Source organism: Delphinus delphis, chromosome 21 (assembly GCF_949987515.2).
Source record: "Delphinus delphis chromosome 21, mDelDel1.2, whole genome shotgun sequence".
NCBI classification, from domain to species: Eukaryota; Metazoa; Chordata; class Mammalia; order Artiodactyla; family Delphinidae; genus Delphinus; species Delphinus delphis.
In genome coordinates this window covers 3,452,299-3,523,043 of record NC_082703.1, presented here as the reverse complement: position 1 = coordinate 3,523,043, position 70,745 = coordinate 3,452,299, and the positions used below count along the sequence as shown (strand labels likewise).

General features: G+C 47.9%; 1 protein-coding gene across 2 annotated transcripts; it reads left to right on the top strand.

Annotated features, from left to right (window-relative positions):
- The first annotated feature begins 26,793 nt into the window (after nt 1-26,793).
- Nucleotides 26,794-58,165, top strand: GPAT4 (glycerol-3-phosphate acyltransferase 4). 2 transcript variants are annotated; one of them, XM_060001247.1, is made up of 12 exons: nt 26,794-26,870; nt 38,816-39,798; nt 47,238-47,307; nt 47,462-47,762; nt 48,516-48,590; nt 49,376-49,465; nt 49,642-49,735; nt 50,244-50,359; nt 51,248-51,303; nt 51,824-51,909; nt 54,821-55,029; nt 57,401-58,165. In XM_060001247.1, exons 2-12 carry the CDS (start codon nt 39,634-39,636, stop codon nt 57,507-57,509), a joined length of 1,371 nt encoding a protein of 456 aa, XP_059857230.1. In that variant the 5' UTR covers nt 26,794-26,870; nt 38,816-39,633; the 3' UTR covers nt 57,510-58,165. The 2 variants fall into 2 exon arrangements, with proteins under 2 accessions (XP_059857230.1, XP_059857229.1); XM_060001246.1 differs by lacking the exon at nt 26,794-26,870 and adding an exon at nt 29,313-29,407.
- Nucleotides 58,166-70,745: the final 12,580 nt, after the last annotated feature.

The following is a 70,745-nucleotide window of genomic DNA, read 5'->3' as shown; positions in this document are numbered from 1 at the left end:
AAAGACTGTCCTTCCCCCACTGAATGGTCTTGGTACCCTTGTCAAAAATAATGTTACCATACATGTGAGGGTTTATTTCTGGGCTTTCTATTCTGTTCCATTGGTCTGTATGTCTGTCTTTATGCCAATACCACACTTTTGATTACTGTAGCTTTGTAGTAAGTTTTGAAATCAGGAAGTGTGTGTGCTCCAGTTTCGTTCCTCTTTTTTCAAGATTGTTTTGGTTATTGGGGGTCTTTTGAGATTCCATATGAATTTTAGGATGGGTTTTTTCTGTTTTTGCAAAAAAAAGTCACTGGGATTTTTATAGAGATTGCATTGAATCTGTAGGTCTCTTTGGGTAGTACTGACATTTTAGCAATATTAAGTCTTCTGGTCCATGAACATGCAATGTGTTTTCATTGATTTATGTGTTATTTAATTTCTTTCAGCAGTGACCTTCAGTTTTCATTGTATAAGTGTTTTACCTCCTCGGTTAAGTTACTTCCTAAGTATTTTGTCCTTTCTGATGCTATTTTAAATGGAACTGTTTTTGTAATTTCCTTTTCAGATTGTTCACATATAGAAATGCAATTGGATTTTGTGTGTTGACTTTCTATCCTGCTACTTTGCTGAATTCATTTATTAGTTCTAACAACTTTTTTGTGGAGTCTTTAGGGTTTTCTACATATAAGATAAACATCATCTGCAAACAGATAATTTTACTTAGTCCTTTCCAATTTGGATACTTTTTATTTATTTTTCTTGCCTAAGTGCTCTGGCTAGAACTTCCAGTACTATGTTGAATAGAAGTGGTAAAGCTGGGCATTCTGATCTTAGAGGAAGAGCTTTCAGTCTTTCACCATCAAATGTGGTGTTTCCTGTGGGTTTTTAAATATGGCTTTTATCATGTAGAGGTAGTTTCCTCTTCCCATTTTGTTGAGTGGTTTTATCATGAAAGTGTTGAATTTTGACAAATGCTTTTTCTGCATCAGTTGAAAAGATTTTGTGTTTTTTCCTTCATTTGCTGATATGACCTATTACATTGATAATTTTCATATGTTGAGCCATCCTTGCATTCTAAGAATAAATCTCAGTCATGTGTATAATCCTTTTAATATGCTGCTGACGTCTATTTGCTAGTATTTTCTTGATGATTTTTGCATCATTGTTCATAAGGGATATTAGTCTGTAGTTTTTTTTATTGAAGTATAGTTGATTTACAATGTTGTGTTAATTTCTGCTGTACAGCAAAGTGACTCAGTTATACGCATATATACATTCTTTTTAATATATTTTTCCATTATGGCTTATCCCAGTGTATTGAATATAGTCCCCTGTGCTGTAGTTTGCTTTTCTTGTAGTGTCTTTGTCTGGCTTTAGCATAAGGTTATGCTGGCCTCATAGAATGAGTTAAGAAGTATTCTCTCCTCTTCGGTTTTTTGGAAAAGTTTGAGAATGTTTGGTATTAGTTCTTTAACTGTTTGGTAGAATTCACAGTGAAGCCATCAAGTCCAGGGCTTTTTTTTTTCCCCCCCGGTTTGGAGATTCTCGCTTGCTGATTCAATCTGCTTACTAGGTATAAAATCTGTTTATATTTTCTGTTTCTTTGTGATTTAGTCTTGGTGCGTTTTGTGTTTCTAGGAGTGTGTCCATTTCATCTCGGTTATCCAATTTTTAGCATACAATTGTTCACAGAACTCTTTTATAATCCTTTTTATTTTTGTGGAATCTGTAATAATGTCCCCACTTTCATTTCTGATTTTAGTAATTTGAGTCTTCTCTCTTTTTTTCTTAATCCATCAAGGTAAAGGTTTGTCGATTTCATTGATCTTTTTGAAGAACCAACTTTTGGTTTCATTGATTTTGTCTGTTGTTTTTCTATTCTTTATTTCATTTTTCTCTGCTCTAGTCCTAATCATTTCCTTCTTTCTGCTAGCTTTGGGTTTATTTTGTTCTTCTTTTTTCTAGTTCCTTAAGTTATAAAGTTAGTTTGTTGATTCTCTCTTTCTTGTTTTTTAGTGTAAGCATTTATAGCTATAAATTGCCCCCTTAGCACTGCTTTCTCTATGTCACATAAGATTTGGTGTGCTGTGTTTTTCTTTTCATTTGTATCTAAGTAGTTTCTAATTTTCCTTGTGATTTCTTCTTTGAGCTATTGGTTGTTTAAAAGTGTATTATTTAAGTTCCATAATTTTGTGAACTTTTCAGTTTTACTTTTGTTATTGATTTCCAGGTTTATCCTCTTGTGGCCAGAGAGGATACTTTGTATGATATTTATCTTTTCAAATCTATTGAGACTTAATCTGTGGCCTAATATATGGTCTGTTCTAGAAGATGCCCCATACGCACCTAAGAAGAATGTGTACACTATTGCTGTTGGGTGGGGTCTCTGTATCATATATGTCTGTTAGATCTAGCTTATTTTAAGTCCTCCATTTTTTTTTCTGTGTGTTCTGTCCATTATTGTGAGTGGATATTGGTGTCTTTATTTTTGTGGAACTGTCTGTTTCTCTCTTCAACTCTGTCAGTTTTTGCTTCATGTATTTTGATGGTCTGTCACTAGGTGTGTAAATGTTTATAGTTGTTATATCATCTTGCTGTATTGAACCTTTTATTAATATATAATGTCCTTTGTCTCTTGTAACCTTTTGTGGTTTAAAGTCTATTTTGTCAGATATTAGTATAGTCACCCCTGCTCTCTTTTGGTTACTAGTTACATGGAATGTCTTTTTCCCTTTCATCTTCTTTGTGTCTTTGGATCTCAAGGGAGTCTCTTGTAGATGGCATATAGTTGGGTCATGTGTTTTTATTCATTCTGCCAATCTGTCTTTTGATCGTTAAGGTAATTACAGATAAGAAGGGACATATTTCAGTCATTGTGCTGTTTGTTTTCTATGTGCCCTGTAGCCATTTTGTCCCTCATTTCCTGCATTCCTGTCTTCTTTTGTGTTTTGTTGATTTTTTTGTAGTGAAATGTTTAAATTCCTTTCTCATTTTTTATACTCTATAGCCCTTTTCTTTGTGGTTATCATGGGGATAACATGGTAAAGCTTTAACACTCTAATTTGAATTTATATCAGCTTAACTTCAATAAGTTTTTATAAAACTGCTCCTTTACAGCTCTGTCCCCACCCCTTTCATTTGCAGATGTCACAGAATTGCGTCTTTATCCATTGTATGCCCAAAAACATAAATTAAAAATTCATTGAAATGCATTAGTGTAGATTTAGAGTTACACACCAAAGTTACAGTAATACTAGCTTTTACACTAGTAATTGTTGGGAGTTTTTTTTCTTAAAATGTGTTAGTCTCTTACTTCATGTAGAAAACAAAAAGTACAGTTACAAACCATTGTTACAATGATGGTAGCTTACATAATTGCCCATGTGTTTGCCTTTTTTGAGATCTTTATTTCTCCATATAGCTTCAAGTCACTGTCTAGTGTCCTTTCATTTTACCCCACAGGACTCCCTTGAGCCATTGCAGTTATTGTCTGGGTGGAGAGACAGCTTCCTGGCACTTCCTGCTCTGCCACCTCCCAGAATCCTCTGAGAATTGATTTTTTTTTAAATGTATCTAATCAACTAGCTCTGAAAGTACTCTCACCTTGTCCAAAAAATCCCTTCATTTCTTTAAAAAGCAAAATCAGTATTCTTAATATTTAACAGACTTGATTTCAAATAACTTAGTCGTTTCAAAAAAATTGAATATCCTTTCCGCAGCAGAAAAACAACTACTGGGGGTATTCAAAGGCAGTACAGATTATCAATATAGAATATCAAAGGCACTGTAGATTCTGAAGGCAATAGTAATATCTAATGTTTATGATTTATTTACTATGAATCAGACGCTCATATGCTTTAAGTAGATAAACCTGTAAATCTTTACAACCACACTACGCAAGGAAAAACTTAAGATTTTTGGAATGAGCAAAAGAGATTACTAGATATCCTTTCAATGGGATGCTTGAGCCTTGTAGGGTGTGTGACCACGTCTTTGAATAGGCTATTTTACAACTCTCTAGAGGTAGAAGTTAATTCATAGAAAACTGATAGTAATGTGAATATTCCCTAACTGTTGCTATGCAAGTGATTCCCATTCATGGCAATGCAAATGAATTTTGTCCTGTAGAGAATAAAGCTAAATCCTCATTTGAACTGGTTTTAACATTTTCCTGATTCTGTCATTAAAAAAAATAAGTTAATTCACTTCACCATACAGTAGAAACTAACAAGACATTGTAAAACAACTATACCCCAATAAAAAAATTTTTTAAATAAAATCATTGGCACATGTTCATTTTACATCTGTCCGAGAGTCAACAGTTCCTACTGTTAAATACATTTTTTAAATGTTTCATGTATTTGTAAGGTAGGTAATACTGATATCCCCATTTTATAGATGGAAAAAACAGACAGATCCACTGAAGGCCACACCCAGCTACTAGGTAGAGAAGGTGGGTTCAGACTCCGGTGAGCTCAGAGCTCCAGATTCCATCCTCTTCATTACCTTGTAATACTCTCTCCACAAAAGGAAAGAAGATCCAAAAGTATTTTGAGCCATGAGAGCTTCACTGGAGTAAATTCAAGTCTTCCATAAAGACTCCTTGGGGGAATAACCACTACCATTCACATGACTTTAGAGGAGATGGCATTTTTCTTAACATGGGAGTATTTTCTGCTTTAAGTAGGTCATGTTCTATATACCAAGATGCTCACGAATTCTCCTGGCTAAGACAAGGAAAAACAATATCAATTCAGTGCACAGTTACCTAAGCCTGGCTTCTTGTCCAATTCTGTTAGGTTCTATGAGAATGAGGACAAAAGTAAATGGCTATTTCTGCCCCAAGGAATTTACAAGGAATCCTAAGAAGACTTCCTAAGTAAATCTGAACATATGAGATTGTTTGACTCAGAAGAAAAATTGTCCTAACAGCCGGGACTAAAAAGTTTGAAAGGAAATGATTTTCTTGGGTTCAGAGCTTTGTATATGACAGAATGTTTTCAGTGAATGTTTAAGTGGGGTACTACTTGGGACCCAAAGTTGTTCCCAGCTCAAATGTAAATTTTTTAAAACTTCTACTAACTGCTTCTGTCATCTCTGAACCTGCAATTTTCCTCAAGTATAATTCTAACCATGTCATTGCTTCTCTTAAAAAGCCTCCGTGGTTACTTATTGCCTACAGGAAAGGAAGGGGGTGAAGGAGATTAATATTTTTTGATCATCTGTGTCCTGGACAGTGGACTGATTGCCCTCCACAAATTACCTTGTTTAATCCTCATAACAACCCTGTAAGATAAGCACTAGTCTCACCATCCTATCCCAGCTTCCTGGTTAAATTGTATTTTCTCTTCCCCTGAATGGTTTCTAATCTCCTTTTCATACTTACATTTTTACTATTTTATCTTTCTTAAAATCCCACCAAGATTCTTTGGGGAATTAAGTAAGGTATAAATACTTTCACATTAGTAACACTGGGGCCAACAAGATGATTTGGGCATGGCTGCAATCTAATTTCCAGAACAGGTCATGAAAATAACCTAAATGAAAAATGGCATATGCTTCATCTGACTTCATCGTTAGCAAACGGCCGTAGCTTAGCTCTGTTTGCAGGCATGGCTGCCCTCAACCTCTGGGCAAGTCGGTTGCTCTTCAGTCTGAATGAGACTGTAGCCCGCCTCCTTCATTTTTATGAAAGATCATCAACTTTGCCATCTTCTGGTACCTAAAGCTTCCTGATCTCCAATCAACAACATCGCATGTCTGCACTCTGTGGGCTCAGTGATGAGCAGGCTGCTAATCAAGGCATGGCCACAGTTTGATAAGGGAAACGAGAGAGATAGTAAGGACAGTATCATCTGTCTGTTTCTCTTGGTTCCCCCAAGTTTTATTTCCATATCAAACTTGATGCTGGAAAGCAATACCCCTGGGCTAAGGTATAAGTTCCTTGCTTTTAGCGAAGAAATAGCCCTGTGAGCAACATCTCCTGTCTTCCAAAAATTATAATTGAAGACATGGTCAATTACATGACCTATTCTTTTCTTTATAAGGATCCATGTAATAGATTTTTCTTAGAATTTAGTGCAAGTAAAAGTTTGCCTCTTCAAATGTCTATGATTTATTTATTTATTTTTTAATTTTTACTTATTTATTTTTGCGGTACGTGGGCCTCTCACTGTTGTGGCCTCTCCCGTTGCGGAGCACAGGCTCCGGACGCGCAGGCTCAGCGGCCATGGCTCACGGGCCCAGCCGCTCCGCGGCATGTGGGATCTTCCCGGACCGGGGCACAAACCCGCATCCCCTGCATCGGCAGGCGGACTCCCAACCACTGCGCCACCAGGGAAGCCCTATGATTTATTTTTATCAGACAGATGAGTCCTATCACTTCCCCTTGTTAGCCTTCCTAGCAAGGGGCACAGAGGCAATTCCTGTTTCACTGTCTCACTGCAGCTTCCTGTAATATTGCCCTGGATCTTTCCTTAAACACTCTCTGATCTCCTTTTTATACCTCCAATTTTTCTATTTTATTTTGTCTTAATTTAAAAAGAGAGCCCAATTTGGGGAAGAATCAAGTAAAAGATAAATAAGTATGGAGTAGTCACTTGGGCATATATGAGTAACTTTGCGTCCCCAATTTTTAAAAATATGTATGAGGGGACTTCCCTGGTGGTCCAGTGGTTAAGATTCCATGCTGCCAATGCAGGGGGCCCAGGTTTGATTCCTGGTCAGGGAACTAGATCCCACGTGCCACAAGTAAAGATCCCGCATGCTGCAACTAAAGATCCCGAACGCCGCAACTAAGACCCAGTGCAGCCAAATAAATAAATAAATACATTTTTAAAATAAAATAAAATATATATGAGAATGAGCCATTTCACAAAACACAAATTCCTAAGTGAGGCACATCAGCAAAAGTGGTGATAAAGGCAAGAGTCGTAGAGTCCTGTCACTCTAGAACTCTAAAAAGAGGGAATAGGTCACGTCAATGATGCAATAAAAATAGTAGTTGCCGGGCTTCCCTGGTGGCGCAGTGGTTGGGAGTCCGCCTGCTGATGCAGGGGACGCAGGTTTGTGCCCCGGTCCGGGAAGATCGCACATGCCGTGGAGCGGCTAGGCCCGTGAGCCATGGCCGCTGAGCCTGCGCGTCCGGAGCCTGTGCTCCACAACGGGAGGGGCCACAGCAGTGAGAGGCCTGCGTACCAAAAAAAAAAAAATAGTAGTTGCTAACTGTAACTCCATTCAATTGGTACCTGAACACATAGGGTCAGACACTGTGTGTGTAACCTGCTTGTACCCTGTGCGTTCAGAGGAAGAAGTCTCCTGACCTGAAACAGCATGTGGTCTAGTGAGAGAGACCAACCAGAGCACAAATCCCAGGAGAACATGCTTTTATCGCAGTAGGAATGGGCGTGGAGCATTAAGAGAGAGCATGGGAAGGCCTCCAAAGATGAAGAAATCGCCAAAGCTTCCCAGAAGGGGTGAGGCCGAGCCAGGACTTGAGCACTCATGGAGTTAGCCCGGCCAAGGAGGGAAGAGGCGATGGCTGTTCTGGGTGGAAATGCCACGTTGAAAGGCACAGAAGCCATGGGCACATAGAGCATCCTGGGCCCTCCAAGGAGCTGGCTTGGAGCTTGCAAGAGCATAGGATGAGAGGCAGGGTGTAGCCAGAGAGCAGCTTCCCATTTCACAGGGTCTCATAGGAGGCTTATAAGACATGCATGATGTGTAAGTTTTACAGGAGTCTGATTTTCCATGCTAAAAAATTTGGATTTTTGCACTAAAACATTTGGAAGCCTCTGAAGGACTTTGATTTGATCAGGTTTGCATTGTAGAAATCTGATTTGCATTTAGAAAAACCCCTCTGCTGACTGTGGAGAATGGAGGAGTTAGAAACAGGTGGCTGCGCTGGCAATCCAGGCGAGGAGAAATGAGGACCCGGCAGCACGTAAAGGTGGAGACACAAGGCGATGGGCCGGCATCTCCGTGGGCAACTCTCACGCTGAAAACAATTTATACACTGGATAAAATAGAAAAAGCATTTTTCTAAAAACATCAGATGGCTAATGAGCTAGTGAGAAATTGTTGCACAAGGTCTAGAGGAAAACAAGTCAGGACAGGTGAGTGAGTCTAGCGTTGCCAAGGCGACATGGTAGCCATGAAACAGCAGTGCGCTTCCTACAGCAAACGCAGTGACCCTAAATCTGGGGTTCACAGACAGGTCAACTCAGGGGTCTGTGAACTTGGTTAAGAAAAAAATTACATTTTCTTTTCACTAACCTCTAAATGAAGCTTAGATTTTCCTTCTATTATGAGTCTAGGCCACAAGCCTCAGTGATGTGTGCATGCCTGTGACTTTGTCACCAACAGAAATCAGCTATTTTCACACCACATTTACAGCTGTATGTATCTCAAAATGTTTAGGGACTTCCCTGGCGGTCCAGTGGTTAGGACTCTGCGCTTCCACTGCAGGAGGCACAGGTTTGATCCCTGCTTGGGGAACTAAGATCCTGCACGTCGCATGGCGCGGCCAAAAAACAAAATGTCATTTACATTCATCACTATTTCTAAATTGCAGTCACTTTCAGACCTGCTGCTTGAACTCGCTATTTAATGCTCTAATAAGGAAGCACACATATGACTCTATCACAAGGTTTTTATAAATGTTTTGTTAACTGTATTTCAATTTAACGGGCTTCCTCTGTAACTCTGTATATTTTTTTCCCCTTTAATTTTTTTCTATTTTCTTCTTTTATTTTTTGTTCTCTACATATTTTATGTTTTAAAAACCATCGTTCTGAGAAGGCGTCCACAGCTTCATCAGATTGCCAAAGGGACAGAAGAGGCTAAGCACCCCTGGCCTGGTGGAACTGAAACGGAGCAGTTTGGTCCTTCCCTGCCCCCCACCCCATGTCCTCAGCCTACCTTTTGTCTGTGGAAAAACTTTAGCTGAAGAATAAGTTTAATCAGAGAAGTGAGAAAATGCAGAAACAGAGGAAAACAGTCAAAGGAGACCAAATAATAACAGTTTAGTCATTAAGCATAGTTAAGGATCTTCAGTTCCTCCTTAAGGGCTATAGATAATATTCTGAGCCATGTCCTATGAGCTGTCTTGTAGATACTGAAACCCCCACCAGATGGAAGAAGTTAACTCCATGATGACCAGGCTGTAGCCATGACATAAGCTGCCACAATTCCAAGAATTGGCCTCAAAGAAACGGAAACAAACCGACCCTGGAACTGAAGATTAACTGTACCTAAAACAATCGAGATGACACTGGTCAGGCCACCACATGACCAATTTCATGATGACTGTCAGAGCTGACTGTGCTGTTTCTGCATGTAGCCCCCTCCCTCTGTCTATAAAAGCTCTGGCCCCCTGGGCTTCCCTGGTGGCACAGTGGTTGACAATCTGCCTGCTAATGCAGGGGACATGGGTTCAAGCCCTGGTCTGGGAGGATCCCACATGCCGCAGAGCAACTAGGCCCACGAGCCACAACTACCGAGCCTGCGCGTCTGGAGCCTGTGCTCTGCAACAAGAGAGGCCGCGATAATGAGAGGCTCGCGCACCGCGGTGAAGAGTGGCCCCCGCTTGCCACAACTAGAGAAAGCCCTCGCACAGAAACGAAGACCCAACACAGCAAAAATAAATTAATTAATTAATAAACTCCAACCCTCAACATCTTCTAAAAAAAGCTCTGGCTCCCTGATTGTTGGGGGGCGGGGAGTTGGCCTTTGGACAGGTGTCCACCCTCCCCCCGGTTGCTCGCCTCTGAAATAAAGCAACCTTTCCTTTCCTACCAACACTTGTCTCTCTCGAGAACTGGCTTTTGAGCGGCAAGCAGCTGGACATGGGTTCAGTAACAGAAAAAGTTAGAGTCCAGGGCCTGTGGAGGTTGAGAGTTCTGGTAAACCACCCTTCATTCAGTATCAGGACTCTACAAGTGCAGGTGAATTAGAAGCACACCAACCCCTCACACAGAGATTTTAGGCCAGCTTTGAATCCAGTGGATGGTCCTGAAAATTTCAAACTCATAAATTGGATTAAAGCAATCCAGGCACCTGATAGGACTAAAATCATCTCTGAGGAAAGAGAACATCCTAGGCCTTAAATGATTTCTATACATAATTTTTCAAATACAATATCTAACATAGAGATAACTGGCCATAAAAGGAAAAAAAACAAAGGGGGAACAGATAACAGAGACGCAGGTCCTCCAGATGGTGGAACTAATAGACACAGGCTGGAAACGGACCATCCTCATGGAGATAAAACACGAATGCAAACATTTCAGGGAGGAACTAGAAGGAATACAGAGTAACGCTGCAGATTTGAAAAAGAATGTTAGCAAAGAGCAAGCCTGAGAGAAGGGGATGAGCACTTAGATTGGAGGTGGGCGGGAATTTGAGTAAAAGAGAGAGGAAGCTGGGACTTCCCTGGTGGTCCAGTGGCTAGCTCCCAATGCAGGGGGCCTGGGTTCAATCCCTGGTCAGGGAACTAGGTCCCACGTGCAAGCCGCAACTAAGACCCAGCACAGCTAAAAGAAATAAGAAAGTAAATATTTTTTTAAAAGAGAGAGAGGAGGCTGGCTACCCATCTGATCTGGGTAACTGTGAAAACAACAATGCCATTCATTGGTACAGGATAATGTAGAACAATTTTGTAAGGTGGAAGTGGAGTAAAGAAAGTGATGGGGGCTTCCCTGGTGGCGCAGTGGTTAAGAATCCGCCTGCCAATGCAGGGGACATGGGTTTGAGCCCTGGTCCAGGAAGATCCCACATTCCATGGAGCAACTAAGCCTGTGCACCACAACTACTGAGCCTGTGCTCTAGAGCCCGCGAGCCACAACTACTGAGCCCATGTGCCACAACTAGTGAAGCCCGCATGCCTAGAGCCTGTGCTCTGCAACAAGAGAAGCCACTGCAATGAGAAGCCTGTACACCGGAAAGAAGAGTAGCCCCTGCTCACCATAACTAGAGAAAGCCTGCGTGCAGCAACGAAAACCCAATGCAGCCAAAAATAAATAAATTTTTAAATTAAAAAAAAAAGGTACTCAATCCCTCTGTTAAAAAAAAATATAAAGAAGAATTTTTAGAGTAATGCTAAATAGTTCATTCTTTAAAAGGACTAAACAGTAATATAATTACTTACACAGCAAAAGAAGTGTTCTCTGAACATGAGGAAGTCTCTAGACTACAAGGAAGATAAAATTGTAGACTGGGCAATGTTACAGACTGAATGTTTGTGTCCCCACCACTGCACCAACAAAATTCATGTGTTGAAGCTCCAGTACCTCCAGGTGTTGGTATTTGGAGGTGGAGTCTTTGGGAGGTCATTAGGTGTAGATGAGGTCATGAGGGTGGGGCCCCTATGATGTGATTAGTGCCCTTACAAGAAGATGAAGAGCCCAAAGTCCTCTTTCTCTCCACCATGTGAGGACACAGCAAGAAGGCAGCCATATACAAGCCAGGAAGAGGGCTCTCATCAGAACCCATCTGCACTGACACTGTGACCCAAGTCTTCCAGCCTCCAGAACTATGAGAAATAAATGTTGTTTAAGCCACTCAGTCTATGGTATTTTGTTTTACCACCCCAAGCTGACAGCAAACAAGAGACCCATGGAATTTCCATCCCTGGGAGCCTCTAAGAAATGTATAGCCCTGTCCTCTCTCAGATGGGAACCTGGGCTTTCCTCACTGCTTGTGATTCACAGCCAACCACTGATGGCTTAGACTTCAGTGACCTTTAAAATGAACCTGCTCCATTTAATGAATTAACCAGAACAGCTGGGGGTCTGAACATGGTGATGAATGAGACCATCAATTTGCATGTGATAATTCAAGGCATATACTAGATCTGATGACCCAATTTGATCCTGATTTTTAAGGGGCAAATTAGTTTTGTGGGATTAAAAAATCCAGGAGGAAATGGTTGTGGAATTACTCAGCTGAAAAGAAAAAGGAAGGAATTAAGCAAGTTTTTTTGTTTTATTTATTTACTTATTTTTGGCTGCGTTTGGTTTTTGTTGCTGCCCGCGGGCTTTCTGTAGTTGCAGCGAGCTGGGACTACTCTTTTTTTTTTTTTTGGTACGCGGGCCTCCCACTGCTGCGGCCTCTCCCGTTGTGGAGCTCAGGCTCCGGACGCGCAGGCTCAGCGGCCATGGCTCACGGGCCCAGCCGCTCCACGGCACGCGGGATCCTCCCAGACCGGGGCACGAACTCGTGTCCCCCGCACCGGCAGGCGGACTCTCAACCACTGCACCACCAGGGAAGCCCTGGGGCTACTCTTTCTTGCGGTGCATGGGCTTCTCATTTGGTGGCTTCTCTTGTTGCAGAGCTCGGGCTCTAGGCGCATGGGCTACAGTAGTTGTGGCACGTGGGCTCAGTAGTTGTGACTCACGGGCTTAGTTGCTCTGTGGCATGTGCGATCTTCCCAGACCAGGGCTCAGACCGTGTCCCCTGCATTGGCAGGTGGATGCTTAACCACTGCGGCACCAGGGAAGCCTGCAAGTTTTTTTTAGTGAATGTTAGAAGACCAAAAATTTATAATATTATGACTAGTGGGGGGAAAACAATGGAGTCTTGTAAAAATCAAGCTGCTTTGGGGCTTCCCTGGTGGCACAGTGGTTAAGAATCCGCCTGCCAATGCAGGGGACATGGGTTCGAGCCCTGGTCCGGGAAGATCCCACATGCCGCGGAACAACTAAGCACGTGCGCTGCAACTACTGAGCCAGTGCTCTAGAGCCCACGTGCCACAACTACTGAAGCCCCTGTGCCTAGAGCCCATGCTCTGCAACAAGAGAAGCCACCGCAATGAGAAGCCCACGCACCGCATCGAAGAGTAGCCCCAGCTCGCTGCAACTAGAGAAAGCCCATGCTCAGCAACAAAGACCCAACTCAGCCAAAAATAAATAAATTAATTAATTTTTAAAAATTGCCTGTGAAACTGCTCTTGCCATCTACATAAGCTTTGATAGCAGTGCCAGGATCATGCTGAGCTTGGCATCAGCCAATACAAACAGAGGAAAACAAACTTACACAACGTAGGTCATGAAAACACTTACTGAAAGTACAAGAAAAAAAGAAGCCAAATCTAGAAAACACAGTCCAACTACATTCTGTTCCCCTACAGTAACTTGACACTTAAAATAGTGGAAAAGTGGATAACAGGGAAATAAGCAAAGCTGTAACAGACTGACATTGACAAAGCAAAATAGAGGTATCTATAGAATTATCAACATAGACTCCAAGGCGAAAAAGACTAGATAGGATAAAGAATTTTATCATCCATTGATATGGGATGAAATCACTTAGAAGATGTAATAGTGATGAGTCTTCACACACCGAATAAGACAGTGTTACAATAATATGAACCCTAAACTGTTGGAGAATATACGGATTTGAGAAAAACGCAAACCTCATAGGAGACTTGAACTCTCCTTTCTCAGAATCTGAAGATCAAATTGGGGAACCTCATTTGAACAAACTGAGAAAACACTTGCTTTTTTTAAGAAAATTTGTTCACATACTAGCCAACAAAGAAAAGCTCAATAAATTCCACATTTTCTGAATGCTAGGAATTAAACCCCAAGATGATCAGCAACCTTGCCAGTTTTGTTCACCTTTGTACCTGAGCACCTGACACAATGTTTAGCACACAGTAGGGATCCAAAAGTATTAGTTTCTTAAGGAAGGAAGGATGACCCACAATACAACACAAAAGCAGCTTGAAGAATACATCCTCCCCCCAATTAGAAATTTCCATTACACTCTTCAAAATAATTCTTGTGTCAAAGAGAAAACTGAAATGGAAATTAGAACCGATTTAAAAGTAAATGACAATAAGAGTACTGTGTATAAAAATGTACAGTTTAGGGCTTCCCTGGTGGTGCAGTGGTTGAGAGTCCGCCTGCCTATGCAGGGGACATGGGTTCGTGCCCCGGTCCGGGAGGATCCCACATGCTGCGGAGCGGCTGGGCCCGTGAGCCATGGCTGCTGAGCCTGCGCGTCCAGAGCCTGTGCTCTGCAGTGGGAGAGGCCACGGCAGTGAGAGGCCCGCGTACCACCAAAAAAAAAAAAAAAAAAAAAGTACAGTTAAAAAAAAATGTACAGGTTGTCTTTGTGGACAATTTACACTTTTAAATGCATTTCTTGGAAAACATAAAAGATTGCAAATAAATGAAATAAAGTATTCTGCTGAAGAAAGTAGAAACAAAGTATTATAGAAAAAGAAAAAGGGAAATCATAAAATGAAAACAAAAGAAAACGAGCTAGACAAAAAGAAAATCACTGCCTAAAAAATTAAAGGAAACCTAGTCTGATCATGAAAAAAATAGAAAACACAAATAAAGTATATTAAGTATAATAAAAGGACTGCAGATAACACAGAGATTTTAAAAAATTAATAAAACACTATGCTCAACTTCACATCATTAAGTTTAAATTTAAAGTTTAGAAGAATGGCTGATTTTCTAAGAAAATACAAAGGATCAAAACTGACTCAAGAAGAAGTAACATCACCTTGGTTGGTCAAATATTTCCAAATACATTTTCCTAGTCTTTTGTTTGTTGATTTTTTTATGGTGTCATTAGCCATACAGAATTTCTCCCACCCCAAAACTATACAAATATTCTCCGATAATCCTTTCTTATGACTGATATTTTTTTAATTAAATTCTTCAGTTATTTTTGGTGTGAGGTAGCGGTCTACCTTTATTTTCTTCCAGCTAGATAGTCCACTTGCCAATGTCATTTATTAACCTAAGAGCTACTACGACTTAATTTAAAAATATACAAATGGCTTACTATAAAAATTGGCCAGAGGTTGGAATATGTATTTGATTGAGAAGGAAATGGAAATGACCAATAAATACGTGAAAAAATAATACATACCATTTTTGTTTAAAAATATAATCAAAACAATCATGAGATACTGTTTTTCACCTATCATATTGGCAAATATTTAAAGTTTGATCATTTTTAGTGATGGTGAAGGTACGGAAAAAGGGTAATTCTTCAAGGTTATTGGTGAAATTATAAATGTATTCAGCCTCTCTGGAGGCAGTTTGGCCATACTTAACAGAATTTTTTTTTTTTTTTTTAACAGAATTTTTAATGTGTACCTTTGAACTAACAGTACTCATTCTAAATATCTGTCAAGGAGAAATTCTCACACATGTACAAAAATGTATGTATACAAGAATGTTGGTTGGACTATTTTATTAGCCAAAAACATTGAGAATCCCTTAAATGTCAATAGTAGAGTATGGTGGACCCATATGATGGACTCCCATGCACCAGGGTGGAAAATAGGCTACATCTGTAATATACTAATATGAAAAACGCACATTGCCTATATGTACTCTGAGGCCATTTTTGTAAGAATAAAATCTCCAAACCACTTTATAACCAACAACTTTACTTTCTTGCTGTTTTTTTTTTTGAAATAAACTTTTGATTGATTGAAGTAGAACATACATACAGAAAGTTACACAAAGAACATACCTGACTTACCCTCACCCAGATCAAGAAGTGCATTATTATCTAGGAGTCTGGAGCACAAGAGAAAGGTGCAGGCTAAAGGCAGAGACTTGGGAGTTAGCATAGGAAAATAATTGACTATTGTCAAAATCGGATAAAGACATCCAAGAAAAAGGTATAAAGTGAAAAATGTGAGGGCTGAGGACTTGGGGTACATTAAAGCCTAAGGGGTAGGGAGAGTATACTGGGTCTGCAAAGGAGACTGAGAAGGATGCCCAAGGTAAGAACCCCAGGAAAGAGACAAGATGTTGGAGTAGAAGGAGGTGAGCTCCTATTCTTACAAAAACACCAAAATCACAACTAACTGCTGAACAACCATCGACAAAGAAAAAAAACCCACACTGGAACCTACCAAAAAAAGATAACCTACATCCAAAGACAAAGAAGAAGCCACAACAAGATGGTAGGAGGGGTGCAATCGAGATAAAATCAAATCCCATACCCTCGGGATGGGTGACCCACGAACTAGAACCCCAGGAAACTGGTCCACCACCTGAGACCATCTGATCCAGCAGAGGCTCAAAGCCCGCGAGTGCCATCCAGGTACACAGGTGGGATGCGTTATCGATGTACTTTGTATACTATGACCCTGTAACTCCAGCCACAACTGACTGAACCAGAAATCATTGCCCAGGGCTCTGTGCCAGCTCTCAGTATTGGTCAATGAGTGCCACACCCAATGACCCCCAAGTCTCTTTGGATCACACCTGTATCGAGTAGTACATCAACACAGAATCCAAAATGGAGAGAGAAGGCAGTAACAGAAGTGTGATTGGGAGGAAACCATGGTGGAGAAAAGCGGCCAGAAAGTGGGTAGCTTGGAGTAGCGTAAGGAAAAGCAGCAAGGCTGACTCTCACAGAAGCAGAGGAGAGAGAGTGCCGTGGGAACCCTGGGGAAACTTCTCACTCCTGGAACTGGAAGCCTGTCTTTCACAGCTGAAAGGGGTTCAGTCTCATCACCGTCCTTCCTCTCCCTATCACAGGTGACCCTAAGCCTGCCTGGTCAGGGACGGAGTGCCACCGCCTGCGCAGAGTGTCTGAGTCACGCTTCTTGTCACCTTTTCATTTCCCCAACCAAGTGTTTAAGACATGAAAGGCCTGATTGGCTGCGTCCCGGGCCGGTGCCTCAGTGCGGCTGGCCCTTGGGGGGTCAGGAGCATATAAATAGTTCTTGCTGGGGAACCTGGTCTCAGACAAGAGGAGAGACATCTCTGCCACCGCTGCTGCCCAGACCCGAGTGGGGTAAGCGCTCCTGCGTCCAGGAATTGGGAGCTCCCTGGGCGCGCAACGCTCTGCCCCTTCCTGCCTGCGCTTCTTTGTATCCACTTTCATCCGACACGTGTGGGCCGGCGACCCAGGGGAGGAGAAGTGCAGTGATGGGGCGAGGGGAAGGGGGTAGGCAGGCTGCAGTTGAGAATGCCTGGCCCTTCTGCCCTGTCATCAGAAGGCCCTTCCTTCTCTGTTCAAAGGTCCCTGTGCTGCCGTGTCACCCGCGCGCCGCCCCATGCACCTGTGCCTCCGCCGCAGCGCATCCCCGCAGCAGCGCCCCACGGACCGTTCCAGAGGAGCTGCGTCCCCGGTCATCCTTCAGCTCCTGCCTAGCATCGCCTCCTGAAGCCCGGAGACCCAGAAAGCGGGTGGTGTTCGCAGACACCAAGGGGCCCTCGCTGACGTCGGTGCACAGATTTGAAGATGCTGTGGGCGGAGAATCAGAGGAGGACTCCTGCCGCGGGTCCAGCTGCGCGCGCCCTGCACAGCCCAGCTCGCCAGAGCCAAGCCTCTAGGCTCCGGGCTGCCCCGCCATAGGAAGGACTCCGGGATCCCGGGAGGCGTCTTCAGACCCCTCGGGCGCCGGGAGCAGTGTGCGGGGCCGGGGTCCTCCTGCGAGGCGCGGTGCGGGCGCGCGGGCTGGGATTCCAGAAGGTGTTGCAGATGCGCATAGCCTTGGATGCCTGGGGTCTGTCCTTGAAGCGCCGCGTGTCACACGCCCGGTGCTGGCGGAAAGGACAACACGTTCGCGCGGTGTTGCCGCGAGGCCCCCCGAGGCGGGGGGCACCATCCAGTCCTACTCCTTTTTAGAGTGTGTTCAGAGCTTTCGAGGGACGATGATCAAGGGCAGAATTATTGCTTGGCGCCTACTTCACAGTCCTGCTCATCGGAATGAAACTGAACTCGGCGAGGGCCCACAGACAGAGCCCTCGGGGATACTTTTTATGTGCAAAGCTTGAATCTCTTGCCCAGGACGTGCGCCTTTCCTCTCTTCCCTGGAGCCCATCTCAGACCCTTACAGCTCCTGCATCACAGTGGGCAGACAGGAATGACGCAACTCCTAGTCGTCCAATAAGCCTGAATGCCTTGCATTCTTACCTCACAAGGTCAGGAAGTAGACCAAAGAGATGAGATTTCCTTTAGGAAGATGCCACCAATGGCGCCCTTCACCCTCTGCAGGAAAGCTTTTGGAGTGTGGAAACAGAAGAAATGTAAAGAAAGCTTTTCTATATAATTTGTTCAAAGGCCTGGCAGAGAGTGTCCATGAGGATGGTGTGGAGGGTAGGAGGGGTGAGGGAGGGGTTCTTTGCATTAAGGCAGGAGGATGCAGCGCAGAAACAGCCTCTTTTACTTCCCTCCCTGTTTGGAAAGGTCTCGTTTTCTGGTAACTCGGAATCGTCTTGCTTCTTCAACTTTGGCCAAGAGAAATATTTGTTAAAGTATTTTCAAGTTGTAAACACTTGACCTTTCCCCTCTTCAGCAGATAAGAGGAAGGGACAAGTTTGTCTACTTTAAGTAGGTAGACTTTAAAAAATTAATGGTTTAGTACCGTTTTTTTCAAGCCGTAATTTACTGAGGCCCAGAAGGCTGACCTTTGCTCCCATGGCCACCCACACTTTCCCTGTTGTATTTACTACCCCGTATTGAAACTGCTGACTGAACTGTGCCTCCCGTAAGGTAAAGAATGTTGCCCACCATCCAGCTCTACAAGAATCAAGTCATTAGCCAGTGCAGTCCCTGGCCTACAACACACTCTGAAAGGAATTCAGGGCGAAGACCAGGTTGGGGCACTTCGTGCTCTGCGAAAACAGGCCAAATGAGCCCTTAGATAGTTAGAAATATTGCAGGAGACATTTTTTATGAACCTGGGTTCATGCATCTTCCTCTCCTTAGACAAGCACTAAAATCATTAACTGAGACACCTGCTCTTTGTAACTAGCAGTAACCTTCTGCTGAGATGTATGCCTGAGTGCACATACCCTTTTGCCAGAATCACACGTATGCTGATCTTATCTCTTCGGAGCAGGTGCCTCAGAGCTATCTGAGAGGCTGTCTCCCAGGCTATAGTCCTTAATAAGTTCCCCAGTAAAGCTGAAACAGCTCTCACGTCGTGGGGTTTTATTTCAGTCAACAACTCCCTCAGGTCTGGGGAGGCTGGGACAGGCCTGCCATGTACATTGCAGTCCCCGAGCCTGGCCACCACTGAGACGCCCAGAATGTATGGGTTGGTATAATACATGAGTATTTGTGCCAAGCATGCCAAGTATGCTTCTAGCTTCAGTTTACAATATTCTGAGATCTTTAGGCTTTGGAAGATTTTAATCTCTTTTCAGAGTTTGTTCATTTCCTCAGTTTATTGTTCATGGATGACAAATTTTAAATAACCATGCTTTTCAAAAAATCTTTATCTGCTCTGATCCTTGACTTGTTGGGCTACAATTGTTTGTGCCAGTGGCTGGCTATATAAATGCAGTCATAGTGGTCGAGCAAGCAACCTTCTCTTTATTTTTCTCCCTAAAGGGCCTGCCCTGGCCAATTCACTCTGTAAAACAACCAGGTGGTTAACATCGTAAAGAGAGAGGCAGCCAAACACACAGGCTTCCAGGGACAGTGTGAACACAGCTGCAACTTCCTCATCTGAAAAGGGATGCTATTGTGACCGCCCCCGTTTCGTCCCCATCCCTATATCCTGCCTCTAGTCCTGACTCCATTAAGGAATGATTGGGTACAGGGTAGGTGGTCCCCACAGGTATGTTGTCAGGATTGGGGAACGAATGCTCTCTGAAATTAAAGCTGGTAAGACTTGTCCATGAAAAAGTTAATCAACAGTCAACCTGGGGCTTCCCTGGGGGCGCAATGGTTGGGAGTCCGCCTGCCGATGCAGGGGACACGGGTTCATGACCCAGTCCAGGAAGATCCCACATGCCGTGGAGCGGCTGGGCCCGTGAGCCATGGCCGCTGAGCCTGCGCGTCCGGAGCCTGTGCTCCGCAGTGGGAAAGGTCGCAGTGGTGAGAGGCCCGCGTACCGCAAAAAAAAAAAAACAAAAAAAAAAACCAGTCAATCTAAGAAAGAAATGGAAAATTTTATTCACGCCAACCTGAGGATTATAACCCAGGAGACAGTCTTTTAGAAGGCTCTGAGGACTCTTTCGAAGAGGTAAAGGGGAAAGCCAGTATATGTGTGATTTTGGCAAATGGTTTATGCAGCCACGCAATCATCTTGGTAGAAGGTTACTGCTGTTCACGATGAACAGATATCTTAGTTAATGGTTTTAGTGCTTTTCTAAGTATGGGAAGATGCAAGAAACTGGAGTCATAAAATTTTCTCCTGAAAATATCTAACTGCCTCAGGGCCAGTTGGGCCAGTTTTCCCAGAGCACAAAGTGCCTCATACTGATCTTCCCCCAGAATTCCTTTCAGGGTGTCCTGTAGGTCAGCGACTGCAGTGGCTAATGACCTGATTCTTGTAGAACTGGATGGTGGGCAGCATTCTTTATCTTACAGTCCCCTCCCTTGTGGTCTTAATTTCGACCAAGGTTTGGGAAGCATTTCATGACCAGTTCGTCTCACGTCGCTAGGAATGCTCATTCCCAGGCCAGGCGAGGATTTTCTTGATGGGCCTCTCAATGTGCTATTACCGCATCTGGTCCTGTTCATAGCAGCTCAGAGCCTCTGGATCGCCAGTCTTACTAGTCTCTTGTGGTCCAGGAAATGGTTCCCTCTTCTTGCTTCTTCCCTTATCTAGAGTTACAATATAGTACAGTCATTGATCTTATAGAACTATATAGTTCATCAATCATTTCAAGTCACCTAATAATCATTAACTTTATTTGAGACTCAGTCACACATTTGCAAGAAACAATAATCTTGTAAACTCGGCAGAATACAAGTATCAATAATATAGCTAGTAGCATTAATAAGGTCATAAGTCAGTATTTAAGCTAAGAACTTCCATTAGGTGTGGCCTAGTGTCTCCCCAGGTCATCTGACCAGTCTGTTCTACACGAACCACTGTCTTTAAGGGAAACAATATATTGGCATTGTACAGAAAGCTCACCAAAGGTGTCGGCACATACAAGGTGAGTGGTGGGTCATTATGACCCCTTACGAGATTGAGGAAGGAATGTTATCTTCTAAGGAGTTACATGGCTGGCGCCAGAAGAAGAAAAATGGATCTATGTGGCAAGTATTTCTGCCATCGGAGAGGTCTGGTTAACTTACAAAACAGATGCACAGTGCACACTGGAGGGGAGAGAAGAGGCCTCAAAGGACAGATTTTATGTTTAAATTTTGTGGGGTTTTTGTTTATATTTATTTTATATGTTATGTTTAACTTTTTGTTTATTTTCTATTTTATGTTCCATTTTTGTTTATTTTTGTTTTATTTTATTTCAATTTTATGTCTGCCTTAAAATGTGAATTTTTATTTCATCAGTGTCAACAGAAAAAGTAAGTAGCCAGCTATAAAGGTGACTTACCCCTAGAAATGTGTTGTAATACATTTGTAATGAAATTAAGGTTTCTAAAATCTCATCAATGAGCCTTTGAAAAAGTACTACTCATGTCAGAACTCACCACTGGGGAGCGGAAGTCTGGAAGACCATGTGGGTCTGGTCTCACAATTACGGGGACCTGGAATCTAGGTTTTTGATATTATCTCCAATGATGTTATACATGCCACCACAGCCATAGCTAACAGGATTGAAAAAAGATGCTATTCATCATCATCTGTGAATTTTGCAAGCCTGTGGTGCACTTTGAATTAATATTTGGTATTTTATAAAGCCTTCTCTTGTAAATTGCACAACTGTGCTCATTGCCCCCTTTTCTGTTAGAATTGTTGATTTTGGAAATATGCACATGTACTATATGTCACAATATTAATCCTGTAATTCTTTTTTCATAGTGATAATCTCAAAAAAAATGAAAGTGGCTCAGGACCCTCTTGACCTCTGAAGACTCCAGACTAAGATAAACTGGTCTAATTTATAACACCCTTTCTTATCTGGGTAATATTTCCATTCACTGAGCTCTGATCTTTCTGCTGTTAAGAACCCCTTTTACTATTTTTCCCCACACACAATGTGTGTTGTCTACCAAATTTCATGCATTCAGTACTAGTTCATTTCATGATTTCATTAACTGCGTAAATAATTTGTCAAGTTTCTGATGGTTACATTGTGTAGTTTTTACTCATTCAACAAACATTGATTGAGCAAGTGCTATGTGCCAGATACTAACTACTAGGGATGGAAAGATGAATTTAAAAAAATCACAGTCCAGGGCTTCCCTGGTGGCGCAGTGGTTGAGAGTCCGCCTGCCGATGCAGGGGACACGGGTTCGTGCCCCGGTCTGGGAGGATCCCACGTGCCGCAGAGCGGCTGGGCCCGTGAGCCAGGGTCATTGAGCCTGCGCGTCCGGAGCCTGTGCTCCACAACGGGAGAGGCCACAGCGGTGAGAGGCCCGCGTACTGCAAAAAAAAAAAAAAAAAATTCACAGTCCAGTGAGGGAAGCCAGCCATATAAATAGATAATAAAAATGAACAGGGAATTCCCTGGCTGTCCAGTGGTTAGAACTCTGTGATTTCACTGCCAGGGGAAGGAGGGCGTGTGTTCAATCTCTGGTCAGGGAACTAAGAGTGTTAGGGGACACGAGGGAAAAATCAGAGACCACTTCCTGTTGGAGTTGCCCGCTATCATGAGTCCCTACAAGCTGAGCAGATGTTTGCCAGAAATTGCATTTTAGTCAGCTTAAGTGGCCTTATTTACATATGTAATTTCCACTAGACTTTTTGAATTAAAGCAACTGAAGCTCCCCTTTTCTTTTCTTGAGACTCTCTGGAAGGCAGCCCATTGTCTTAATGGAGGTGATAATGACTGGTGGGTGTGAATTTTAGAAAATGGAGAGCCTTAATGGAGGTGATAATGGCTGATGGGTGTGAATTTTAGAAAATGGGGAGCCTGGCGAAGAGGAGTAGTTTCCCGTATTCATCCAAGAGGATGCTTTGCTCAACCAAGGATTTTTCAGCTACGTGGCAGGTAGAATGCTGTACAAGTAGAATTTCGGGGTGTATCAGATTGCCAGAGCCCTTACAGACACACATTTCCTTTCTTCTTCTTTTTGTTATCGTCAACAGCAACCTATTGGTATTGATTTGGTTCCCCAAGTAGATTTCCTACCGCTAAGGGTATGAACTGACCTATAATGAACTGACCTATTACCCCAGTTATATTATTCTACTATTCTAGTGAATTAAGCATTTTCAATTAGCCACCTAAATTAAGAAATAAGCCTTATCTTATTATCAGTGTCTCCTGTTGGCTTGATTACTACAGAGCAATCCCCAGAGCCGGATCATCCTGCTGTGAATTGGCAGGATTGAGTCTGTGTGTATTCACACTGAGGACCACAGTGTGGATACAAACTGAGAAGCTTGTCTTCATTTTGCTCTTAACTGCAAAGTCCTACTTAAGACCGAGTGTCCTTGTATTAATCTGATCCAACACGTATATCATCCATATTCCGAGGATTCTTAAATTTATATTACTAGCCTGGATCTCTCCTCCCAACTCCAGACTCATATGTCAAAGAATAGCATCTCAAATGGTGGTTCCCCCGAAGTTAAAAAGAGAACTACCACACAATTCAGCAATCCCATTTTGGGGTATATAACCAAATGAACTGAAAGCAGGAACTCAGATATTTGTACATTCACGTCACAGCAGCATTATTCACAGTAGCCAGAAGGTGGGGGCAACTCGAATGCCCACCAGTGGATGACCAGGTAAAGAAACTGTGGTCTGCACATACAGTGGAATATTACTCGGCCTTAAAAAGGAAGGAAATTCTGGATGAAGCTGGAGGGCATTATGCTAATTGAAATAAGCCAGTCACAAAAAGACAAATACTGTATAATTTCACTTATATGAGATATGAGTACTCAGAGTCATAGAAATTGAGAGTAGAATGGTTGGTTGCCTGGAGCTGGGGGAAAAAGATTAGGGAGTATTTGTTTAATGGATACAGAGTTTTCTTTTTACAAAATGATAAATTTCTAGAGATTGAGTGCACAATAATGTGAATATACTGAACACTACTCAACTGTATGCTTAGAAGTGCTTAGGATGGTCAATTTTATGTGTATTTCACCACAATGAAAACATTTTTCAAAAAGAACCCAACTTTTGCTTAATTTGGCCTTTTCTCTAGGGGCTTGGAAATGAGCATCTCTGTTGCTGGTTGTGGATTCACCTCTCAATAAATGTCAAAGGCTTTGCACACATAAAGGTGACTTGGATGGGAGAGAAGTTATACAGCACACGAACGGGATTATTCTGCTGGGGGAAGGAGTATCATTTTTTTTTTTTTTTTTTTGGCTGTGTTGGGTCTTCGTTGCTGCATGTGGGCTTTCTCTAGTTGCAGCGAGTGGGGGCTACTCTTTGTTGCGGTGCGTGGGCTTCTCATTGCAGTGGCTTCTCTTGTTGCGGAGCATGGGCTCTAGGCACATGGGCTTCAGTAGTTGTGGCACACGGGCTCAGTAGCTGTGGCTCGCAGGCTCTAGAGCGCAGGCTCAGTAGTTGTGGCGCACAGGCTTAGTTGCTCCGCGGCATGTGGGATCTTCCCAGACCGGGGCTCGAACCCATGTCTCCTGCATTGGCAGGCGGATTCTTAACCACTGCGCCACCAGGGAAGTCCAGGAGTATCTTTTAAAAGGAGTATCTTCCCAGTTCATAGCACCGTGTGACATACACACAGCAAACACAGTGATTGCAGAGGCGCATTTTGGGAAATGAGTTCAAAGTTAGGACGGCGTGGGAGGTTATTAAACTTCTCACTGAGCTCTTAAACACTGTGATCCCCTACTCTTAATGGACTATCCTTCATCAGGTTTTTTAAATTACTCAGGTAATTTTTGTAGTATGAGAGTATATTCATTCTAGAATGTGAAAATTCCTTTAACAATAATCTAAAAGTCCCAATTCACCGTGACAAGGAGTTTACTGTTGGATATAAGCTGATCATGCTATAGGGAAGAGGCCTCCTCTGTAAGTAAACCTACTTTGTGTCTAACTTTTCAAGCTGCCTGCTCATTTTCTCTCTCCCATTTGTATTCCTCATGCCTAGAAATGACCATGACAGAGATGTGACCAGATCACTGACCTTTGCAAACAAAAGTTTGGAGCCTAAGGGAATTATATTAACCCGGTTCTTATTGGCTTCCGCTTTGGAGAGAAGTTTGATTGCCTTCCTGCACTCAAGAAGTTTAGAGATGGTCTCAGGGAACGTGTACATATTCTCTCGCGCATGTGTGTGTGTGTATGTGTGTGTGTGTGTGTGTGTGTGTGTTGATACCCAACAACTGAGTCTACTATTTGGTTGGGCAAAGAATCAGTCAACACTATTTGTGTTCAGTCTCTAGTATGTGTAAAACATTTTTAAATTTCAAAATTATTATGTACAAAGAAATGTAGTGTATGGTAAGAATTGTGAGGAAATTTAAACAGGAATATATATGAGCAAAGCAGGTGAATGGATGACTTCTACATTTTGACTGATTCTGGATCAAGAAAGGAGAGCAGATATAAGAACTCAAAGAGCATTTATGATGGTGGTGGCCACTTTAAAGCCCTATGCCTCGCATTGATGATGTCCAGTTTCTCCTTTTATGGAACTTAATCTATTTGAAGATTAGACATAGCCATGCATTGTTTGGCTTTGCATCATTGGGACCAAAATTTGTTAAATGAATGGATAAGTGATTGAGTTAATGAATATGGGATAAGTCCCACAGGTGTGGTAGCATTTAGCATGGGGATGAGCGGTCCAGTGTTTGAGAGCAGAGCCATCATTGTTATATGATGATTTTGAGGTCTAAGAATATGGACTTTACCCTCAAGCCTTACTATCAGATCATTTAGCATGGATTGGCAATCTGACAGCAGTGTGCAGAATAAACTAGGAGGGAGGACTTGATCTTTTAAGAACAGGAAGGAAAAGGGCTAATTTTTTTTTAAGGAGAACCAATTTTAGGGCAGATGATACAGGTTTGGGTTAGGCGTTTGAAGTTTAAAGAGATGGTGAGCAATACACATGCAAACTCTAGCAGGCAGCAACTAGAGTTTAGCAGAGAGGTAAGTTACAAGTTGAGGTAGACGTTGGAAAGTTGCAGCTGCGAGGGAACAGGGAGATGCCTACACCAACCCTTTAACTCCTTGGCTTCGCTAGTTGGCAAATGAGACTCGGATGATGATGGTGGTGGTGATGACAGCTAATATTTCTTGAGCGTGCCGGCCGCAAGCTAAGTTCTTTCCATACCGATCTGTATCTCACTGTATACTCACAACAGCCCCAAGATGACAAGGCCATTTGGTGACTTCAAGCCTTTTCTCGCTAATCAGGCTGATTTCACTCTCTCCAGAACCTATAAGAGTGTTCTTTGCGGGAAGCAGCCAGCGTTCGGGCCCTGGCGCAGCTCAGAAGCGTGGAGACCTCTCTTTAGGAAGTGCTCCCCTTATCACAGCAGGAGTCTCGGGGGCACGCGCCAGGCGAGGAGCAGGCGACCAGGGCCCGGCGCGCACAGTACCGGTCTCTGCAGCAGCTGGCCCGGCCCAGGCAGCGGTCCTCGCCCGCCAGGTGGCAGCTTGGAGGGTACCGGGCGCGCCCACTTGGGGCTCGGGACGCGGAGCCCCGCCTCCTCGGCCCTCCATTCGGTTCTCCGTCTGCCCGTCTCCCCGGCGCCCCGCCCTTCGGAGCCCCGCCTCCCCATCGCCCCTCCCCTTGGCGCCCCGCCTCCCCGCCTCCCCGGCCCAAGACTTGGCGCCCCGTCTGCTTATCTCCCGGCGCCCCGCCCCCATATCCCCGCCCCTCGGGGCCCCGCCCAGCCCGACCGGGCGCGCGCCAGCGCGTGGGTACTGGGCGTGAGGTTAGACGACGGGAGGGTGGGGACTGGACGCGAGGGTCACGTCAAGGCGGCATAGACAAAGGGCGGGCGCGCGCACGTCCTTACGCACGCCTCGGCCGGCGGCGACGAGGGCGGGGCGGACGGTCCCTGGAGGGATTTGCCTCCTGGAGCCTCGAGGAAGGTGAGTACGGTCCGGCTGGCCCTTTCCTGAAGGTCACGGGCGTCTGCGGGAGCTGGGGTTTGGGCCGGCGCCCGTGAGGGCTGCGGTCGAGCGACCCCGCTCCCTGCGCCCCCCACCCCACGGCGTTGGGAGGCACCATTGCCGCTGCCGGGGGGTTCCCGGCGCCGGAACGTGCCGCCCTCCCTGCGGTAGAGCGGGCCCGCCCGTCCCCGCGGCGCCCTCCGGCCCGCGCCCCCGCGTGTCCTGCCGAATCCCGGCCCCCGCGGCCTGCCCTCCGCGCGTTCGGGAGGGTGAAAGATCACGGGGAAAGGCCTTCACCGTGACCGCTCAAGTTCTTTGGTGTCCCTGGGATGTACGTTTTCCGCTCCTGTTCTCCAGAGGATCCCCATTTTGCTTTCTTCAGGATTTCTTAACCCTCGATATCCCTTGCCTCTCCGTTTTGATTTCACGCCCTGCGAAGCATCCTCCTGCCGGAGGGTCTTATTTCCTCACTCTCCGTGTCACAGAGGGCTTTAACTTTCGCAGTTGAAAAGTTAGGGAAAATATACCGTATGAAACATACTGTAGTTCTGTGGAAGTAAGCTCCATGCTGTACTACATACCAGTGCCTCACGGCTCAAGGCCTCTGTGCCGCGGACCTTCTCGCTGATAAGTTTCTTGAGATCCGTTGAAGAATTTGCTTTCTGGTTCATTTTCCTTAATTTTGGCTGAAGTTTGAGTACGTCTGTTTAGTTTCATGTCTTGTAGATTCTATCTCAACCCAAGGGAAACGGTATGAAAAGCAATTGTCCTTATGCCAGAGATGGTAGAAAAGAGTCCTGTATTAATGCCAGTTCGGTATTATTTTCTCACTTTGACAGTGATGTTTTTTTCAACCTTGTATTATGCAGAATTTCAGACATGGAAAAGTAGATAGAATAGTGAGCCAGCATGTACCCATCATCCAGCCTCAAGAACTCACCTGTGACTGAGCATGTCTAATCCACATCCCCCTTCCGCGCGCCCCCATATCTCTGGGATAAATCCTTGATGTCAAAAGTAGCTTGAGAGGGCTTCCCTGGTGGCGCAGTGGTTGAGAGTCTGCCTGCTAGTGCAGGGGACACGGGTTCGAGCCCTGGTCTGGGATGATCCCACATGCCGCGGAGTGGCTGGGCCCGTGAGCCACAACTACTGAGCCTGCGCGTCTGGAGCCTGTGCTCCACAACAAGAGAGGCCGCGATAGTGAAGAGGCCCGCGCACTGCGATGAAGGGTGGCCCCCGCTTGCCACAACTAGAGAAGGCCCTCGCGCAGAAACAAAGACCCAACACAGCAAAAATAAATAAATTAATTAAACTCCTACCCCCAACATCTATTAAAAAAAACACCATGTTCCTTCAATGAGCCAAGTTCTTTAAAAAAAAAAAAAAAGTAGCTTGAGAGTCAAAATAAAAATCTTACTTTATGGCTTTATGGAGTAAAGCCATAACTTACTTTTATTGGGACATAGTCTATTACAAGTACTTCAAGTCCAAAATACATAATAGCATTGGAGAAGCACCAGAAAAGGGCATCTAAAAATTAATTAAGTGGCTGGAGGACAGGTTAAAACAGAAGGTATGGATGAGAACTTCCAGATCATCTTGTCTTTTTCATTTTTGATGAGCCCTCAAGGCCCAGAGAGGTTCAGTTACTTGTCCAGATCTACAGAGAATGAGAGGTTGAACTGAGGCTGGAAAAGACATCTCCCAACTCCGCATCTAGTCTTTCTCCTGTACCATGCTGCTTGCATTTATGTTGTTTCCTTTGGGAAAGAGAAGTGTGTGGAAGGGCTGTAACTGAAAACTCTACCGATGAAGGGCTTGGGTAGGCAAATATGAACCTTTCCACCAAAATATGGAATAATGAAACTAGGGGATAGGCCTTAAATTATTTCTTAAGCTAGATTTGGGACAAGTTGAAGAGTTCTCATCATAGCTTTTAGGAAACATGGGAAGATGCTGACCTTAAAAGTGGAAATCCAAACAGAATAAGTACAAGCTTTAAAAGATTTAGATGACATTCATAGCTATTGAATGAAGAGTGACTAAGGGAAACTGGAATGCTTTTTAGGGGGTGTACCCCTGATGCTCTGCTCTTGTGGCTGAGAGAACAGTAGCGCCCTCCCATAAAAACATCCTTCCTTGCCATGATCAGGTAAGAATCCTGGGCTGGGTTAGGCTTTTTTTTTTTTTAAACAAAACCATGGTTTGTATTTCCTAGCACACTTCAGGCAGTTAAGTTTCCATACCTCAGGAAAGACAGCTAAGTTCAGTACTTGGGCCTCAATTTTTTTTACCCTTAAATGCTACCTGAGGGATGCTGTGAACAAGGGAATCCTTGTATGTAGACTTCTTGGAGTTTGCTTGTAAGTTCAGTTTATATGATATGACATAATTGTTTATAAATTTATTTTCAGGATGGACTTTTCTTCTGTGAGTTTGTGACCTAAATACAGTAGTTGTCATGCACATCCAGTTTATGGAAATGCCGCTCAAATGAACAGCATCAGGGTGTCTTGGTAAATCATTGCCCCTGAAGACATGAGGGGGTGGGGGAATTGTATGTTTTGGCTGAGGGGTTGGTGTGTGTTGGAGAATATTTGGTCCTGGTTAAGCTTGAGCTGTACTGCAGAATTGTTTCTTCACGTAAAACAACCTCATCGTGGCATGTCATTTACTTCTTACTGTATCACTACATTCATGGGGAGGACCTGAGCAAATGTCATCAGTTCCCTGTATAATAATGCTTACTCTATAGCATGATGAATGCTTTTTAAGAGCACAGAATTTTAGAGTTAGGAGGAGTGTTGTAAGTGCTTGGAGTTTTTCGTAAGTCCTTAAAGGTACTCTCTCTTTTAAAACACATTGATACATGCACACGCCACCCAGCCCTACAGGCTGGTTTGCTCTCTGGGAGCTCTTTTTATTTTGTCTTCATAATAGTTGTTAGTGTGTTTGCCTTCTATTAAACTGTTAGCTCAAGATCTGCAATTCTAGAATGATGCTTTGTAAAAAGTAGGCACATGATACGCTTTTGTTGACTTTTTGAATTAAAAAAACAGAAACCAAAAAGCTGGTGGGGAAACTTAAATCCACAGAAGGTGAATGACTTATTGAAGGTCACACAGAGCAGAGAGTAACAGAGCTCGGCCTCCAACCTCAGACGACTCCTGAGTCCATTTCTCAGTCCCTTCCTTTGCACTGTTCTCTTCACACCTCCGAGGAGTAGGGCGGGGAAGATACTATATGTATTTTTTCCGTTACCAGTTGGAGATACGTTATCTTCAGAGTCTGCCTTAAAACTTTGTGGTCAGTGCTATCCCATAGAAACATAACACAAACCACACGTATAGTTTTTAAAATTTTTTAGTAGCCACTTTAAAAAAAAGTAAAAAGAAACAGGTGAAGATAAGTTTAATAATATATTTTATTTAACCCAGATTATCTAGAATATCACTTCAACATGTAATCAGTGTACAAATTATTAACGAGATCTTTTACATTCATTTTTTTTACCCTAAATCACTGAAATTCCAGAGTCTGTTTTACATTTACAACACGTTTCAGTTTAGACTAGCCACATCTCCAGTGCTCAAGGGTCAGACATGGTTAGCAGCGGCTGTGTTGGACAGTGCAGAATCACTGTCAGCTGAGCAGAAAGATGAAAGAGCATTTTATGTTCCTGGTAATATACAGGTCTGAGGTTAAAGTAGAGTTTGTGGTTTTGGTGACTTTTCTTTGCACAATTAGGGTTGTTTCAACCTTGTGGCAAGTTGAACCAAGAAGTCTGATGTTTCACAAATTTTGTGCCTTTGTGATGAAATGCTTTCTCATTGTAAAGAGACTGCTTAGTCATGGGAGGGAAGGTTTGACTTTTAAAAAATGGCTAGTGATAAAACTCAATAATAAAATAACCTGATAAAAAGTAGGCAAAAGATCTGAGCGCTTCACCAGAGAGGATATACAGATGGCCAATAAGCACATGGAAGATGCTTCATATCATTGGTCATGAGGGAAACAAATTGAAACCGTGAGATACCACCTAACATCCATTAGCATGTCTAAAATTAGAAAGACTGATCATATTGAGTGTTGGTGAAGATGTAGAGCACGTGGAATTTTCAGACACTGCTGGTGAGAATTAATGCAAGATGGTACAACCAGTTCAGAAGCCGGTTTGGCCGTTTCATTAAAAGCTAAACGTACACTTACGTCGTTCCACTCCTAGGTATTTACGCAGGAGAAATGAAAGTATGTCCATGCAAGGTTTGTAGGTAGCGACTTTATTTGTAACAGTTGCCAGCTGGAAGGACCCATCACTAGGTGAGTGAATAGAGAAGCTGTGGCCTGTTCTACCAAGGGAAACAGCTCAGCAATGGGGAATGAACTGTTGACACGGGCAGCAGCATGAATGATTCTCAGAGTGATTATGCTAAGTAAAATAAACCAGACTCAAATTTTTGAAAAAAGAAGGCCAGGAAGTTGCTTCCAGTTACATATACAGTACTCAGATGTCAGAGCACTGATTTTGAAATGGAACTCTGAGAGCAGCGTTCAGGTTGGGTAACGAAACCTCTCGGGTCTTATAGTCCCAGCAAATGGAATTGTCCTTTCTTAAACTGATGGCCCCAGAATGTCAGTGTATCCTGTATCTTTGTCCTTTTTTTCTTTTCCAGCTTTGCAGGTTATGTTGCTTTGGGTTGAACTTGGTACCACATTTCTTGTTACCCAGGTCCAGCTGATGTGAGGCCTTTCTAGGCAAGGAGAAAGTACTTAGGGTCAGAATGACCTTAGTTAAGACCAAGACCCTGAAACTGACCATGTTCCTATCTTCTTCCTAGTGAGTTGAGTCATCCTTGAGCCTGACATATCCTGGCTTTGTCTTGGACCATCTGTTTTATCCAGGATTGCTGTTGGCCGTAAGCATATCCCTGGTTTTTCAGCAGTTCAGGTTCACTTCACCTAGCAGCTCTGTGCTGTCCCAACTCCTTGGAAACATTTTTACACCCTTCCTCCTAAGCAGCAGCGTCCTATTCAGGCATATTTCTTATACTCCACTGCTCTGACATGCTTGACATCAAATTCCCCCCAGCGTACATTTCCTCTGTGTACGTGCATTTATTTACCATCACATCAGAATGGGGGCATTTGCTGGGTCTGTGACCTGACAGAGTAAACTAGGAAAAATGGATGGCTTTCCTCTCAAGTGTAACCTGCCCCAAAGCAAAGGAGAGGCCAGCTTGGGGAGCAGAAAGACCACAAGACGGGGGGTTGGGAGGCAGATGTAAGTTCTAGTCCTGCCTCTGTTACTGGCCAATTTTGTAGCTTGTCTCGTCACTCAACTCTTCCAAGCCTAATAATTTAAGCCATTAGAGGAGCTTGCATTAGAATTCTCAGTGATTCACTAATAAAGTTGTGGTTTGCGACAGCTACCTTAGGGATTGTAAACACCTTTAGGCAGGAGTGGTGTCGAAAGAGATTTCTTGTCAGTGTAATGTCATGACTTCTTGGGAAATACCTTCCAGTGCCCCCTTCTCCTTCATAATAACAGGAACTTAGTGTAGCAGTAATAACAGTTAATGTATTTTGAACATTTACCTTGTTCCAGACACTGTGAAATGTGAACATTCTTTTTAGTAGATGTTGAGCAGAAGTTTAAAGAGATTAAGTAATTCACGCAAAGTCACACTCACACTACCAGTTAAGTGATCGAGTGAGGATTCAAACCCTGAAGTGTTTGTTTTGATTCTTGAATCATGAGTCTGTTACCTATTCAAAAATGATAAATACAGTTTTAAAAGTACCAAAAAGATAAAGTGATGCCTTCCTTCCATTCCTAGAGGCGGCTGCCATTGCCAGTCTCCTGTGTCTCTTCCCAGAGATGTGTGTCTTTGCAGGTACACACGCACCCTGTATGTATTTGTCCTTTTCCTCCCTCCCTCACTGTTGGTATTTGCAGTGGACCTTGTTCTGCATCTCACTGGGAGGTTGTTTCTTCTCGGTGCATATGTAGATGTCTCACTCTCTCTCTTTTTTTTAAACAGATGACTAGTATTCCACTGTATCCTTGACTAATGGACAGTGATGTTTCTCTTGATATTACAGACAGTACTGGAGTCAGTAACCTTGCACATACCTCCTTTTGCACAGGGTTTCTCAGCCTCCGCACGGTTGCCATTTGGATACTTCCTTGTTGTGGCAGGGGCGGCCTGAGCTTTTTAGGACGTTTAGCAGCATCCCTGTCCACAGTCAGCGCTGGATGCCAGGAGCCCCGCATCCCAAGTTAGGACGATCACAAATGTCTGCAGACATTACCAGATGTTCCCCAGGGGCTACAGTCAATCGCCCCTGGTTGAGAACTACTGTTGCAGTTTATCTTTAGCGTAAGTTTTTAGAAGTAGAGTTGCTGGATCTAAGGTTATATGCATTTCAAGTTCTGACGGTGATTGCCGAATTGTTCTGCATAGAGGTTGTACCGTTGTACACTCTAGTCAGCAGTATTTGAGGGTATTTTCTCATTTTCACCAATAGGGTGGGTTATAAGAAACCTTTTTTGCCCCTCACTGTACTTTTAATTCACATTTCTTGGCTTTACAGCTCCCCTTTGTATGAGCACTTAGTGCTTGCTAGGCACCACGGAGTAGTTTTTGCTTTGTGGGTTTTGTGACATACTTTGAAATGCCTTCCCCTCTATCTAGCCCTCTTAAAAAGTTTGGTACTTAGAACTGCAGACAGTGCTCTGGGTGTCTTCTGATCGTAATGAAGTAATAATATGTGCCATTTATTGAGATCTAATATATATAACAGACATTGTGCTTAGTGTGCTTTAAAAATGCATTCTCCCAGTGTAGCCTAAGCACTTATTTTTAATGAAATGGCATATCTTCTCCTTTTTGAGTTCGTATGTGGCATGTCTCTGGACATATTCTGGTAGTAGGTATGGTCTCCTGAAGTGTAGGATGTGTCACAGAGTCATGGAGAGCTAGCAGAAAAGAAGTTTCTATAGCTGCAAATCGTAATAGTCTCTGCCTTGTGATCGAGTCAGAACTGGTTTAGAAGCCCTGATTTCCCTCCTTTATTTTCTCTTCCAGGACTCTTATATTTTTTTTTTAGTTGAGGTGTAGTTGATGTACAATATTATGTAAGTTACAGGTGTACAAAATAGTGATTCACAATTTTTAAAGGTTATACTCTATTTATAGTTATTGTAGAATATTGACTGTATCCTCAGTGTTGTACCGTATACCCTTGTAGCTTATTTTATATCTAATAGTTTGTACCTCTTAGTTCCCCACCCCTATATTACCCCTTCGCCCTCCTCACCGATAACCACTAGTTTGCCCTCTATATCTGTGAGTCTGCTTTTTTGTTACATTCACTAGTTTGTTGTATTTTTTAGATTCCACATGTAAGCAATAGCCATACAGCATTTGGCTTTCTCTGTCTGACTTATGTCACTTAGCATAATGCCCTCCAAGTTCATCCATGTTGCTGCCAATGGCAAAATTTCATTCTTTTTTATGGCTGAATAGTATTCCACTGTATATATGTACCACATCTTCTTTGTCCATTTATCTCTTGATGGACCCTTAGGTTGCTTCCGTATCTTAGCTATTGTAAATAATACTTCAGTGAACATTGGGGTGCATGGATCTTTTCGAATTAATGTTTCTGTTTTCTTTGGATAAATGCCCAGGAGTGGGATTGCTGGATCATATGGTAGCTCTGTTTTTAGTTTTCTGAGAAACCTCCATACTGTTTTCTATCGTGGCTGCACCAGTTTACACTCCCACCAACAGTGCAGGAGGGTTCCTCTTTCTCCACCTAGGACTCTCTTCTTGTTGGCAGTCATCGAAGTGGGCAGTGATGACTGTGTATGTGCCTGTTTGCTGAATACTTGTCTCTAGGCACTGAATGCCTAATGCCTAACATGGTGTGTGGCACGTAGTTTGTGCCCTGATGTCGTCACCCTGAGAACTGAGAAGCCCTGGAAAGTGGGCCAATGGGGGCCCAGATTTGCCATTCAGTGGGTTGAAGAGTTTCATTAGCTTGGTGGTGGACTGCCACATTCCTAGGATGAGGCCATCTTCCCTCCTAAGAGGCTCAGAACTGGTTGGGTCTTCTCTTTTTCTCTGGACCATATGGACTGTTGGGGGAACATTGGTCCAAGCGACTCTCAGTGGATTTGGCTGAAAGGTGTGGAATGGAAGAGAAGGGGTAACTAGTGCTTTGAGCTGATAGCTTCCCCTGCCTCCTGCCAAGGAGTCGTGGTTATATTTACTTGAGGCAAAGTGATAGCCTCTCTTACAAGAGCATTTATCTAGAAATTGTGTTGTGATGGAGTTCTCATGTGAGCAGTTTCCCGATATTTCCAGAGACCAAAGTCTGTGTTAAGGGGCCTTAAGACGCCAGCACCTCTGGCTGTGATGGCTGGTCCGCTAGTCCGCCAAGACGTTTGGAGGCCTGTTTGATAACCAGTGTGCTGGCCTCATCTTTGCCTCTAAGAATTCACGAGAGGATTGTTTAATGTTGGCCACAGAACTCATTTGGCTAGTTGCTGTTGCGAGTCCTGGAGTCTCTGGGGGTGCGGGGAGTGGAGGGCAACGAGGGGGAGGTCACTGCCTTGGAGGGGAGGAAAGAGCAGCCGGGACAGAGGTCTGCACACTGTTGCTCTAAAGGGTCAGATAGTAAGTAGTTGAGGTTTTGCTGGCCGTGGTCTCTGTCACATGTTATTCTTTTTTTTTTTTTTTTTTTTTTACAACTCTTTAAAGATGTAAACACCGTTCCTAGGACACGAGCCTTGTAAAAACTGGCCCAGGTTTGTCCTGTGGGCCTGGTGTGTCCACCTCTGAACTAGGTGACGAAATTATTGCTAAATGTGTTTACTTTGATGTTTTGGGGACACGAACCCAGAATAACCTTGGAAATTCTCAGTTGATTGTGATCCAGAGGAACGTGATCTAAGCTCTGGCTTGGGACGTCAAAGTGACCCCGGTGTTGGTCACCTTTGGTTCATGGAACTCAAGGTAACCTTGGCTAATGTGACAGCAGCTGTGCAGTGGGGCAGGGATGGGAGAGTGGGACAGAGGTGTGGCCCTGGAATTAGGCTGGAATTGGACAGGTTTAAGGAATACAGTGACTCAGCGAACTGACTTAAGTCTCAGAAATACCTCTAATTTCCTGAACGTCCGTTGGGATGTCATTAGAAATCTGGCATGTACTGTCAGCTTGGCCAGTTTTTAAAAATGAACGAGCAGGTTTGTACCTTGGATTCTGAGAACACCAAATTCCGATGCGCGAATCCAGATTTGTCTTGTGGTTTTCCTCCGATGGCAGGAAGTTCTGTCGAGCAGGCCTGGCGTGAAGGCAGTGTTAATGTAGCTCAAGGTGGTTTGAAAGCTAGGAGGGCCTGGTGGCTAAAGAGCGGGGCTGTGAGACAGGCGCACGTGTCCAGATTCCTCCCGTGCCATTTATAGCTGTGTGGCTCCGGGCGACTTTGTCCTCTAAGCTCCGCTCCCTCACCTCTCATAGCCGTGATGGTAACTCCCCTGTGGGGTTGTTGTGAGCATTCAGTGAGGACGGCGTGTGCACAGTGCTTGTTGTATTAGCTCAGTGTCCATGCTGTGAGCAGTCAGTAAACGTTAGCAATGATTATGGTCACGTGAAAGTGGAAGAAGTGGAGGATCCCTGCCACTGAAACGTTGTCTTTTTAATTTAATTGCTAGGTGTGTGGGATGTAATGGGAGCATTTAGGAGTCAGAGAACGGGATCCGTGTCTCCCTCGCTTAGTTTCCTAACTGGTAAAATGGAAAGAATACATACTGACAGGTTGTGAGATAACATGAGAAAGGGCTTTGAATCCTAAACAGCACTGGACAGAACTCAAGGTGAAGTCAGTGACCTGTTCATTTGTTCCATTTCTTGAACGTCTAAAAGTATTGGAACCGAGCCAGAAGGTGATTGGCGTGAGGCCAAAATGTTTGCCAGAGAGACATGATAGGATGTTCCCAAGTTCAGAACTTGGAGTGGTAACTTGTGGTTAAGAATGAGTAATATAAAATTGAAATAGTGAAATTTAAAAAAATAAGTGGCTGTATTAAGTAAAAGAAGCCAAGAAGGCTGCATACTCTGTGATTCCAACCGAATGACATTCTGGGAAAAGCCAAACTATGGAGACAGTGAAAAGACCAGTGATTGCCAGGGGTTGGGGGTAGGTAGGGGTGAATAATCTGAGCACAGAGGATTGTTAGAGGAGTGAGAATACTCTGTGTGGTGCCTTAGTGGTGGATACATGTCATTATACATTTGTTGGAACCCATAGAATGTACAACACCAAGCGTGATCCCCAGTGTAAATAGTCTTAAAGAACAAAAAAAAGGGTGTCCAGAAAGGCTGCAGGAGTTAATCTATGTAGAAAACGTGACAATGTCTTGTAATACTGAAACTGTATTTCCTAAGTCAGAAGCGAAACACAAATACTGTGTATTCTTACATAAATGTGGAATTCAGAAAATATGAACTTGTAGAAACAGAGAAAAGAATGGTGGTTACCCAGGATCAAGGGGTAGGAGAAGTTGGGAAATGTTGGGCAAAGGGTAGAAACTTCCAGTTATAAAATAAATAAGTTCTGGGGGTCTAATGTACAGTGTGGTGATTATAGTTAACAACACTCTATTAGATACTTGAAAGTTGCTGAGAGGGTAGATCTTAAATGTTCCCACCACACACACACAAAAGGTAAATATTTGGCTAATACTCTGTGGGTGTCACGTTGCGATATGCAGGTGTGCAATATGTAGGTGTATCAATCATGCTTTGTACTCTGCAGACTTGCTCAGTGTTACCTGTCAGTTAAATGTCAGTAAATCTGGGGGGAAATAAATAAAAACAAGAGTTATTATTTTTTTAAAACCTAGATTTCCTTTTCCCCTGCAATTCCATTTCTAGGAATTGATCCTGCAAATATGTTTGCATGTGCATTTTGTATGCTAAATCGTGTAGGCACATTCATTACATTATTTATAACAAAAAAAAGGGTAGAAACATTGGTGTCCAACCTCAGGAAAGCAGTTAACCAAATCAGGGAACGTTCTTAACAGTTGAGAGCCATGCACCTTCAGAGAGTAAGGGAGCTCCGTGTGCACTGCGGGAACACTCTCCCAAGACACGTTAAGCTACAAAACAAAACAAAAAGCAGTGTTTGTGGTGTGCCGTCATTACTGTTGCCTGGGCGCGAGGTGGGCCAGAGTCATTTCCTCTTGTGTGCGTAGAACGTCTCAGGAAGAATACGAAGCTGGTGATGCGGTTGCATCTGTGGACAAGAACTCTGGGCAGTGGGGGGACAGGTAGGAGGCACGTGTACTCCGCCTAGTACACCCTCCTTGTCTTTTGAGATGCGTCTTATGTCCATGTATTTTCTTTTTCTTCTGTTTGAAGTCTACGGTATTGATTTTTTTTTTAATTGAAGTATAGTTGATGTACAATGTTGGGTTAGTTTCTGCTGTGCAGCCGAGTGACTCAGTTATACATACACATTCTTTTTCATATTCTTTTCCACTATGGTTTATCCCAGGACATTGAATATGGTTCCCTGTGCTCTACAGCAGGACCTTGTAGTCCGTCCAGTCTATATGTAATAGTTTGCCTCTACTAACCCCAAATATGCATACATTTTCTATTAGAAAAGTTTGAGCGGCCACAGGTCGTCGTTTCACTGGGGTTGAGAACTATGAAACATCTGTGGTTCTCCTCCACACGCGCGTCTGCCACCTGTTGCTCTGCACAGTCCCTTTGACCTTGATGTTGTGAGAACGGCACAGGCTCTAGGCTGACCCTAAAACGCGCCGGGCCCCACCCCAGAGCATCGTGATGTGTCTCCCCTTGGTTTGTGTTTGTGTGACGGATGGTGTTTCTGTTTCCACCTCCAGCTTCGGCAGCATGTGAGCAACTTCTTGCCAAGGACCCGGGTCACCGCTGAGAAGGGCGCCTTAGGGAGAAAAGTATCCAGAGGAAACCAGCGCCAGACGCGTCTGGAATTCCACGCACCGCAGGCAGCATGAGGCGTGCCGTGCCAGCACCTGCGGCCTCCTGGCACAGCCTCTAGCTCTCCAGAGAGGAGGGTCCTGGGAGCAGTGCGCCTGGAGCCTCTCCAGGGGAAGCACGGGGCCAGGTGTGAACCCTCTATGATGGACGCAATTTCAGCTTCTGAAGGAGTTTTAAGGAGAACAGTTCTTTAACTTCCACATATTCATGTTCGCTAGCCTTCTGTGGGAAGCGCCAGCAGTCGCCCTCCTCCGCTGGAGTTATCAGGATTTTTCTGGCACCGAGTTGAACTCTTCTTGGTACTTCTGGCAATGACACATCCTCAGGAGAGATTTATCTGCTAAATGCTCTTGGACAGGAGAAAAAGTAAAACTCCTGGAAGCAGCGTGAGAGTAGCAGAGCCCAGATCGCGCCCTCGCCGCTCACTCGCCCAGACACTCTGTCTGGCCTCGGATGCTGGCACTGAAGACTGACCCTGCCCCGTCCACCCCTGCAGCCCATCTCTTCTGGGGGGGGCTGGCCGCCTCGGGGGCCCCCTTTTGCTCTCATCCTACTCCCAGGCTCTCTGTTCCGGCCGTCGAGTGAGGTGAACTTGGGAATGGAGTTGGTGCCCCTCCCCAGGCCGGTGCTGTCGGAGAGGACCATCTGAGGCCGAGCTTTGTTCGTGGGGAGGAGGGCGCTGGCCTGGCCTGCATCCTCCACCATGTTCCTGTTGCTGCCTTTTGACAGCCTGATTGTCAGCCTCCTGGGCATCTCCCTGACCGTCCTCTTCACCCTCCTCCTGGTTTTCATCATAGCCCCCGCCATTTTCGGAGTCTCCTTTGGTATCCGAAAGCTCTACATGAAAACTTTGTTAAAGATCTTTGCGGTGAGTGTGCTGTTTACAAATGGTTGCTTCACGGAGGAGGGAAGAAGTACCATTAGCAAAAAGAGCTGTTCTTGTCTGGTTGATTGTGAACTCGCTGCTGGATGTGGGGAGAGTTGGGAGAATGGGAAGGAAGTGGCATTTTGAGTAGAAAGAATAACTAAACGTGAGCTTGTGAAAGCCTTCAGCAGTCTTTCTTTTGAGCTAAGGGACTTGTGTGTTTGGTCTGTCTGAGCAAAGGCACCTATTCCATGACCCCACACCTTGCCTGTTTATTTCAAACGGAGGGCCTTAAGAATGAAAGAAAAAGTCACTGCAACTCAAAGCTGCTGCTGGCATATTCCCTGACTGATAAGTATGGGAGAGTCTTTTCTCTCTTTCAGATGTTTATCTTAATACGTTCTTGCACTTCAGACAAAAAGAAGTAACAGAAAAGGGCATTTGATGAATTTTTCTATTTTCTGAAAGAGGAGGAGAAGAGTATATTTCTTAACATATGTCAGAACTTAAGTCGTTATACCAGTGAACAGAACTGGTCACAGTGGGAAGGAAATGAGTGAGAAGTGATATTTCCTGGAAGTTGATCTCTGCCACAAGCCTCTTAACTGTCTCTTCAGAGATGTGGTGGTTTATTAGCAGGATCTGTTTTCAGTAGTCACCAGATCTTCAGGTTCATCTTTTCCATGGCTGAGACCATAATAGGAAACACAGCGCAGTTATATTTGTTCAGATAGTATCTTACGGTTCAGAATAGTCTCAGTCGTTTTCCTTTGGTTCCCTGTATGTAATTCTGCAGTGGCCCAGGGTATCTATCAGTGATAGACTTAACCAGTGAAGAAATAGTGACTCTGGAAGATGAAGTGAGCTGTATGAAGTGCTACATTACAGCAGGAAATATTTTTAGGTATATTACTGAATCTTGAGTTTTGGTATTTTATATAAGAATATGACTTTTTTTCACATTAAAAAAATGGAGGTGAAGTTGACAGAACCTAAAGGTAACCATTTAAAGGGAAGGTTCGCCGGCATTCGCGGTAGTTGCCGCGTTGCCGGGCCACCACCTCTGTGTGGCTCCACAGCACTCTCAGCTCTCCGGAAGGAGGCCCCACACTCATTAAGCACTTGCCCTCCTTCTTCCCCTCCCCTGGCTCTGACAGCCGTGAACCTGGGCTCTGTCTCTGGCTTGACCTATTCTGGGTCTTTCATTTTCATGGAACTACATAAAGTGTGCTCTTTTGTGACTGGCTCCTGTCATGTAGCATAACTTTGTAACATGTTTCAGTACTTCGGTTTTTATGGCCGAGTAGCATTCCACTGTGTGTCTGTACCGTAATCCGCTTACCCATTCATCTGTTGACGGGCCGTTTTCACCTTCCGGCTGCTGTCCGTAATGCTGCTGTGGTGCGCTTGTACTTACTTAAGTACTTACATTCAACAGTAAGATTTCTGAGCCCTACCTATGGTCTCTGGGGTTGTCTTGCTACTCAGAGAGTGCTCTGAGACCAGCAGCTGAGTGTCACCCAAGACTGGTTAGAAATGCAGGTCACAGGCCCCCTCCAGACCCACTGAATTAGGATCAGCATTCCAGCGAGCCCCAGGTGCACAGTAAAGTTTGAGAAGTAGTAATCTTGTCAGTCTTTAGTGTTTGTTTTAATTAATCAGGAAATGTAATTTTCTTAAACTTCAGTCCCTGAAAATCTTCAGTAGAACCCAGGGTTCCTGTGAACCACGTAACTACCCATGCCCGTTTGCCACTGAAAAACGTACATCAGTATAGAGTGAGTAGAACAGCTGATAAACTTCTAGGAGACAACAGTGAGTGATGTCTAGCTTTTATTCAAGTTTATAAGCAACTGATTAATTCATAGACCTATGGAAGTACTTATTCTTAAAACATAAAAATAGGAGTAATCAGACCAGAGTTCTTTGGTAGTAGCTAAATTTTTAAAATTTGGACCACTTTGGGTGGAACAAAAGACCTAGAATCCATGTACCTTCCCTATTCCATTTTGAAAATGTCCCCTCAAATTAGTATTTTAAAGTTCATAGCCAAGTAAGTCCTTATTACTATTGACTGTGTTTTTCAGATGTACGTTCTTGTGGCTTTTAATGTCGATTATAATCATATATTTTTGGGCCAATCCATGGGACAGGTAATCTTTTTTTTTTCCTTTTTTAATTAATTAATTTATTTATTTTTGGCTGCGTTCGTTGCTGTGCGTGGGCTCCCTCCAGCTGCGGTAAGCGGGGGCTACTCTTTGCTGCAGTGCGCGGCTTCCCATTGCAGTGGCCTCCGCCGTGGTGGAGCATGGGCTGTAGGCGTGTGGGCCTCAGCAGTTGTGGCTTGCGGGCTCCAGAGCGCAGGCTCAGCAGTCGTGGCACGTGGGCTCAGCCTCTTGGCAGCATGTGGGATCTTCCTGGACCAGGGCTCAAACCCGTGTCCCCTGCATTGGCAGGCGGATTCTTAACCACTGCGCCACCAGGGAAGCCCTTAGTTGCCGCAGAGCAACTAAGCCCGTGCGCCACAACTACTGAGCCTGTGCTCTAGAGCCCACGAGCCACAACTACTGAGCCCGTGTGCCACAACTACTGAAGCCCGCACACCTAGAGCTCCGCAACAAGAGAAGCCACTGCAATGAGAAGCCCACGCACCGCAACAAAGAGTAGCCCCTGGTCGCCACAACCAGAGAAAAGCCTGCGAGCAGCGACAAAGACCCAACACGGCCAAAAATAAAAAAGAAATAAATAAAATAAAATAAAATACACCTAAACTTGTGGGTGCTTTTTAATAAAGACGAGACCTTTATTTTGCCTTTTTTTATCCTCTTCATCCCTTCCTAAACTGGGGTGCTATATGTAATTTTGCAGTTGGAAGGAAGCTCAGAGATCATCTTAATTCCATGGGTCTCTTCCTAACTATGCATCTGAATCACCTGGGGAGTGTTTAAAAAATACTTGTTTGGGAGCACTAGAATCTCCCCAGAAATTCTGATTTCATTGGTTTGGGTGGGCATTTTTAAAAAGCTCCCCGAGTGATTCTAGCATCTACCATCAAAAGGTGGAGTCTGATTGCCCTCCTCTTGAGTTGGGGACCTGCCTTGGGGACTCGTTTCTAACATATAGAATGTGGTGGCCGTGACGCTGTGTGACGTGTGAGGTTAGGTTAGAAGTGGCAGTATTAACTTCCATCTGCCTCTGGATACTTGCCCCTGGAGCCCGGCTGCCACATTGTGAGGAAGCCTAGGCCCCGTATATGTGTTCCATATTCCAGTCCCAGGGGAGCTGTGACAACCAGCATCAGCTGACACCCAGCCGATGCCGGACCCTGTGCAGTTTGCAGATTCATGAGCAGAATAGATGGTGGTGGTATTTTAAGCCAGTGTTATGGGGTGGTTTGTTACACAGCAGTAGATGACCAGACAAATAATAGTAAAGAATTTTAAACATTCATTCATGTCTCACAGCTGACAACACCTTAAAAGTTTTTTTGTTACCTTTCAGTCTTGGCAGTATTTTATGGCTGTGTTCATGGCATGTACATTTAATTTTATGTCTGCATTTTCTTCTGGGATCTTATAAGCCAGTTTTACAGTTTAGTAGGTAATCTTCATAAAGATGATCCAAGCTGGATGTCTGGTAGTCCGTGCAGTACACATACCTGTGCTTTTGGGGGACCTAGGTCGGCGCAGCTTGACAAATGGTTTCCCACGATCAGCTCATCTCCCCATATAAAGGAACCTTGGGGTACCTGCCAAGGGGGGATGTGTGCATGGGCGGGTCCTCCAGGTCTTTCCTCCTGGAAGACAGCTCAGTGCAGGTCCTTTTAATGCTGAGTTGCGGGAGATGGTTGTGTGCGGAGGGCAGCGTGTTACTTAAAGTACCTTAGTTGTCCTCATGTTCGTGCTTCACACTTACCCTCAGTACAGTGATGATGGGCCAGCTGTAATGAGCGGCGTCGAGCTCCACAGCGGAATGGGTTGGAAACCAGTGATGGCCGTGACGGGGGTGAAGAGACTGAACAGGTCGCGGGGTCCGGGTGGGATAGGCGTGACTTTTTGGAGGGTTTTTTACCAGCTCTGGAACTTGACCGAAGTCCTCAGACCCTGCAATCTACGTCCTCCTCTGGGGAGTGGGAGCAGTAAGGCCTCCTTCACATGGGTCCGTGCCCCCACCCCCCGTCCCAGCATCACCGGGGGTAGCTTAAAGGCCGAACTGAAGGAGATGAGAGTGGGATTATGGTGCTAGGGAGTGGTTTTAGGTTCAGGTCTGTCTTTCATACGGAGACCTTGATGAAGAGAAATACTGGGAGCTGGTAAATTAAATGCAGCCCTTACTGACTGCCTGCGAAGTGCAGGGCGCTTGGTCAGCTTCCGCTGGGTTCTGCCTCCTGCCCCTCGAGGCAGTTATAGTTTAGTAGGAAAGACAGATGTCTGCATACAGAACTAATTCAGAATGTGACGCCAGTTAAAATACACAGGCGGAGACGAACTGTGACTGCAGGAATTGGTTAGGTAGCATTTCATGTAAGATTTGGCCTTTGAACTGGATCTTAAAAGAGAGAGAGCATTCTAGAAGTGCAGTGGGTAGAGGCGAGAAAGTGCGGTCTGGTTTAGAGGCAGCACCTAGTTCAGGAGAGAAGAGCCTTTGGGGGCCTGGAGGGGATGTTGCATGGTGAGACGGGAGTGCGCGTCCACACGGCCTGGAGGGGGGAAGGCGGGGGAGAGAGCTGTAGGTGGGAGAAGCCGCGGGTGGATGAAGGGGGTGGCCTGACACTGGCAGCCAGGGAGGACCCTTCTCAGGCGGGGAAGCTTGGGGACCATGGAAGGAGGGCCGGGCGGAGGGGAGCACATTGGGGTCAGGTGTGTGAGGCTGCCTCTCGCTCTCAGGCCGGGTGTGAGGATGGGGGGACTTGCACACGGTCATGCCCAGCAGGTGATTGGAAACGTGAGGCTGACGCCGCTGTGCAGTCAGGATTGTTGATTTGACAGTAGCTACTGAGAGATTCCCGCGGAGCAGGGAGAGGGGATGTCGTCGCTGGCTGGGCGGTGGCCGGTGATGGGTGCTGGGGTCTGGTTCTTTGGGTGTCTCTAGTGCGGTCGTGCGAAGTGCGGTGGAGGCTGGCTGAGAAGAGGGGCGGGTCTCCGCTGAGATTAGTGCTGCAGAGACTGTCAGGCCTTCCGGTGCACTCAGTTCCTAACCCGCAGTGCTCAACAGCGTGCAGTAAAGATTCACTGTGGTGCCGCCCACACCTCTCGGGGCCGGGCCTGCGTTCACCTGCGAGGGCTGTGTTGGGTTTACTGTTAGCTCGAGTGCAGCATTGTCCTTGCCCCTAACAGTCTCTGTCTGGGAGGTGCTGAAAAGGGAATAATTAAGTAATCTGGTCCTGAACATCCCGGATCAAGGGAACGGAGCGGGTTGTGGGGAAATGACCTCTGAACCCGGAGCTCTCGCTTTTATTCTGGGCGTCTGGACGCAGTGCTTCTTGAAGTGAAGCTGGAGAAGCGTAGCTCTCCATCGCCCTCCCGGGAGTCACCGCAGCAAGGCGAAGGAGCCCGTCGCGAGCGCTGGCCCCTGGCGGCCCCACCCGGCGCTCTTCCCCTGCTCTGCTGACCTTGGACGGTTCTCTCCTCAGCGCAGAGACATTTTGAGGTGTGCCTGAAGTTCGGAAAAGTAAAGCTCGAGTACAAAGCGGGAGGGCAGGAGGATATTTGTGACAGAGCTAGGGGACTAGACTCTCATGCAACCAGCACCTTTCCAGTTAAAACAGAAGCCACAGCCTTCCCGCACATTCCGTCGTGAGGCGTCCTCACAGACGTTGAGTCCTAGTGATCCAGCGGCCTGAAGGCAGGTGCTACCTGCCGCTTAGAAGCGGATCCAAGTATCAGATCTGTCAGTGCAGAACCAAGCTTCTCTGGCTCTGTGCTTTGCAGCTCCAGTGCAGAGTCCTGGCCAGAATGGACAACCCTCAGCTCTGGTGTGCCGGGCTTGTTGTAAGCTCTCTCGCCCCTTAGCCACCTCTTCCCTCGATGACATTCCCAGATGGAATTCATCTTCCTCCGTTGTAGGAGCTAGGTTTACATTTTCTTCTAGAAAGAAATCACCTGTGCCAGAAGCCATCAAGGGTTAACTGCCTGAAGTGGGCTGTGTGAGTTTTCCTGCCCTAGACTCTAACTGGGTGACTCTGTAAACTCTGTTTTCTCTAGACAGTGGTGTTTGAAGAAACTTCCAGATGAGGTCAGACGGCTGATTAAGCTCGTGTCCTGCTCCTGGCTCTGATGCCTTGCTAACACTTCAGGCTCTGCCAGCAGAGTCTCACCAGAGGCTTTGTGCCGTGTGGATTCTGCTGCGTCATGGAATGATGGGGTTCTTTTCTACCTTGCAGAACTGTGGAAACAGAAGTGTGAAAACACACCTTTTAAAATGTCCGTTCTGTTTCCTTGACTCACTGCGGTCATAACTTTCTGTTCTGCGGTACCACGTAGCGGGAGGGTGGACAGGAGCCCGTGTGTCTGCCTCTCAGCATTGGAGAGCAGGAGGGACCCAGCCTCTGGCTCTCTTCAGGCAGCTAAAAGGATTTTAATGAAGGAAGGGAGGATCTAGGAAGAGCCTCACTTTCCTGGAGCCCATATTATTTCAGTGATACTGAGGACAATTCGGGGGGTTTGCTGTTTCCCGAGTTCTGTCACATATGGTCTCATTGGATCCTCGTGAAGTAGGAGGTTGAAGGACCATCATCCTGTTCTGTGGATAGAAAAGACTAGCACCCAGAGTGTTGGAATGAGTTGCTTAAGGGACACAGCATAACTGTCAAACTTGGGATTTGAGCCTAGTTTTGTTTTTGTTTTTTTATCTCCAAATAGTGTTTTTTAATACCTTTTTTCTTTTAAATTTTATTTTATTTTAAACACTAAGCTATTCTCAGGCTTTCTGTGTCAAGTTTGTGGGGTCTCCTGTTAAAGGTTACCCAGAGGGTGAATGGGCAGTCCAGACATATATATTATTTAAATCCTTTATCGACTCGAAAACTAAAATTGTTGCTTTCTTGGAATAATTTGGAAGGCAGGCAGCACCGGGTGGCGGGCAGTAGCTTAAAGGGTGCTTGGTTTTGCTGTTGGTGAAGCGCTGCTGTTTGGCAGAAACGAAGGAACCCATGAGGTCCGTGGACTGTCGGACCCGGGAGGCCGTGAGAATCGAGGCCCGAGCAGCTCACCCCAGCTCCTAGTTCCCTGCTCGTGACTGCCGGGGACGTGGCTTTCGGTCCAGGTTATCTGGGACGGGTGTCCTCTAGGAGGAGAGGGCTCCAAGTTTCCTTCCAGAGCCAGTGCTCTCTCGGCCGCAGTCTGCTCTCGGGGCACCGGGCTGGAGTCTGTCACGGAACGGAAGTGGAGGTGCCCCCGAGCGAGGAAGGGACTCATCGCGGTGTGTGGCTGTTCCCTCCGCAGTGGGCGACCTTGAGGATGGAGCGAGGCGCCAAGGAGAAGAACCACCAGCTCTACAAGCCCTACACCAACGGTAAGACGGGGTGTCCGTCCCCCTGCGCAGCGGCCCCCTGGAGCTGCGTTCCCGCGCGCTTTCGCCCCGCTCCCACTCGTCACTGGTGAGCACCCTGAGCGTTCCCAGCGTGCTTTCTCCCAGTGGGCCGCTTGACCGGGCTGTTCTCTTGCAGGAATCATTGCAAAAGATCCCACGTCACTAGAAGAAGAGATCAAAGAAATTCGCCGGAGTGGTAGCAGTAAGGCTCTGGACAACACTCGCGAGTTTGAGCTCTCTGACATTTTCTACTTCTGCCGGAAAGGGATGGAGACCATCATGGACGACGAGGTGACAAAGAGGTTCTCGGCAGAGGAGTTGGAGTCCTGGAACTTGCTGAGCAGGACCAATTATAACTTCCAGTACATCAGCCTTCGGCTCACCGTGCTCTGGGGCTTAGGAGTGCTGATTCGGTACTGCTTCCTCCTGCCCCTCAGGTGAGGCAGGGCCTAGCCCGTTGCCTGATCTGCCTGCCCGTGCCCCCGGCCCCTCCGCTTTGCTCTCCCACTTTAGAGAGGAGGACAGTACCGTTCTCTCACCGGCTAGGCCATCTGGCTCTCGGAAGGCTGCACCGGGGCTTGTCCTTTAAGGGCCCTCGGATTGTCTGCGTATCAGACGTAGCTGGGTTTCTCAAAGACAAATTGCTTGTCTGGACTGACTAAACACAGGGACGGGGAACACGATGTTCTTCCTGGCCGCCCCTCCCCGGGCCTGGCTGATTCTGTTCCTGCAGCTTCCTCTCCAGGACAGAGGCAGTATTGATCTCCCAGTGTTTCTGTACCACATGCTATTCTGAGTATGTCTTGTCGGCTGCTGGTACCTTCGGGCCCTATTTCCTATTGCTTCACAGCGAAGCTGGGCCAAAGGGAAGGGTAAGACCACAGGGCAGCAGGTGCGTGAGGGCGGCGCAGCCATCAGTAGGCCGTCCCGTCGTTCTGGCTGCTGCCAGTGCCTGCGGAGAGGGTGTCGGCTGAATGCCAAACCCGTGGTGTCCTGCCACCCTGGAAGCGGAACGCCCTCTGCTTCTGATAGGCCTGCCCGCGTTTCTAGGGACCCGGACTCCTGTCGGGGTCCAGGTGATCAGATCTTGCGGGGGGGTTTCGTGACGCCCAGTTCCATTTTCACACGTCCAGTTCTGTACTCGGGGCACAGATTTGTCTGCTGTGTTGTAACTTGTCTTCTCGTTACAGGATAGCTCTTGCTTTCACGGGGATTAGCCTCCTGGTGGTGGGCACAACGGTGGTGGGATACCTGCCAAACGGGAGGTGAGCAGAGCGCGGGCATCCGAGTCTACAGGTACTGGGGGACGGCTCCCATCTTGAAGGCCAGGCCACTTCTTTGGGCGTAGCCCAAACCACAGACTCTTAGAGGGAGAAAGTAACCCAACGACAGCAATGACATAGGCAGGAAAGTTTTCTTCCAGCTGATCTTGATCTGTGACTGTTCTCTTTGCCCTCCAGCCCTCACACTCTTCCCATTTTAAAGACAAAAGGGAGAAACCACAAGCCCGTAGTGTCCAGGACTAGCAGGTTTTATAGCATGTTGTTGAGTTTTGAGCATTCTGCTGTGTTGATGAATTGGTAAGAGGATAAGACGTGTAGGTAGGGCCTTTTTGTTTGTTTGCTTTTTTTTTTTTTTAATAAGAGAAATGGGCTTATTCTGGGAAGTTATGGGGCTGGCAAACCTCTCTTTTCCCCGGGCTGGTGGGGAGGTTTGACTCTCTGGCCTTTGCCTTGCCTCTGGGTGTTGACCAGCAAGAAGGAAAGGAGTCTAGGAGACTCAGGTGAGCTGGAAATTTTAGGGCTGTGAATTCTAAGCCCATTACCTTGTGTGAATTTGAGTAGCCCTCATCATTTCCTTCTTTCTTTCTTTGCCTGTAGACAGAAATATGCTAATACAGAGTTTTACCATAGACACTAATATTTGTAAAAATACTCCTCAGTCATAAAGGCCATAGGCAGTGATGGTTAGATGGTTGGACTCAGCACCTTTTCCTGTCTTCCTATATGTATGAAAAATAAAAACAGAAATCTCTGTCCTGTTGTCGCAGGTTTAAGGAGTTCCTGAGTAAGCACGTTCACCTAATGTGCTATCGCATCTGCGTACGAGCCCTGACGGCCATCATTACCTACCACGACAGGTGAGGGGGCTCGGGGTGGGACAGAGGGGTGCGCTGGCGTAACACGGGGGGCTGGCAGCCGGCCCGTGGGCCCTCAGAGTGTCGTTAGAGCCGAGGAAGCTGCTGAGGCCAGGCGGGAGTTCCAGATGAATTGTTTCACACTGATTTTTGTTGCTTTGCCTACAATTTAAACGCAGGAAGAACCGGCCTAGAAACGGCGGCATCTGCGTGGCCAATCATACGTCTCCCATTGACGTCATCATTTTGGCCAGTGATGGCTATTACGCCATGGTAAGGCCTCTCTCTGTTGCTCCTTTAGGCTGGTCGGGGCTGGGAGCTCTTTCTTAAGGGTGTGAACAGGTAAGCACGTTTTTATACACGGGCCTGACCTAGGTTGTTGCCTTTGTTTCTGTGGCCTTGGGGACTCCTTGGGACCTGGATGTTGTGAGCAGAGTGAGCACCGTGGGGAGGGGTGAAGGTGGGGAGGGAGGATTTGAAGGCACTGGGCTCGGGGGCTTTGGATAATCCGCCCAGGGAGGGCGTTGGACACAGGTGTGCTCTGCTTCACGGTTCGTTTTAGGGTTTTCAGCTGTGTTTTCATCAATAGTTACACATCTCTGGTATCACTGATTAGAAGGAGAATTTAAATTCAGAGAGTCTAATGGTGGTTTCTGAACAGTGAGAGCCTGTGGTTACTGATAAAGCGTTACGGGGTGAGAGGTTGGGGTCTGTGTCTCAGGGGACCTGGGGGCTTGCGTGAGGACGGCTTCGCTGCCCTTGCTCCTTTGTCTGAGAGCAGGTGGGGCAGGTGCACGGCGGCCTCATGGGCGTCATCCAGAGAGCCATGGTGAAGGCCTGCCCCCACGTCTGGTTCGAGCGCTCGGAAGTGAAGGATCGCCACCTGGTGGCTAAAAGGTAAACAAGTGACACACAGTCTGCGCTTAGGGGAAGCTGTGCGTCTACAGCCTTCTCCACTGAGCCCCAGCCGCTTTCATAGTAGTGTTTTTCTGAAACAGGGAGTATAAAAAGTATCAAAACCCTAGTGTTATTACTAACCCAAGGTAGTAATGTTTGTAACCTTTTTTATTCCTTGTACCCATTGTAATGAACACTGTATGAACTTTTAATGTGATTTGATATTTTTTTAAATATTTATTTGGTTGTGCTGGGTCTTAGTTGCGGCTTGCCGGCTCCTTAGTTGCAGCACGAGGGCTCCTTCGTTGCGGCAGGCGGGCTCCTTAGTTGCGGCTTGCCAGCTCCTTAGTTGAGGCATGCAAACTCTTAGTTGCGGCATGCATGTGGGATCTAGGGAAATCTCAAAATGAATTCATTGTCACAAATGAAGAGACACTGAAGGCAACAGAACAGAGTGCAGCTCTGTTTTCAAGGTAAAAAAAAAAAAAGTAAACATGGTGCAAGTGATGGCGAGAGCTTTGCCGTAAATTGAGAGGAAGCAAGCATGGCTGTAGGAAGTCGGGGGTGCGCGTTTCTCGAGGCTGCTCTTTGCCGGACTCTGTGGAGGGTGAGCCCTTTAGACAGTCCTAGGTCTGAGCCATGGTCCCTGTGCACAGACTCACGTACTTCATTGAACAGCTGTGCACATTAAGTAGTAATCATCCGGTGTTCCCTGTCCTTGGGAGTTTTGTCTGTTAGCCCATGGGTTTATAAAAGAGAGGGTCGTGTTTGTTAACCTGCTTTTATACCACGTCCAGCGTCACGTCTAGGCAGGGTATCGATAGACGCCTTTGGGTGATGATGGACGTGAGGCTGTCTGACCCTTCGCTTTATTTTCCTCTTGTAAAGGCTGACCGAGCACGTGCAGGATAAAAGCAAGCTGCCCATCCTCATCTTCCCGGAGGGTAAGCTTCTGTGTGGGGAGGCCGTGCAGGAGGGTGAGTCCAGCGTTGTGTTGGAGCCCGGGCCCTCAACCTTGTTGGGGGGACCTGTCTTCACTGAGCAACGTGGGGGCCCTTTAGATTGGTCGTGGGACTGAAAACTCAGGGGATTCAGAATATGGACTGAGAGTGCCGCCGTGTGGCGTTCCCCATCGCGGGAGCCCCTTCTCTAGTGTTGCTGACAGGCTCCTTGAGCTTCCTGCAGGGTCCTCCCTGGACCCTCCCGAGTCGGCCAGGGCCTCTGGCCTCTCATCTGGGCTGCCGTGGGAACCAGGGAAGACGGTCCTATAAGAAGAGAAGAGGAAGCAGCGCAGTAGTCTGTTCATCTGTTTTCAGTGTGCGTTCAGGAGCTGGGGAGATGACAGGTTTATCCTCATTGAAGAGCCATTAGAATGATTTTTATTATTATATTTAATCGTTAAACTCCTAATCACTGGGGTAAAGGACGGAAGGAAATAGCATTTTACTCTCTCCTGCGTTTTAGGAACCTGCATCAACAATACATCTGTGATGATGTTCAAAAAGGGAAGTTTCGAAATTGGAGCCACAGTTTACCCCGTTGCGATCAAGGTACGAGCCCTCTGAGGCCAGGTGATCACCGCCGCCGCTGTGACGCACAGCGGGGAGCTGGGCCCCCTCTGCATGGAGCAGCCCACACTGCGGAGCCCTGAGCTTGGCGCATCTCCCCCACTGGTTCCTCTTTCCTCCTAAGCCCCGCCGGTGTGGAAGGCAGTCCACCTGAGGGGCTTCCTGCGGGCACGGGGCTGCCCAGCTGGGTCTGTGCCTTTGGTCAGTTAGAGGTAAGGGTGGGTAGGTGCAGATGTGTCCTTGCTGCTGGAGGAAGAGACAGCCCTGCTGCTGTGGCTCCCGTGGTTCGCGTGGCATATGACAGACCGAAGGCCTCTCGTGAAAGTAAAGGGGCCTTAAACAAACCTGTTAGTCTGCCCCACCTTTTAGGAACTTGAACCTCTGAGAGTCCAAACTTGCTTAGGAAGATGGGACGCACTCAGCCAGTTTCCCCTTTTCCTCCTCCTCTCTCTCCCCCCTCGTATCCATCTGATTTTATAAATAGATACACATAATTATTTCTAAAAGAATGCTGTTACACTACTTCCTCAAAAAAAACACAGCCTTTGTCACTATGTTTAGAGTATTTAGGTTGACGTCTCAGATCGGGGTAAGAGTGAGTCAGAGTTGCTGTTAGAATTTAGTCTCCATACTTTTGCGAGCGTCTTTTGTCTGCAAAGGCTTCTGAAGAAATATTCCTCATTGTCACCTGGCAGCACAACTGGGGCATTTGGGGGAGGAGGTGTTCTTCTTGGTTAAGCGAACACTTTCCAGCCACGCTGCTTTCCCAGGTAGGCCGAGCACCAGGGCAGGGATGGTGAATGAAGGGTGGCTGCACAGTTACAGGTCCCTGGACCAGGGCTGCCCACGGGATTCGTTGAGGGTGCTGGGTCTGGAGCAGCAGAAAACGTTCTGTTCGTATTGTGTGCCGTGGGTGTGGGAACAGGGAGAGATGTTTGCATTGCGTGCGTGCGTCCCACAGTTTAATGTCCTGGGAGCCCAGTGCCTCACCCCACGTGTTTATTAAAAACCGGTTGCTGCACAGAAGCCCTTCCTGCTCACTCCAGAGCATCGGTTCTGTGCAGCTGCGTCAGCATCACCTGGGGGGGCTGTGAAAAGGCAGATCGTTGGGCCCCACGCCTGGAGTTTCTGAACTTGCGTTTCTGACCCGTCCCTGGGCGCTGCTGACACTGCTGGTCGGGGGCCACACTGAGAGCCTGCTTGCTCTTCGCCACTTTTGGAACATGGACCCTTGGACAGTCGTGCCAGCTCCAGAACACGGCGTATAAATTTTCCTTCCACCCACAGGTTTATTAAAGCTCACATGTGATTAAGAACTTCTGCCTCCCAGATACTTTTCTAGTTTTTGTGAAGACGTCATTGGTAACCAAACTTGCATGACCTTAGCGGTTTTAAAGCTCTTGTTACATTTCCACCAAAATTAAGCCATTGTCTGACTTTGAGGAATGTATTGCTGTTTTGAACTTTTGCCTTGTTTTTCTCTCTACGGTGTCGCCCAGCATGGAATAGAGAATCAGCCCTCAGCTAAGGTTTCTCTCCAGTCATGCCGTGTAAACTGTAACAGCACCTTCTTCCAGTCACGCACACTAGCTCCTGTTTAAGACTCGTTCTTCTCCCACGTTTCCTCGTGGTGTTATAACATGAACCCTTTAAGCCTTCTGTAGTTACATCCGGATTTTTTAGTTTCTATGATTAAGTCTAAATGTCTTCATTTCTGTAGTCAGGTGTGCAATTAGGCAAAATGCTCTAATTTTTATTCTGAGAATCATAAAATTTCGGCTTGAAAGGCCTGAAAAAAAATCATATAGTTGTAACCCAGCCCCCTCGCCCCCAAGTGTGAGAACCTGCACTCGGCATCTTGGCCGGTGTCCCTTCCCAGGGTCTCCGGGGAGGGGCGTCCTCCACACTGGTGGCAGCTGGGTCCTGTGAGGCCGCTCGTGAAACTGCATCTCCTTTGGTTTTTTCACTCGGGTCCTGGGTCTTTGCTTCACAGTCACACCCTCCATGTGACGGCTTGTCTCTGAGAGCCCTTCAGACGTGCAGTGGCAGTTCAGCCCTAACCCTTTTCAGGCTTTCTCCTCAGGAACCGGTTCCTCTCGCTGCCTCTTGTGTAACTTCCTGCGGCAGCTCTCCCTCCCGACTCGCCTGCACTAGCTCTTCTCTTTGGGGAGAATGAGGGTCGCAGCTGCGGCCACATGGCTCACAAAATGCCCCTGAGGCACAGCCCTCGCCTCCCTCGGAGCGGCTGGCAGGTGGCAGTATCTGACGCCCGCCCGCCCGCTGTGGCCGCTGCGACTTCCTCGGGGCAGCGCGGCCTCCTCACACAGACAGGCAGCTCCGTTAGAAGTGCTGTGACACAAGCAGGGCTTTCTAGTTGTTTTCTCCTTGGTCTGGGCACCAGAAGCGATCTTTGAAAGCTGGCGGTTGTGTAAGAAAGTCTCTCTCTGTGGAGGTACGTGTCGGTCTTTGTGAGTGTGTGACGTGACAGGAGGGGTTGATGGAGCCGGTGGGGCGAAACATTGGGGGTTGTTGACTCAGGGCGTGGATCCCTGGAGGATGTGCTCCTCTTCTGTGTGCGGATGCGCCTGAGGACTTGAGGAATAGATAGTAGACACCTGTGAGTGAGACAGGCCCCCTGGATCAAAGAGGGAGGACCTTGGAGGAAGGCTGCTGGTCCCCCTGAGTGATCTGCGCTCGGGGGTGGATGTGCTAGGTGTCACACCTGCGCAGGTGTGGGGCTCCTGCGGAAGCGTCCACGTAGGGGGCTGGGAGCAGCGTCCTAGTACCGGTCCTGCCCCGGGCATGGCAGGGAGCGTTCAGCAGAGCTGCCGTTGACGCTCACACAGGTTGGAACTCCTGACTTCTCACTGTCCGGCGTTTCCTTGTCTTGCAGTACGACCCCCAGTTCGGTGATGCTTTCTGGAACAGCAGCAAGTACGGGATGGTGACGTACCTGCTGAGGATGATGACCAGCTGGGCCATCGTCTGCAGCGTGTGGTACCTGCCTCCCATGACGAGAGAGGCCGAGGAAGATGCCGTCCAGTTCGCAAACAGGGTGAAGTCCGCCATTGCCAGGCAGGGAGGCCTTGTGGACCTGCTGTGGTGAGTCAGAGCCGGATCTTAGCAGCCGAGTCCAGGAGGATGGGAATTTCTGAAGCAGGTGCTGGGTGGTTGACTCCATTTACGAAGGATCCTCCTCTCCCTGGTGTGAAGAACGAGCCCACCAGTCCTGGAGAGTCAGCAGTTTGACTCACTCTCAGAAGCCCGGGATGTTTGGACGCAGCGGTGCGTTTGGCGCCCCTTCCTGGGGACACAGTCCACCTGAGCACCGGGACAGCCCTGTCTCTGCGGGCAGGGACTCCGTGCCAACCTGGAAACCTCAGAGGAGCATTGGGCTCTCTCATCTCGTGTATTTGGCAAATTGCACCATCCTTAGAAAGGCCAGTTTTGTTTTTTTGTAGCTTGTTACCTACTAGAGCCGGAGTTAGCAAACTTTTTCTGAAAAGAGTCAGTACGTATTTTAGACTCTGGGTCACATGGTCTCTGGTGCAACTGCCTGACTGCCGTTGTAGCAGGAAAGCAGCCAGAGACAGTCCAGGAGCGGGTCCGTGTGCCAGTGAAACTCCACTTACAGACGTAGGCGTCGGGTGGATTCAGCCCGTGGGCCATGGCTTGCAGACCCTTACGTTAGGGTATGAGGTAGTTATACTCCAGCTAACAGGAGGTTGATGTGGTTGAACACTGGGTCAGGGGGACTGATCCCTGCTCCTGGGACCCTTAGGTTTAAGTGCAGGGGTCAGCTCTGGAGTGCATTTGACTGACTGGGCGTTTAAACTGACCTGTAACCTTTTTTTATAAAATTAATTTTGTTATTGGAGTATAGTAGATTTACACTTGTGTTAGTTTCTGCTGTACAGCGAAGTGAATCAGCCATACATATGTGTATAGCCACCCTCTTCCAGACGCCACTCCCACATAGGTCACCACAGAGCACAGAATAGAGTTCCCTGTGCTATACGGTGGGCTCTTCATAGTACTTATCTTTTCTATATCATAGTGTGTATGTGTTAATCCCAATCTCCCAGTTTATTCCTCCCCTCCCCTTTCCCCCTTGGTAACTGTTAAGTTTTCTACATCCGTGACTCAATTTCTGTGTAAATACGTTCATTTGTCTCATTTCGTTTAGATTTCACATATAAGCGCTACCACGACTTTGTCTTTCTCTCTCTGACTAATTCACTCAGTATGGCAGTCTCTAGGTCTGCTTGGCCCTTTTTAAAAATGCTGACGTTTATTGGGCATCTGCTGTGCGCCAGACACAGTGCTGCTGCCGCTGGTCTGATCATCTCACCTCACCCTCAGTAACTCCATGAGTAGGAAAATCATTACTGCCATTTTTCAGATGAGAAACTGAAACTCGGAGACGTTAAGTAACTGTCTTTCAAAGCTACAGAATAAGCCCTGGAGTCGCATGTTGAGCTCAGGTCTGACCGGCTTGAATGTTTAGCCACTGCCCCACGTTCCCTGTCGCTGAAGCCCAACGAAGACAAGGGTGGCCGCTTTCCAAAGGAGGCCTTTGCTGGGGATTTTAAAGGATGTGGCAGGTGTCAGGGCTCCCAGGGTAAGGCGGGTCCGGTGGTGAGGGCTTCACCAGAGACTTTTCCTACCAGCCCGCCTCCACACTCAAAGTGTGAGAGAAAGACTGCGGTGGGCTTGGGTTTGCATCAGTCACTGAAGATGATGATGATTCTAGGGTGCAGGCAAGGCGTTGGGGTGTCTGTCAGGTGGGGGGAGACTTTGAAGAAGCGAATCCACGTTTAGAGGATTTCTTTGGGGCTATTGGAGGAGGTGGGTGGTTAGCCCCAAACTCTGCGTTACTTCCATTCCCTTACGGGACCATCCCTTGAGCGCGAAGAAGTAAGAACTTGTATTTTCCATTGTGTTCATTTGCGTGAATTTGGAGAATCCCGGCGTCTGAATTGTACAGATTTTATTTTACAGATCAGTTTTACAGATTCATTATAAGTCCTGGTATTTCTTAAAGCTTGGCTCACCTTCCATAAAGCCAGGGCCTCCTTTGCTTTCTGTAAGGTGAGGATGAATGTTTGAGCAGAAAGAACTTTTAACTCCTTGGCAGGTGTGAGCAATTAGAAAGTACCCTGGATAAGAGGAGTGAGCTCTGACCCCAGGGCAGGGGTGAGAGTTGTAAGGCGGAGAGGGTGGGTCCCACAGGCCCAGGGCCGGTTTCCGAGGCCACTGTGACGAGGGAGCCGCTGCGACTCTGGCGGGCTTCTCCGGGCGGGAGCGGCACGGGCGGCCGGTGGGAGCGCACCTGGCCGGGGCGCAGGGCAGCCGCGGGGCTTCTCCGGGTGGGAGTGGCACGGGCGGCCGGTGGGGGCACACCTGGCCGGGGCGCAGGGCGGCCGCGAGGCTTCTCTGCTCTTGCATCCAGCCCTCCTCTTTCTCTCGTCAGGGACGGTGGTCTGAAGCGGGAGAAGGTGAAGGACACGTTCAAGGAGGAACAGCAGAAGCTGTACAGCAAGATGATCGCTGGCAACCACGAGGACCGGAGCCGGTCCTGAGCCCGCGCTGCCGCCCGGCCACCTCCGCCCGGGACGCAGGCGCCATGGGCCGCGGTGCGCACAGGACTCTTCGGGCTTCTTCGAGCCGCCCGGGCCGCTCCCAGGATGAGCTGCCTTCTTGTTCCTTCTCCGCCGAGTCGGCGGGAGGAGTGCCATTAAAGTCCCTTCCCCACCGTGCCCGTGTGGCCTGAATGCTGGGCGAGAGCCTGCCATCCCCACTCGGGACCCGGGGTGCGGTCTGTCCCCAAGACCCGCCTGTGGGCGGGGACCTCACCAGGCCAGGCCCGCCCCGAGGAAGGCGCAGCCTCGGGGCCCCGCAGACTCGAGAAGAGAACATGTGGTCTGCAGGGGCCCTCGGCAGACTGACGGTCCCCGGCCTGGGCCGCTGGCCACGGGGCCGGGTGGGCATGGGGACCGGTCCTCCCACTCCGGCCGCACTCTGCCAGCTCGGCCTCAGCTGCCCCGCTGTCCCCTGGGCTGGGGGTGTGGCGACACCTACCTCACCGGGTTGCTGTGGCAGCTCACGCGCTACCACGAGGGGAGGCCGGTCAGCTCAGCGTTGCGGCTCCAGGGCCGGGGTGGGGCGGGACGAGGGGAGCTGGAGCTGCCCACGGGGCTCCGGGTTTGTTTCTGTGAGTAAATAAAATTGTCTTCGATGGTGACTGAATTGCGGGGTCTCTTCCTTCACGCGCACGCCCCTGGCTGTGGGCCCGAGCAGCATGCTTCCCAGCAGCAGGCTGGTTCTCTGACTTGAGCCGTCGCGGAGACTTGGCTTCTGGAACAGGGACTAACGCAGGTGGGAAGAAGGTAAAGCCCTCGTGTTAGGTGTTTGCGTAGCTCTGGGTGATTTGGGATTCCCCACATATGGGTGCCGTGGGATTGGAGGTGTGTGACGGCGGGTGGAGGGCGTGCAAGGCGGTCTGGAGGTGAGGGCGGGGGAAGCGACGAGAAAATCCCCGGACAGGGCAGCAGCGGGGGCTCTGGGGGTTGGGTGCCCTGTGGGCTTCACGCAGCAGAGGGAAGCCGCTGGCCGCCTGCGCCAGCCTGTGGTCACCTGGAGGCAGGTCCGAAGCCAGGCCCCTTCCCCCTTATGGCTTCAAGGCTCGCCTGAGTTCACATCCCTCAGGGGAGAGCTGCCTCTCCCCCAACTTCTCTGTCTGTCCGTCCGTCCCTCCCCGCTCCCTGCTCTGGCAGAGCAGCCACCACACCCTTCAGGGTTTTGCCGCGGCCGCGGGGAGGGTCAGCTGTCCGAGCCGCCCTCCAGCCTCGACGTGGGGAGGTGGTGGCAGTGAGCCTGGCTCCAGGGGCTTCTGACCTCAGTCTGAGTCTCCACCCAGCTGCCGGCTGCTCCTGTCCCCTGGATAGCCTCTCATTTCCTCCTACCTGCCCCTGCCAACGGGCAGGAAACTCTGTTTCTCTTTCTATTCCATTTCTCTCAAACTAAAACACTGTTAGGACAGTAAGAACAGCCTCTTATGAACTGTTTTACAAAATGTGCAAGAATAAACAGTGATTTTTAGTCTTTTGTAGGCAGTACTGTTCAGTGTTTAAAAGCTGTCTGGGGACTTCCCTGGTGACACGGTGATTAAGAATCCGCCTGCCAGTGCAGGGGACACGGGTTCGAGCCCTGGTCCAGGAAGATCCCACATGCCACGGAGCAACTAAGCCCGTGCGCCACAACTACTGAGCCTGTGCTCTAGAGCCCGTGAGCCACAACTACTGAGCCCATGCGCCACAACTACTGAAGCCCATGTGCCTAGAGCCTGTGCTCCGCAACAAGAGGAGCCACCGCAATGAGAAGCCCGCGCACTGCAACGAAGACCCAACGCAGCCAAAAATAAATAAAATTTTAAAAACCAACAAAAACACCATTAAAAAAAAAATAGCTATCTGGAATGATCTTTACAAACTGGTCTTAAAGATCAAGTTCCATTTTTAAAATTTCCCTTTCTGCCATTTAGTACGTTTATTTCATAATTTTCATAGGTACTTTTAAACATTTTGCTTTTAGTTTTCTTACATTCTTTTCAGCACATCTGTCTGTTGCTGATGACATAGCAGAGGACTGCAAGAACCTGGTCTAAAATTGCTGCTATGTAAAGAAATACTTGTGGAGACTAATGATTCTTTTCACTGTTACCAGCTGAGAAGGGATGTGAATTACACCCCTATAAATAGAAATTTTTATTTAATGCTTGTTACAAGAGTACAGAATCATCAGACCACTCCATCCTTTTAAATTGGGGACCCTGCAGGCCCCCAGTTATTCATAACTGGCTTGGGATAACTGAGTCGGTCTTGTATGGTTAAACCTCCCGACATTTAGGAATAACAACAATGAAGCAGGTAAAGCAACGTAATGTACAAAATACGCCCACTTCTGGGATCCCAGCACCCGGGAGGACAGGTCTTGGAGTGAAACCAAGTGGTAGTAAGTAGTGGGATGAGTACTGGCCAGCATCAAATCACCTTCCCGACCTGCTACTCATTTGCCGTTTGGGCTTTATTTCTATTTCCTGATCCATAACTTGGGACTTGGGCTAGGTGACCCCTAAGGCCCTTTCCACATCTGAAATGTCTGTAATTTTTAAACCCCTAGTTCAGACAACTCTGAGCTGTAAAGTCATCTGGGTTCAGACATAAATGAGTTTGAATCCTCTTGCTTCCTGCAGAACACTGGGCTTGTGAAACTCCTTCAGAGGGTGTCACAACATGTCAGAGAGTCCCCAGGGTTTTAGGTGGTAGTGGGGCTGAGTGGATTTGATTGTGCATCTTGGGAAGACTTTTTTCACTGAAACGTGAGCTATTTTTTTTCCCAGCAGGTTGGTGAAGGAACTTTGTGAAAAGGCTGGTAAGATCCCCCTGACGGGAAGCTCTGTAGAAGGCTGTCTCCAGGCTGGGGCCCTGATGGGAAGCTCTGTAAAAGGCTGTCTCCAGGCTGGGGCCCTGATGGGAAGCTCTGTAGAAGGCTGTCTCCAGGCCGGGGCTGGGGGAGCTCACCTTGGCCGAGCAGTGTGACGTGCCGTCCAACTTCAGAATTTGATTCTTTACTGGGTCAGACCCCACTGCCGGTCGCCGCCCTGCAGCCCGGGGGGGTGTGTGTGTGTGTGTGTGTGTGTGTGTGTGTGTGTGTGTGTGTGTGTGTGTGTGTGTGTGTGTGTGTGTGTGTGTGTGTGTGTGTGTGTGTGTGTGTGTGTGTGTGTGTGTGTGTGTGTGTGTGTGTGTGTGTGTGTGTGTGTAGAGGCCGCCCTGCAGCCCGGTGTGTGTGTGTGTGTGTGTGTGTGTGTGTGTGTGTGTGTGTGTGTGTAGAGGCCGCCCTGCAGCCCGGGGGTGTGTGTGTGTGTGTGTGTGTGTGTGTGTGTGTGTGTGTGTGTGTGTGTGTGTGTGTGTGTGTGTGTGTGTGTGTGTGTGTGTGTGTGTGTGTGTAGAGGCCGCCCTGCAGCCCGGTGTGTGTGTGTGTGTGTGTGTGTGTGTGTGTGTGTGTGTGTGTGTGTAGAGGCCGCCCTGCAGCCCGGTGTGTGTGTGTGTGTGTGTGTGTGTGTGTGTGTGTGTGTGTGTGTGTGTGTGTGTGTGTGTGTGTGTAGAGGCCGCCCTGCAGCCCGGTGTGTGTGTGTGTGTGTGTGTGTGTGTGTGTGTGTGTGTGTGTGTGTGTAGAGGCCGCCCTGCAGCCCGGTGTGTGTGTGTGTGTGTGTGTGTGTGTGTGTGTGTGTGTGTAGAGGCCGCCCTGCAGCCCGGTGTGTGTGTGTGTGTGTGTGTGTGTGTGTGTAGAGGCCGCCCTGCAGCCCGGTGTGTGTGTGTGTGTGTGTGTGTGTGTGTGTGTGTGTGTGTGTAGAGGCCGCCCTGCAGCCCGGTGTGTGTGTGTGTGTGTGTGTGTGTGTGTGTGTGTGTGTGTAGAGGCCGCCCTGCAGCCCGGTGTGTGTGTGTGTGTGTGTGTGTGTGTGTGTGTGTGTGTAGAGGCCGCCCTGCAGCCCGGTGTGTGTGTGTGTAGAGGCCGCCCTGCAGCCCGGGGTGTGTGTGTGTGTGTGTGTGTGTGTAGAGGCCGCCCTGCAGCCCGGTGTGTGTGTGTGTGTGTGTGTGTGTGTGTGTGTGTGTGTGTGTGTGTGTGTGTGTAGAGGCCTGAGTGCCCAGACCAGGCCTCGGGCACCACCCCAGTTCACGACAGCACCTCCCCAGCCATGGGCACTAACCCTGCTGTCCTGTGGAAGTCCTCCGGGTCTTTAAACCCTGGCGTTTCCTTCCTGGAGTTGACCTCAGTGGTCTGGGGGATGGCGCTTCCAGCGGTCCCTGATGATCAGACTCCACGGCGTGGCATGTCCCATCCACCTGCTTTGCATCCCGGGCGGCCAGACTTGATTTCTCTGGTTGCACTTGCCCTGAGTGGCCCGTTGCCCGGGCTGGGAGGGCAGCTGCACGCACACTGCCTCTGGACGGGCCCAGAGACCGCCATCCCGCCATCCGTCTTGCGCTGCGCTAACCCTCCTCTCCCCCAGTCAATATGTCTCTCTCCGATGGGAAAGTTAATAAATTTTGCTCTAGATTAAAAGTATTGATCATTTCATTTGTAAACGATAAATAAAAAGGGGGAACTTTTCATCACAGCAGGGGTAGCGTCAGGTGTGTTTTGCGGGTGAAATTGCGCTGGCTGTTGAGGGGGTGGGCTTCTTATATGCATTCCAGCCGGCCAGCGGCATTGATTTCCTATTAGTCTCCCAGCACCACCCAGTACCACATCATTCCGGTACCTGCTATTAATGGTCTTTTGATAAATAATCACTTGTAAGTCAATAAATTTTTATTAAACAGTGTGGCTCTTTGATTTATTAAAATCCGACCATGTTTGTCTGGGAGAAAAAGGATGCTGAATTGAAGTGGAGGTTTTCATACATCTTCCTGACGCCGAGCGGTCACGGCACTCCAGAGAAAAACAATTGCGTTTTAACAGAAACGAAACAGCCGAGTTTGGAACTTGGGCCCAGGGAAACTTTATCTCCAGCAGCCTTGAGGCTCACTCTGCAGGCAGCAGCTGCAGGCCGGGGGCGCCGAGTCAAGAACTTGCTGTTTGCTTCCGAGAGGGGCGAGGTGCCGGGGCTGGGCCCCCGCGATTGCCACCTGGGCAGCACAGACCCTCGTGCTGCAGGCGACCCGCCGTGCACCCTGGAGTAGTCACCCTGGACGGACAGACGTTTGGGATCCATGAGAAAAGTTGGACGGCGGGACCTCTTAGCTTCCTCCCTGGTCAAATCACCAAAGTCACATCTTGTGGCAGGAAATGCCAAGAGGTGGTTCATGTGTTAGGTGGAGATCTGGCTATACGGATTATCTTAGAAAGTGGGCTAAAGAGTTGAAGATTGGAGTCTTTTTTTGGTGAGATTGTCATTGGCATAAAATTCGCTGTAAAGGATTTGGCAAGTTTTCACTGAGACTGATATGGCCCCAAACAGACTTGTGTACAGAGAGGCCCAACCACTGGGTACAGAACCAGAACTCCCAGCCCGGAGTGAAGTATGAGACCCGGGAAATGCTCTTATTAGGACTGATGGCCGTCCCCAACCCTGCCCTGATCCAGGCCACTGCTGCACCCTCTTTTCCATTCATAACCAGCGTGACAGGTGTTAACGGGAAGGGGCTGCTGAAGCGAGGGTGGCTAGTAAGAAGTTCAGCTGAGGGCTTGAATGTTTTTAAACCTATTATAAAACGTTTAAATCACACTTTAAGATGTTTTAAAATTTTAATATTTTAAACCTGCTGCAAGGTTTCTCTTGTTGCTTGAGTTCCTTTTCTGTCCTGGTCTTGGGGGTGACAGCTGCGGCATCGGGGACCCTGAAGGTGGGCAGGATTCAGGTGCGCAGGGCAGGTGAGTGGTGACACGGCTGTCCTGGAGCATGGCCCGTTCTGCCCCATTTTGAGGGGTTGCCCGAGATGCCCAGCCTCTCCCTAGAGGAGCTTTGGGTCCTGTCCCTAGGGGTTGGTCCCACCCACCCCTAGTGGGGCGTAGAGGTAAGCCCAGGCCAGAAAGCCACAGGACAGCTGTCTAGAACGTGAGTAACAGTAAGTATATTCTGCACTTCACACGTGCACAGTTCAAGTCCACTTTCAAGGTGAAACTGGAGACGTGGCCCATGCTTCACCTGGGCTTCACTTCTAGCCTTTGTTAATTCTCCCCGACTTCCCTCCCCTGTCCTTGCTCATTCAACTCTGCGTTAGGACTTCAGTGGGGCAGCTGGAGAAGACTCATCTTAGGGTTTCTTGCGCTCTGTGAGTTTCCTTCCGGGAATTCTGAGTCAAGTACATTAACTTGGGAGAGAAGTGACTCCTGCTGTCCGGCTTCTGTTCCAGCTGACGGCGGGGGGTCGGGGGCGAGTGAGGTCGGCACAAGGAGTTAGAGGGGCATCTGGCCAGCGCCAGGCAGGCACCTGCCGCTCCTGAAGGCACAGCCAGGCAGGAGGCGGCGGGGAACGGTGGACGGTGGGAAGCTCTGTTTCCCTAGAGAGTAAGAGTGGCGGCCTGAAGCTTCTAGAATGGAAGACCCGGTGATCCCGGAGACCTGTGACCCCAGGGTCCGCAAACTGCACTTCACTGCACATAATGCTCCGCGTACTGCAGACTCAGCGCCGAGGGGCGGGGACTGGGGTCGGGAGGTGAGCTGGTACCGTCGCATCAGATGCCATCCGGAGCCCTGGGGCAAGATGTTCTGCTCCCCCCCCGCCCCCTCCCGCCCTGTTTTGGGGGTCTGGACAGACACCGACCCTCCCGAGCTGAGGAGCGGCTCTGCAGGGGGGCCGAGGGCGCCCAGCTCTTGCGGCGCCTTCCCGGGCTCGGGAAGGGCTGCGAGCCCTCGGATTGATCCCCCAGCCGTGATCTGTCATTTCTCCGAGGCAGGCGCTGTTTTCTCTTGCTTCAGGAGCCCCTTCGACACCTGCTTTATTTTTCTTCCTGTGCTGACGTGACGGGAGACAGGTGTTAAACTACTTAATCACTTTAAAATTGTTTTAATTTTCTGGTTTTTATTGATCGCTCCAGCACCAATTAATCAGCTCACTGGACCAGGCAGTTAGTACATTAAAAATTGTCAGGGAGGCCGTGCATCTTGCAAAATGTCTAAAAAATATTCGGCTAGCAAATTTCGTTTTTCTTTGGCACGCAGCAGCCCTTGGGCCGCAGAACTCCCACTCTCGAGGGGCCTCCGCCTCTGGGGCTCGAGTCCGGGAGTATTCGGGGTGCAGGGAGCTTCCGGTAGGAAGGACGGAAGCAGGTGCCTGTTTCATCACTGATTTGCATCTTTCCTTCCACTTTTGTTCTCTGCTTCCAGAACAACATTGGATCTCCTTTCCCCAAGAGGGTTGGTAATTTTCGGGGATGCAGTGCTCGCTCTGGACCCCATGTCTGGACCCCGAGGACTCTGCTATCTGTAACTGCCCTTGCGACTGGCCGGGCGCCAGGCCCGCAGCCAGGGTCCCTTTCCCCAGCACTTTTAACTTGTCCCGCTGACGCCAAAGCCACCTCTCTGGGGCAGCGGCGCTGCTATACTTGGTAAACTCTGTGGCAGGTGGCTGCGGGTCACGCCGCCTTGTCCCTGGCAGCCGGCAGTGCGCCTGAAGTCCGTCCATGGAATGTTCTGGACAGCCCCACCCCGTTGGTCACCCGGTCCTGTGCGGCAAACCTTTGCCACTTGTCTTTTATCACCTGATTAACTGCTTGGCTGTACTTTCTTTTTTTAAAAATTCATTTATTTTAAATTTAGATTCTATTGGCGTCTAGTTGATTTACAAGGCTGTGTGAGTTCCAGGTGTACAGCAAAGCCATGCGGTTATACATATACATATATTCATTCTGTTTTAGATTCTTTTGTACTTTCTAAATTAAATAAAACGTGGACCGAATAAACCAGGGGCTTCCAAAATCATTTCTTGGGGGTAGAAATTTGTTTTCCGGTTTTCCCATTTTTGCCATTTTTTGCCACTCACTTTCCAAAAGCGAGCACCTTATATCTTCTGTGGCAAATGAAGTATCAAGCAGCCTGTCTGCGTGGTCTGAGTTGCTTGTCCCCTTCCAGTGGGTACCACCCTCGCAAGCATCTCTCACCCATCACACCCTCTTCCTTCTACTCCCAGCTGACTGAGGGAAGCTCTCTTTCTCTTCTTCTCCGCTTCCTTCCCCGACCCTTCACTGTTCAGTCTGGGGCCCCCTCTGGAACCAGGGCCTGCAGCCCCATGTGAGCCGGGGGCAGGTACAGGCAGCGCCCGCCTGTGGCTGGGGGACTTATCTCCCCCGGCACCCGGCCGCACCCGTGCTTATTAATTGGTATATGACTGGGCTCGGGCGTATAATCTCATATTGATTTTCCCTCCGGACGCCACAGCTTTATTTGCTCACATCTGCCCTGTGTTTAATTGGTGCTTTGCTCTGGAAAGGAGGGATCTTATCGGCCGGTTTGGGTTCTTTTCCTGGGGCACACAGGCACACACACACCCTCACACTCAAGTCAGTGGCCCAGCCCGGCTGCTCCCTGCCCCTCCCTCAGTGAGCCATTCCTGGGGCGGGGCGGTGGAGAACGACCCAGAAGGGCCTTCTGGAGTCTTCCCGTCTTTACACTTACCCTCACGCGCGTTGTACCTGATCCCGCCTGCAGTGAAAGTGCCTGTGTGAGGCTTACTGGGGAAATGCTGGCTTTGGAGTCGGACCTGGGTTCAAACCCACCTGCTCTCCATGTGTGGCCTCGAGGCTAACCTATTGCATTTTTCTGCACTGCAGTACCTCCCTTTTTAAAAATTTATTTATTTATTTAGTTGAAGTATAGTTGATTTACAATGTTGTGCTAATTTCTGCTGTACAGCTTGCCGTATCTTCTTTATCTGAGAAAAAGGCAGCATACCTGCTTTGGAGGATTCTTGGGAAATATGGGTCAGTCACCACACACAGTGCCGGGCACTTAGTAGGTGCTCAGTAAACAGTGGCCCCATTCAGCCCGTGCTGGTGTGAGAGATCATAGCCTTGTGTGCTGGGAAGAAAAAGAAAAAGGTGTCTCTCAGCCACTGTGTCCCCGCGGGGTAGGGAGCATGTGTCCCTAGGCCCACGGTGCAGGGAGAGAGGCTCTGCCCCGATGCACTGCTGTTACCACCCCCTTGTCTGCGGCCAGCACCTGGGCTGTGAGGTTTTGTTTTTCTCTTCTAACTACAGTCCCGCATCTGGGCGGTCCCGCACCCCACCCTGGGGTGTTCATAGCAAAGGGAAGACATAAAGGCCAGAGGTAAACACGAATTTCCTATTGACACAACATTAATTCTCCTGCTTGGACAGGTGAATGTGCTTTCACTCACTTTACCAAGATTAATGATGTGTGTTTGCCCACTAAGAGAGGCCTAATGAAGGGCCCTGAATGAGAGCCTTCTGGGTTGGCTGTGGGAAAGAGGCCGGCAAGCTGCTCTATGTGGGGGGCAACCAGCCTCTCCACCACTGCCAACATCACCGCCTTCCCCCTGGAACGAGTAGGACGAGACAACTGTTGGTTTAAGAATGTGTCCTGGGGACTTCCCTGGTGACGCAGTGGTTAAGAATCCGCCTGCTAACGCAGGGGACACGGGTTCAATCCCTGGTCTGGGAAGATCCCACATGCCGCGGAGCAGCTAAACCCGCGCGCCACAACTACTGAGCCTGCGCTCTAGAGCCCGTGTGCCACAACTAGTGAGCCCATGTGCCACAACTACTGAAACCCACGCACCTACAGCCCGTGCTTTGCAACAAGAGAAGCCACCGCAATGAGAAGCCCGTGCACCACAACGAAGAGTAGCCCCCGCTCGCCGCAACTAGAGAAAGCTCGTGTGCAGCAACGAAGACCCAATGCAGCCAAAAAATAAATAAAAGTAAAAAAAAAAATTTCCACATATCAAAACATTAAAAAAAAAAAAAAGAATGTGTCCTGCCCCAGGGGGTTCTGCTGGAGGTTAGCCCGCCCAGCCCGCGCCCCCCCGTCCTCTGAAGCTCTCTTCCCACCTGTGCAAACTGGGTCCTCGCCCCACCTGCCCCCAAAGTTGTCGTCAAAGGTCGGGTCAGCCTCTGGTTCATTGCTCTGAAGAGTGACAGAGTATTGGAGGGGCCAGGTCAGGGCATCTAAGGTGGGGCTTCTGGGAGAGAAGCATCAGGACCACCGAGGATGCTCTGAGCCCTTAGGGCAGAAGGCTCCTGGGCCTGCAAGTGACTGGTAACAAGACTGGATCTGAGCAGCTTCTGTTCTGTTACTCGTAGACTCGGCACAGCTCAAACATGGCAAGAAGGGGCCTGCAGCTCGACTCTTCTCAGCAGAGCAGCACAAGACAGATGATAGAGGAGGCTGCAGGGGGTGGCACAGCAGGGGGTGGGAGGCAGCTGCTACTCCAAATCCTGGACTCTTAGGGTCTCTGGAGGATTTCCTCAGCCTTGGGGGTGGGGCGGACAGACCACCCATCTCCTCCCAGGCAGCCTGAGCCGGCAGACATGCCGCCACCCACCGGCCGCAACATAAGTGTGGCTCCCCACCAGGGCTAGGCGCTGCTCTCATCAGGAATCTGATCACGGCTTGGAAGAATAAAAGCTGGGGATGGGAGGTTTAACCCAATCCCTTCCTGTCACGAAGGATGGTCCATTACCGGGGGCCAGAGCCGAGAGAGGAGAGCTGGGGAGTAAAGAGAGGAAGTGCGGGGACAGCTGTCAAGGAAGGAAGGCAGGGAAACCCGAACCCAGGGCAGCTCCCCTTTGGCCATCTGTCCCCATGTCCCTACAGGCTCCCTGGCAGGGCCAGCCTATAAGCAAACAACAGGGGTAAAAGAAACATTTTTTTACTCCAATAGTGTTCTTTGAGCTGTAAATTATAGAAACCCAGCTCAACCAGACTGAAGACAAAAGGGTGTGTCTTGTCTCCTGAAAAGGCTAGGCTTGGCTGAAACACTGTCACCAGTTCAGTCCCGCTCTCAGATCCTCTTTCCACCGGGCTGGCCCCTTCCCGGGCAGGCCAATGGCCAGGCCACTTGGCGCTCCAGGTAGAGAGGGAAGCGGGCACTCCCCAGAGCAACCTGGTCCTTCGCTCATTGGTCGGGACTGAGCCGCGGGCCCATCCCTGGACCAATCCATCACGTGACCAGGGAGGTGGCATTCACTGATTGGCTTAGAGTGGTGTCAATCATCCGTGCCCGGAGATGGGGGTGGGTCGGCCTGCCCACACAAGATCAATCAAAAAAATGGCAGGTAGGTTGTTCTCCAGGGTGGCCTTATCAGAGGCCGCAGGGGTCCACACCCGGCGAGCCCAAACCACAGAAGCGCGCTGTGCCCTTTTCCTCCTCGCAGAGGGGAAGCTGCCGTTTACTGGGCAGTGCACAGTACTCTACAGTTTTCCCGCAGCTGGGCTGCAGAGCCCTCTGCCCTGGCTGTTTTCACCGTGGCATGTGGTGTCCCGGCTAAAGCAGCGCTGGAACTGCAAGGCCAACGCTGCTTTCTCTTCCAGAACATAGAGGCAGCGGGTTAGCAAATTCCTTAGTTAGGGCAGGGTCTCTCCCAAGAGCCCTTGGAGGTTTGAGTGTATCAGACCTTTCCATAGTATCACAGGCACAGGACTGATGCCAGTGGCAGCAGGAAACCAGAAGCGTCCTGCCATCTCTCTGTCCTTCCTGAGGAAGAAGACCTAGATCCTTTGCACCTTTTCTTGCACCCCTGCTGCCTTCCCTGACTATGTGGGTCTTTGTCTCCTGGGCAGGAAGGAAAAGTTGTAGAATTCAGCGTGGGTCACAGAACAACTCAGGGAGAGCCAACGTGAATTGAAGTCAAGTTGGGCTTCTAAGATCACCATTTGCCAAATCTGTCCACTGCCAAGTCCTGGGGCACTTGTTAACCAGGCATATTCCAGGGCCACACCCGCCCAGAATATCCCGGAAAGGCCCTGGGTAGCTGTATGTCTGACAAGGCCTAGCGTCAGGCGAGCTTAGGAGACTGCCTAAATGAATATTTTCTCCGGCTGTGGCGTGTCTGCTCCACCCAGGGATACTGGCCATCAGTTATAAAGCATCAGAAACCATACCGAGAAGAACGGTGTTCACTGTAACCGTGCACTGCAGTGCCCTTGGTCAGGGAGCCTTTGATGAGGGGCCCTCATCTAGTCCGCTTGTGTGCGCTGCAGTGCCCTTGATCAGGGAGCCTTGGATGAGGAGCCCTCATCTAGTCCGCTTGTGTCCTCTGTAACTTGCAGGTCCTCATACACCTGGCAGCTGACACAGCCCTGGCCTTAGAATGGAAAGACAAGGAGTTTTGACCTTGGGTACGTAGATTCATAGCATTTGAAACCACGTAAAACACAGCTGGAACCTGACTGTGAGCAAAAGGAGAGATCATTCTGGGGACAAGAAAGCAGCTGCTACAAGGCACACGCAGCCCTCCCAGGCAAGGCCAGGGCCACCTCAGGTGCGGGACGAGGCTCAGAGAGGCCCAGAGCCGAGACGCAGGGCGGCAACTCTTAGCAGTGGCTGACAAAGGAGAAAGGGGGATTGCAGAAGCACAGGTCCCCGTGGGCATTTGGTGATGGGATAGAAAGCCCAGCTTAGGTCAGTGCATCTCTATGTATCTAACAGTTTTTTGTTGAGCACCTAATTTGGGCCAGGCTCTGTGCTCTGAGAAAAGGAGGGTCGTCCATACACACTCACACGGTCATGCCCGCCGTCCATCTTCTCGCGCCTACAGACCACCTGGGGATCTGGCTGCAAACGCAGATTCGGATTCGGGAGGGTTGAGATGGGACCTGAGAGTCTGCATTTCTAACAAGTGCCCAGGGGAGGCTGCTGCTGCTCGTCCATGGACCATGTCTTAGGGTATCGAGGCTTCAGAGCAGGACGTATAGACCCACATGCCTTCAGGGATCAGGCAGGGGATGGACCCTGTGGGGACCAGGCCGGGGATGTGCCAGGAAATCGTGAGGGTCACTCACGGCACCAGGCTTGCTCGGCCTACAGACCAGCTAAAGTTTCTGTAAATGCACTGTTCTGCCCCCCAAACAAACACGTCTGCAAACTGAATCCAGCCCTCAGCATCTGACTTGACTCCGTGCCCCAGAGTCCAGAACCTCAGGCTTTTGGCAGGTAAATGAATCTGGTCACACGCGAGGCCTTCCATAACCTCCCGATAGCAGCTGACCTGCTGGGGCTTGAGTACTTATAGGAATGGGTAGCTGTGACTTTGAACCTGCCTGTCCCACTGTGAAGAAGACCCGCTTAGGACTGG

What these genes read in the sequence shown, in the direction of transcription:
- GPAT4 (XM_060001247.1), top strand. Translation starts at nt 39,634, where the DNA reads ATGTTCCTGTTGCTGCCTTTTGACAGCCTGATTGTCAGCCTCCTGGGC. An exon ending in TTTACCCCGTTGCGATCAAG is followed by an intron (nt 51,910 to 54,820) that starts GTACGAGCCCTC and finishes CTTGTCTTGCAG; the next exon opens with TACGACCCCCAGTTCGGTGA. An exon ending in GGCCTTGTGGACCTGCTGTG is followed by an intron (nt 55,030 to 57,400) that starts GTGAGTCAGAGC and finishes TTCTCTCGTCAG; the next exon opens with GGACGGTGGTCTGAAGCGGG.